At 29.1% G+C, this 72,089-nt stretch overlaps 3 protein-coding genes across 3 annotated transcripts; 1 reads left to right on the forward strand and 2 right to left on the reverse strand.

The window, feature by feature from the left end:
• Nucleotides 1-14,795: 14,795 nt before the first annotated feature.
• On the reverse strand, nucleotides 14,796-21,807 carry LOC124918751 (SNF1-related protein kinase catalytic subunit alpha KIN10-like). Its single transcript, XM_047458792.1, has 11 exons — nucleotides 21,645-21,807; nucleotides 20,616-20,814; nucleotides 20,056-20,240; nucleotides 19,779-19,961; nucleotides 19,546-19,677; nucleotides 18,875-19,060; nucleotides 17,928-18,017; nucleotides 17,599-17,682; nucleotides 16,704-16,844; nucleotides 16,370-16,612; nucleotides 14,796-15,381 (listed from the first exon to the last, which is right to left on the reverse strand). The coding sequence occupies exons 2-11, from the start codon at nucleotides 20,803-20,805 to the stop codon at nucleotides 15,268-15,270; spliced, it is 1,548 nt and encodes a 515-aa protein (XP_047314748.1). The 5' UTR covers nucleotides 20,806-20,814; nucleotides 21,645-21,807; the 3' UTR covers nucleotides 14,796-15,267.
• A 28,732-nt stretch (nucleotides 21,808-50,539) lies between these two features.
• On the forward strand, nucleotides 50,540-58,518 carry LOC124921520. The gene is made up of 10 exons (XM_047462190.1): nucleotides 50,540-50,856; nucleotides 51,589-51,888; nucleotides 53,704-53,793; nucleotides 54,285-54,755; nucleotides 55,003-55,138; nucleotides 55,581-55,743; nucleotides 55,860-55,988; nucleotides 57,052-57,246; nucleotides 57,918-58,040; nucleotides 58,225-58,518. Exons 2-10 carry the CDS (start codon nucleotides 51,645-51,647, stop codon nucleotides 58,333-58,335), a joined length of 1,662 nt encoding a protein of 553 aa, XP_047318146.1. The 5' UTR covers nucleotides 50,540-50,856; nucleotides 51,589-51,644; the 3' UTR covers nucleotides 58,336-58,518.
• Nucleotides 58,519-60,057: 1,539 nt separating this feature from the next.
• LOC124918752 (chorismate mutase 1, chloroplastic-like) lies at nucleotides 60,058-64,857 on the reverse strand. The gene is made up of 6 exons (XM_047458793.1): nucleotides 64,577-64,857; nucleotides 62,686-62,908; nucleotides 62,524-62,610; nucleotides 61,230-61,373; nucleotides 60,636-60,728; nucleotides 60,058-60,533 (listed from the first exon to the last, which is right to left on the reverse strand). Exons 1-6 carry the CDS (start codon nucleotides 64,750-64,752, stop codon nucleotides 60,291-60,293), a joined length of 966 nt encoding a protein of 321 aa, XP_047314749.1. The 5' UTR covers nucleotides 64,753-64,857; the 3' UTR covers nucleotides 60,058-60,290.
• Nucleotides 64,858-72,089: the final 7,232 nt, after the last annotated feature.

Raw genomic sequence — 72,089 nt, forward strand, 5'->3', positions numbered from 1 at the left:
AATATAAATAATCTAATTTATAAAAATAATAATTTAAATATTTTAATAAAATAAAAATTTATATATATGTATATAATAATAAGTTTAAATATAAATAAATTAAAAAAATAAAAATAAATAAGAAAATTGAGTTTGAATAATAAAATAAATTAATTTAAAAATGAATAAAGTTTGGAAAATTGAGAAATAAGGTTGGTTAAACAAATTATGTGAAGGAAAGGTGAAGCTTTGTTTTACCCTTGTTTTCTTAAAAGAAACATAAAAGGACATCAAGTCTTTGTCATAAAAGTGATGACTTCAATGCTAGTTTTCATCAATTTTATACTTTATAAATCATAACTTCGTTAGTTTCTTAAGCATCAATTGTAGGAATAATTTAATATTTGAAAGTTCTCTTTGATTAAATTCATTTATATATACATGACATTCACATTTAATATTTAATTTTAAGAAAAAAATAAAATCACTTATATATATTTTTGTAAAACTAACTCACTTAAGCTTAAATACTAACAAAAAGATCCTTTAAACCTACGCACAATTAAAAATATGTTCATTTAACAGTTAATAAATAAGAGTTAATTTTTATTTTTTATTTATATATTTATTAATTAAATATTAATATATTTTCTCTCACCTTCTTTCACATTAATTAAACTATTTAAATTTATCTCATTCCTAAATTTTTTATTATTTTTATATTAATTTCACTTTCTTTTATTTCATCTTTCTTATTTTTTTATTTTTTTATTTTTTTTAGTCCTTAAATTTTCATTTTTTAAGAAATTTTAGTAACTTATTTATGAATTTTGTTCTACTGTATATTTTTGTGACGAATTTCTTTCTTATTTAATTTAATATAAACAAAAATGAAATTAATAATTTTTTATTTAATATTGTTTTGTCTAATATAATTTGATTATTACTCTTTTGTTGTTTGATAAATGAGTTGGTATTATTATTCATTTTTTTTTTATTAATTTTTTTATTTTTTGAATGATTTTTATTATTGAAGGATAAGTCACAGTTATATTAAACCATTGTGACAAACAATTTTAAAATAATTAATAATTAATATTAGTATAAAAAAACATAAAAAAGAAGAAATATAAAATTAAAATAACGATGTAATAAGAAATTTATGAAAAAAATAAAAATATAGAATTTATTAATGAATGAAAAAAAGAAGAAAGAAAATATATTAATATTTAATTAATAAATATATAAATTAAAAAATAAAAATTAACTCTAATTACTAACCGAAGGCTAAATGAGCATATTTTTGATAATACGTATGTTTAATTGATATTTTATTAGTACATACATCTAAGTGAGCTAGTTGTACAAGTACATACGTTTAAGTGAGCTTTTTTTTTCCTATTTTTAATTTTAAGTCAAAACTCTTTATTTAGAGTGAAACTCAAATAAAATCATGTACGTCTTTTTTTTGTTCGTATTTTTCTTAATTTAAAAACACATTCTAATATTCGGTCGTTAAGAGTGGTTCGTGTGATCCGAAATTGGTCGGCCCCATTCTTTACCTTCCACTTGAATCCCGAGTGGGATGAAGAACCAAAATGGTAAAGCTCGACCTGTGCATTTTTTAGAAAAAAATGTTTTTATTCGATTACTTTGCTAAATCTCATGGTTTATCTTCATCTCGAATCTCGTAAAACTAAACGAGAGATGGGCTCTCTCAAGAGTCATCTCGTCTTAAATTGAGACGAGGAACCGAAATAAAAATGATCAATAGTTAGACATATTTTTGACTCTTTTTAAGCGACATCACTTAGTTTGCTTCTCGAGAAACTAAGAAAGAAAATTTTTGAAATTCTGTTGGGCTCGGTGCTTGGTTACGTATGAAAAAAGACCTTTCGGGTTATGGTCCACATACCCGTCCGAAATGACAGTCTCTACTACGAAACAAATCTGGCCTTTTTGTTTTAATCATGACAAGTTACACAATTTTATTTAATTTAAATCAATAATCTAATATCGTTCCCTTTCCTACTTATTCCCTAGCCTAGGATTTAAAGGAGACATGTTATTTCCATTCCTAACATGCATCTAGACTAAGACATTCAGTAAATAAAATGTTCATTTAGGTTTAGCAAAAGTACATGTAGCGTAGTTGACAAATATGGACCGAAAACCAATAGACGATTCAAGTCAAAATGGCTTAAACTTGTAATGTATCCGAAAATTAATGTTAGTACATAAAAAAATCATAAATAATTTGAGAATCATCCATAAATTTTCCTCATATTTTTTGGACACTTGTAGCACAAGTTATGGACACTACAAGTTGGGATAAACAATATAAAATGATCAAATTGCCCTTAATCGGAATTTTCGAATTTCAAAAAATATAAATAATTATTCTGAGTCATTATCTATTTTTTCAGATTTTTAAAAGTTTAAGGCCTTTTTAAATAAAAAGAAATGGCTTAAAATATCAATACTAGCAAGCAAACAAACCTTAAAGGAGTTGAACCGGTTTTAAGTGTGAACCACACTGAACCGGTTCAGTCAATGAAAGTCAACTGAACCAGCGTTAATCTTCTTCATTCATCTTTTATTTTCTTCAGATCTGTGTCGTGGTCACCCTGTCAATCACGATATTAGCTCCATAATAACAATTGTTAGAGGAGAAAAGAGAAGAACGTGATAATTAAACTCAGAAAGGAAGAGAACAAAAAAGTAGATTGAATAGAAATTGAGAAATTAGGGTTACTAGAAGCGTAGAGGCTTTAGTACTTAGAAAGAGAAAAATATAGAATTCAATCTACCAAAATATAATACCCTCTCCTTGACAATTATATCCTTATTAGACTAACAAATTATAAATTAATCAACTAAAAGATATAACTGCATCCACCGCTTTCTATTACAACCACTAGTCCAGCTCAGCAATACCAGTAATATATTCATCATGGTTGTGATTATCAGTCACGACATCCCTTTCCCTTAAAACCTTCCTTGTCCTCCTCAAACGTGGTTTCTGAATCGGAAACTGCTTACAGAATCTTCTCGCCAGATACCCTAGCTTTCATAACTCTTTTCTCGAAATTAAGACTCATTGGTCCATATTTAGTCATCCAATCAACCCCAAAACCATATTACAACCTCCCAACTTGATTATTTGAAAGTCTAAAAGAAAACCATGACTTTGCATTTTCAAGCCAAATTCGTGCATAAGAATCGACTAAATATTTTGTTTCCCCTATAATAATCACCCCATATGCATTGTTTCCTTTAAAACACAACCCAACTGAGATGTAATACATTATCAATAAACAAATGTGTACTACCACTATCGATTATTGATTAATATAGTGATTTTTCTTTTTTCGAGTTATCCAATAATTTTGAGTGTAGCATTATTAGCACTCCCATTAAGAGTGTGCCTTAAGAAAATCGTTATTGTCATCATAGATATATTCGACTATGCATCCTCTTTACCCTTGAACCAGTCGTCTTTCTTGTCTTTCATTACTTCAATATTGAATAGATGATAACGATTGGGACAAACGTGATCTTTGGAATATTTTCCATCACTTGAAACAAGTACCTTTAGCACGTTTTTCTCTCATTTTTGTAAACATGAGATCTCTTATTGGTATTTCAATAGTATTTTTGTTAGCAACTGGTCTAAATGTACCTTGTTGGTTATTACTCCATTGAGGTTGTGGTTGTGTTACATTTGGAGTATGAGTGGAAATTTTCTTCTCTTTATCGAGAGGTTCGAGGAACTAGTCATTCACCTCAACCAGTTTTATTTCTCGATCTAATGTCTCTGGTCCTGTCATCTTCAAAACCTTTTGTAGTTCAGGTCGTAAGTCTCCCATGAAACTCTTCACGTAATACTCATCGTTTTGTGGAAGACATTTAGCTGCAACCAATTCTCTTAGCTCTCGCCACTGATAAATATAGTTTTTCAAGGTTCTTGTCTATCTCAACTAATTAAATTATATTCATCTTGGTGTCCCTGTTCTTGAAATGCCAATAACACCTTTTCGGAAAAATCTTCTCAATTTGGTAATAGATGATCTATCAGATAATCACGAACCATATTTCAGCCTCACTACAAAGAAAATAAAAACATAATTTACCTTCTTTTCTTCAGGAAGAGTGGTCGAAAAATTTATTGACTCTTCTAATTCATCTTCTAGGGTTTGAACCATCAAAATTTTCAAATCCATCAGCGGTTGTTTAATTGACACATCACGCAGTTCGTATCAAATTAGGACATGTAGTTTGCTACTAGTAACTGATAGGAGTTTTAGTTGTTCCAGAATTTTGTTCGACGGTCTGCTTGTCTGGCTTTTTATAAATACCATCTCTTTCATAAGCGGGTGTTCTTTATCTAGATCTCGGTTATAGTGGAGGTGTATTCGAACTTCCTCCTTTGTCCTCGGCTGATTTATTATTTGTGTTCGAATTCTTGGATTCCATCATTTTTATTATAGATTCATACTTTTCAGCGCTATCTTTCTGCATAACCTACAAGTGACGAGTAGTTTCGCTTTAATATTTTGATTCGCCTTGAGATTTTCTCACTATAGTAAGATTCATACTTCTCAACCCTATCTTTTTACATAACCTCCAAGTGAAGAGCGATTTTGATCTGCTTCGCTTCAATTTTCTAATTCACCTTGAGATTCTCTCACTGTAGTAACTGAAAATTATCATTAAATTGTAATTTCATCGTCTCGATGCTCAGTCAGATTCTGCATCATCTCTTCATTACTCTTGTTAAATGCATTGACCATTTTCAACGAAAATCCGAGGATCGTAAGCTCTCTGATACCACTTGTTGTGATCACCTATCAATCACGATATTAGTTCCACAATAATAATTGCTAAATGAGAAAAGAAAAAGAAAGAGAAATTAGATTTAGAAAGGAATAGAACATCAGAGTAGATTGAATAAAAATTGAGATATTAGGGTTATCAAGAGCATATAGACTCCGGTACTTAGAAAGAGAAAAATATAAAAATCAATCTACCAAAATACAATACCCTCTCCTTCTCCTTGATAGTTATATCATAATTTAAAAACTAACAAATTGTAAAATAACGGACTAAAAGATATATTTGTTTCCACCGCTTTTTGTTACAGATATTAGTGCAGTTCAACCTACCTCAGCTACCCGTTACCTAATCAATATATCGGTAATCTGAAAGTTTCAGTCAAGTTTTAAATTTAGGAAAATCTAAGTTAAGATGAATAATCCAGTTCGATCTAATTCACCAAATAGTTCCTAGTTTATCCTAGGATCGATATTCATGTACAAACAAACAATCAGATCGAGAAATCATCGTGAAGAATTGAATCAGTTATGAATTAAAATGTGTGAAAACGAATTTCAATATGTAATTTCGATTATACGTAGAATTGTTGCTCCACACTCCCTTCTAAATGACTCTAGAAATTTCTTTATACCAATCCTAGACACTCTCTAATTCGATCTCACCGACTACTACCCGGGCTTGCAAATATTATCATAATTAATAAAATGATGCCCTGTAGGGAAAGCTGCGATTTGGTCGTTCATTGTCTTCAACTATGTTTTTTAGAAACTTTATGAAGAAGATAAAAATCATCTTTTGACAGACTTCAGCGTTCCGTCAGTTTTCCAGTCACTCCGTCAAATTTCAGGTAAGTCCGTCAGTTAGTGGATGGCGTGGTCCTTTCCTGTCCCTTGAGTTAATCTTGATAGTTTGGCGACCATATCGTTTCCCTCATGCTACCGCCCACACTGGATCACTGGCAAATAAAAATCAAAGTCTTGTTTGTTTTCCTTGATTTTCTTGATCCTTTTAACTCTAATTTTTTTATTTTCTGAAAAAAAAATCAAACACAAGATTAATCTCAGAATAATATATATTTTTATTTTATTTATTTATTTATTTATTTTATTTCTTTCCTTTAATATCCTAATCTCTTTTATTATCATTTATTTATTTATTTAATAATACTCTATTTTATTTTAGTTTTGACACATTTCTTTATTTATTTTTATTATTATTATGTCGGTTATTTATTTATTTACGATATTTATTTATTTTTTAGGTGTCAAAAATTATTGTCAATGTCTTAGATTGAAGTGGTTGCATGACGCACAAATTTGTGTCGTTTTTCTTTTAATTTAGAAATCAGCACAAACTCATTTTAACTTAGAACTTTTTTAATAAAAATTAAAATATATAATTTTTAATCTTTAAAATATATACTTTTTTATCTTTAGACAAACTTTTAATTGATAATTTTTTATTTTAAATATTAATTTAACATCATCATATACTTCAAAATTTGATGGTATTAGAGTTATAACTGATAAAAGGAGATAATTAAAGTAGTATATATAGTATATGTTATTATTATTTGGTTTAAAATATGTAAAATGATATAAATTTTATAATTTTATATTTGATATATGAATGGATAAAAATACAATTTTCTCATTTTTATTAATTAAAATAAAAATTAATAGTTTGAAATTATTAATTAATTATTATATTAATTTTTTGTACTAGCACATTTTTACAATTATATAAATTTAAATATAAATATGAATTATAATTAATATTATCAAAACAGATATTAAAATGATAAAAATTAATAAAATGAATATAATATAAATAAATTTTATGGTGAAATTTTGAAAATGAATAAAATGTGTTGGAAAAAAGAGTTTAAAATAAATAAAAATTTAAAAGAACTGTTATAAAAGAAAAATAATATATATATATATATATATATATATATATATATATATATATATATATATATATATATATATATATATATATATAATTTATAAAAGAAGAGAAACAAAGATTATATAATTTATTAATTTTTATTGGAAATAGGTATATATTATTGTGAGTACAATTATATCATCCCTACAGTATCAAACTTACCTTAACATTGTTGTTATAAGTTATACAATACTAACCGTTTTGTAAAGAGTATAACATTGTTGTACTTAATTAGTATAACTATATCCAAGTAAAACTGATTAAATGTTTGATTAAATAAATTTTATAAATATAGTAATTTAAAAGATATAACTTATACTTTAAACAATGTATAAAATTGTAACTCATTCATTCAGTTTGTTACAAGTCTTTATTAAAATATTATTCCATTATTAATCATTATCCTCGTAAATTATTATAATATTTATGTTACTCATCAAATCCTAAATTATTCTGTCATTCTTTTCCATTCTCTTACCTAGCTTACATAATATTCAACGAATACATATTCTATATAATTTATTTTTATTTATTTTATTTTCAACAACAAAAAATTAAATTGGAAATAATGATATGGAGTAACAAAAAAAAAATGGTTAGAAACTAATATACTTTGTTTGTCCAATATATTTATAATATTAATTTTTGATAAATATTTATATAATTATATAAGTTAAAGTATAACAAATTATATATAAATTAATACAAATGAAATAATAGTATTATTTATTTTAAAAATCTATTTATATGATAATTATATATTAATTTTTATTAATTTCAATATAATTAATAATACAAATTATCTATAAGATAAATATTAAAATAATAATTAAAAATAATTTATATAAATATAAAAGCAAAACAATTTTTTAAACATTTTACTATTTTATTATTTTACAAAATAAAACACAAAATAAATAAAATTTATATAATTTATATATATTTTAGGGAAAATTACCTGGGCGGCCCTCGAACTATCTCGATCGCTCACTTTTGACCCTCAAACTAATTTTTGAAATAAATCGCCCCTTCAACTTTTATAAAGGTCACTAGTGGCCCTTCCGTCAAATTTTTAGTTAAACCTAACTATTTAAGTTTAAAATATTTTTTTTTATATATATTATCTTTAATCTTATATTTTATATTTATATATATAATTATTAAATCGCTTATATATAATATTATATATATATATATTATTATTAAATTTTATATAATTATTAAATCTTTTATATAATAAATAAATAATATATATATTATTTATTTTTATCTATATATATATAATTTATATATATTATCTTTAACTAATTTATATATAATATATATTTTAAAAAATAATTTAAGTGTTAAAAGTATTTGAGTAGTTAGAAGGTTTCAATTTTGCGAGTGAATTTTTGCGAGTGTTAAAAATAATATCGCGAGTGAATTTTTTTAATATAAATTCTCAAAAAAATTTCATTTTGTTATTTTCTTTCTCTCTCTTCTCTCTCTTCTCGCGATGACAGCGGAACCCTAAACAAATATATTATACAGATCGAGACAAAAATCGTTCTAATATCAGGTGATTTAATCGATTTATGCTCTTATTTTCATTATTTTCATTTTCAAACTTTAAACCATGAGATTTTCTTATGTTCATCTTGGTTGTTCATCTTGTCAATGATGAAGTTGATGATGCTCTGATTCGGTTCTGTTTCAGAGAAGATTCATTTGATTCGCACGACTTTACGTTTCGCGAAGGACTTCACGCGAAGGGCTTCGCGTTACGCGAAGCGACACGGTCAGCACGCGAAGGGCTTCACGTTTCGCGAAGGTCATCGCCTTACGCCGACACGGTCAGCCCGCGAAGTGGCACGGTCGGCACGCGAAGCGGCACGGTCGGCATGCGAAGCGGCACAATCGTCACGCGAAGGCACATCGCGTTACGCGAAGCGGCACAGAGTTGTACTTAGATTTGTGTAAAACATCAAATTCGATTACTACTGGTGTGAGTATACTTATTTCTTAGTATATCGCAGATGTATTTTCCTTTCTTGTACTATTATTTTCTCTAAGGTGTGAGTAATGAATGCAAGTTTGATTAAAAATGATATTTGTGTTTGTAAGCTAAAGTCTTAGTTGATTAGAAATCTGAGTGAAAAGTTGAGTTTAAAACACTTGATTTTTTTATTAAATGGTCATGCAATTGAAAAAAATAAGAAGATTTTCTTAATGAACCAGATTTTGGATACCATTTATAGAGAAGATACTGATTTTACATAGACTTGTTTGTTATTGACCATTTTGAATGGAAGCTCTCTTTATCTTTAATCTCACGTCAATCAAGAAACCATTTTTGTTAATCACTTTTAATGGAAGATCTCTTTATCTTACCTCTTTATCTGGTAAAAAAAATTGAATGAAGTTCTACAAGAAATTTTTCTACACCAAGGAAGCCCAAGGTTGTGATTCAGACAAAAATTCAGAGTAGTATTATTAAGAATTTTCTCTTACATATATTTGCAAAATTGATGAACAAAGGCCATATGAATTAGATTTACCACCAAAACATCGAAGATTATGGTTCTAAACATGTACAAGTTTATACACCATAGATATGTAACATTGTTGTTGCTTCTTGTGGGGCTCAACAACATAAACAACTCTCTATTATATGTATGCCTTTTAGGGTTTAGAACCATATTGTTGAGAATCACAAGGCGGTGACTGTTTTTGTAATTGTCCTCTTCTTCTTCTTATCCTCCTTCATTGAGAATCTTTCATCAAATTCACTCAAAAGCTTGTTAAGTGACATACCTTCGCGAAACGTGAAGTCGCGGGAATCAAATGAATCTTCCCTGAAACAGAACCGAATCAGAGAATCATTAACTTCATCATTGACAAGATGAACAACCACGATAAACAACCAAGATGAACATTAGAAAATCTCATGGTTTAGGGTTTGAATATGAAAATAATGAAAATAAGAACATAAATCGATCCAATCACCTGATATTAGAACGATTTTCGTCTCGATCTGTATAATATATTTGTTTAGGGTTTCGCCGCTGTGGTTCCGCCACCGCCGTCGCGAGAAGAGAGAAGAGGGGGAAGAGAAAGAAAGAAAATACCAAAATAAAAAATTTGAAAATTTATATAAAAAAATTCACCTCGCGAAACGCGAAGTCCCTTCGCGTTAGGCGAAGAGGTTAATTTCGTCCAAAAAAATATAAGTGACCACGAGAGCAAATAAAGTTATAAAGTGACCATCATGTCAAATAACCCTATCTTCAGGATCATTTCGTCAAATTTCCCCATGTGTGAGGTCAGTTGGACATAGGGGGAAATTTGACGAAATGACCCCAAAGATAGGGTTATTTGACCTGGTGGGAAATAATAATTTCATTTGCTCTCGTGGTCACTTTTATTTTTTTTTGGATGAAATTACCCTCTTTACTTCGCGTAACGCGAAGGGACTTTGCGTTTTGCGAAGTGAATTATGGTTTTATATAAATATCCAAATTTTTCATTTCATTCATTTACTTTCTCTCTCTTCTCTCTTTGCTCTTGTTCGACGGCGAAGGCTACGACAACGGCGGAAACATCAAAGATAAGAAAACTCTAACACCCTAACATTCAGATGTTCATTATACTGTTCTTATTTTTATTATCTTCATTTCAAACGATTTATGTTATTCTTAATCAAACTCTAACCCTAAATCAATTTAATCTGTTCTTATTATTCATATTGGTTCATATTTGTTCATGAATCGATGTTCATCATACTGTTCTTATTTCTATTATTTTTATTTCAAACAATTTATGTTGTTCTTAATCAAACCCTAACCCTAAATTAATTTAATTTGTTCTTATTGTTCATATTGGTTCATATTTTTGTTTATCTTATATTTGCAGATCATATGGGTTCCGTTTCAGGGAAGATTTACTTCGCGTTACGCGAAACGGCACGGACGGCACGCGAAGGCACATCGCGTTACGCGAAGCGGCACAGAGTTGTACTTAGATTCTTTTCAATCATTTTCTTTCACTACAAATGTATTTATATAAGGTTGCTTTTGTTGCTTCTGTTGTGTAATGGAAAATTGGAATGAGTAGTAATTGTTGTTATCATCATTCTTTATAAAAGCAAGTTCTTCTTCCATGTTTCTTTTTTCTTCTTTGGCCAATACCCCCTTCTTCACTTACTCTAGCTTTTTTGCACCTTAACATCCAAGTCAACTCTTGCCCATTACCCAAAACATACACACTCACATATTGTCTTATGGTCCCGAGAATATGAGATTTTATTTTTACGTAACTTATTTCAGATTTGTATATAAAATAATCGTTTAAACAACATACCAAATGAGGATAAAGAACCACCCAATGAAATTACAAAACAACATGCAAAAACATTCACATTATACAAATCATACACACTTGCTATATAAATGAGATTGTAATGTTCGATTTGAAAAGGAAATTAAGCAAAAATTGAATATTTGAAGAGTATGACATTAGAAATTAAGCAAAAAATGTTTTACACAAATCTAAGTACAACTATGTGCCGCTTCGCGTAACGCGATGTGTCTTCGTGTGCCGACCGTGCCGTTTCGCGTGCCGACCGTGCCGTTTCGCGTGCCGACCGTGCCGCTTCGCGTGCCGACCGTGTCGCTTCGCGAAACGTGAAGTCGCGAGAATCAAATGAATCTTCCCTGAAACGGAACCGAATCAGAGCAATATCAACTTTATCATCGACAAAATGAACAACCACGATGAACAATAAGATGAATAAGAAGAAAACCTTATGGTTTAGGTTTGAAGATGAATATAATGACAGTAAAACATAAATCGATTCAATCATCTGACATTAGAACGTGTTTTCGTCGTCGATCTGTATAATGTGTTCGTTTAGGTTTAGGGTTTCGTCGTGGTTCCGCTACTACCGTGCCGTCGCGAGAAGAGAGAGAAGAGAGGGAAGAGAGAGAAAGAAAATGACGAAATGAAAAAATTTAAGTATTTATATAAAAGAAAATTCTTCGCGACGCGAAGAGGGAAATTTCGTCCAAAAAAATAAAAATGACCACGAGAGCAAATAAAGTTATTATTTGCCACCAGGTCAAATAACCCTATCTTTGGGATCATTTAGTCAAATTTCCCGGACATAGGGATGCCAATGGTCCGTCCCATTCTATGTAGTGTATTTTTTTTACAATCATATTAAAATATATTGAAAATTAATATTATTATAAAAAAATAAATTTAAAATTCTTATAAAATATAAAAAATAAATAAATGTACTGATATTTTTATATATTTAATTGTGTTTATACTATCTATACAGAATCGGAGTAAGATCAGGCGGAGTCGAGGTGATGATTCTTTGTGTCAACTGAGAAGAGTTATTTAGTCACGGAGCAGGATCATCTGTTCCCAACTTATTGTGTTTTTCCTGTTCCTTCTCACAAAGGGAGAGACAATATTATAAATAATTTTTTTTTTAATTACGATACTATTCCTACCCTTGTGAGAGGAACCGAGAAGCATAATAAGTTGGGAACAAAGGATCTCAATTGTCTAGTCAAACTCTACTTTGTGCACAACATTGCTTTATTTTAAGAAATGCAATGACTAGTTTTAAATTTTAGGTCACATCATATTTAACTAATTAGATTTTATTATTTTTATTAATCATAATACAAATAATTATATTTATTAAATATAACCTAAAAAAAGTTAAAGATAATAAAGTTTTAAAATATCCAATTTTCATGGCGTACTACTCACAACACTTCTATTAAGATATATACTTTTAAGAATAATTGAAATTGAATATTCATTTTGTTGTTTTTAACAACCATAATAAAAAAAGGGTTGTTTTTATTATATTATTGTATTCACTCTAATTTTTAAAAATTAGAGTAGTTTAAACTTGTAAACAACCAAATAAATATATATATATATATAAAAACAAAAATACCTACCAAAAAAATCTGAAAAGACAAAAATGCACTTATACCAAAATCTGACCAACTAATAATATTAAATATATTTAGATGAATAATCTTAAAATATTATATACACTAGTTTTTCATCTCAGCATGTTCCTTATAAGTTGGCCAGGTGAAAGCATTTCTAAAGTTTGTCTCCCATTTGAACAAAATACTCTAATTAAGAAAACTAATATAACAACCCAACCCCATCTTCATCAATTCAACTTAACTTATCTATATATATAATGATGCTTAATTTTTAAAGTGTCCGGATTTCCGGGTCGAGAACTGTGATTAATTTAAATATACGTGAGAGTAAATGGATACTCGAGTCGGATTGTGAGTTGACCCGCCCATAAAAATTTTAACGTAATATTTTTTACCCGATTTTTTATATTATTACTCGTGCAAATGCACAAGATACATGCTAGTTTTTAATAAGAATTGAAATTTTGTTCTTAGTTCATAATTTTTGTCACTTAAACAACCTAATAGGTTATACATAAAAACTAAAAAAATCTACTAATGACATGATATGGAGTGAAAAAAGATCAATATAATATGTAACCTTTTTTTTTGTTTTAAATTTATGAAACTATTACTGTCTTTTAAATACCGACTAATACTTTAAATACGACTTTTATCACTTGAACTAATATAATAGATTAATTATTGTAGATACCAACTTTTATCAATTAAGCTAATATAATAGATTAATTGTTTTCAGCAGATGGAGGCCTATGTATTATTTGTTTGTTTTGCTATTCATGTCTTTAATGTCAAGATTATAATTCTGAAAATATGAGAGGGATGATTATTAAATTATTGATTATTTAATTACAAATTATCGTTTTTGACACATAATGTAAAAATATTCCAAATGCATGTTAGACTTTATTCAGGTAAAACCAAATTTGTTTGAATAGCATGAACTCAACTCAATAAAAAACAATTTAATAACTATTTGGGTACCCCAAACTAAACCTAACACACAAATTTGTGTTAGAAAGTAAAAAAATATATATATTTGAGATAAAATATCTTTGTTTAGATATATAATGTGAACAACCCAAACTGAACACTTAATTCCAAATATTTTATCCAAAAATGATCCAATATTGGGATATGACTCCTCAATATAATACTCAAATAATTAGTTTTGTAATTAGTAAGTTAAGAGAAAAACTGTTTATTTCTAAGACCTTGTACTACTTGAATCATTAAACCATATGAACTTATTTTTTAAAGCAAAAATTATAACCCAAAAAGCAAAAATCATTAAAATATCTCATTAGTTATGATTTGAAACAATAATTTGTAGAAAAATATATTCCACTTTGAATTTGAAAATAATAAATCCACTAATGAAGATCAAAATAATAACGCATATAGATAATGCAACATTTGACCAAATAGGGTACCTCATGGGAGCAAGAAATTCCAGCAATTCATACCTCAATGTATCTCATGTTCTATGGTTCAAAAACATACAACCCAAGTTACAGGTTAGAAAGCATCTAACATCTATTTTTATAAGAGTACACCATAAACCAAAATACCAATATCACATTAAATACATAAAACAATCTTGACAAATACAAACTACTTAGAAAATACATAAATCATAACCAACAATGTAGCATGAAAATCGTTGGAGAACTCTTGTATAGTTGTTTTCTAACACTAAGATTTATTTGTAAAATGATAGCACAACATTTCACTTCCATGATCCCCAACTTTAATAAAAGGTAAGAATCGAAGAGATCTAAAGTCTCAAATTCCAAACTCTTTCTACTTTAGCTACCATGTGTGGGTGGGAAGCACTCTTGTATAATCTTACAACAAATATAGATTTTATTTGAAAACTTCAAACTCTTTATGAAATAATTCTTATCCATGTGTAGTCTGTAGATATATATAGAATCACATAAGGTGTATCATGTATGAATAAATTTAGTCTGACCTAGATTTACAAACTAATTGGTAGTTTCTTTAGCAAGTTCAAAATTCAGATCAGAAACAAAATGTTGTTAAATAAGGCCATTATTACAAAGCAGGTGAAAAATCAAAACTTCCAGGAATAACAATTCCAACAAATATATTGCATACAGATAGATAAATAAGAACTATGAACTTACACCACCAACAAACCTTTTTAAGCTGCAAACTCACATTTACTGACCTAAATTGGTCATTCTATCATCATTTTGTCTAACAAGCTAGAGAAAGCAACTGCATAAGCATATCATTTTATCTACCAAGTTCATCCTTTCAACTCCCTTGGGTAATTCTCATATGGCCAACTATGTCAGTTTAAAAAAAAAGATGAGGCATGCAATGGCCATCCCAAAAAAGAGCAAGTTATTTAGAAAGATGAACAATTACCCACCAAAGAGCAAGTTTGAAAGAGGGTGGGAGGGGGGATTGAGATATTCAAATGCACCATCTGGGGAGTTATTTACAGAGATATAAAGTCCTCCTTCCCAATTCTGTCAACAAGCATACTCTCTCCTAACAGGTGCTTTTGGTTTTACAGAACCCTGAGCTGGGCAAGAAATGCAGCACAAAGATCCAGAAATAGAAGTTGTGGTCCCTGGATTCTCTGTAGATCCAGAAGGTACTTATCTTCAGGAGTTTTGTAGAGCTGCATTAACAAAACACGCAACAGGGGTGTAAGTCAAACAGTTTATATTGCTCAATCTGCCAAAACCAACCCAAGAAAACAAACAACCAAGGACTCTCAAAACCTAAAAAATGTTGTCTGGGTGTAGTTTTTTCTTTTTAAAGTGTGAAACTTTCATTACTCTACTATAGGTGTGTGAAGAGCACACCTTTCGTGGGGAACCAATACTACTTAATGGTATGGTTCGCCTGGAAATGCTAGTGGTTGAGATTTGGTCTGGGTTCCATTTTCTTCAGCTCAGGGACTGTTGACCCTCTTGGAGGAGTTTAGAGCTCATTGAATTTGTGTTTGCAGCTTTTCTTGCTCATTGTTGTTATTAGCTTTCATTTCCTATTTTGGACCTATTGTCTTTTTGCTTTTACTGTTGTTGCTTAAACAGATTGTTATGCAATGACCTTGTTTTCTAAGATACTACTTAAAAAACCAATAACATGCGGTTGGAGATTTTAGAAAATCAAAATCATCACTAAAAAAAAGACCAGACCAAACCGCTTACACCCCTAGCATGCAAAAGAGAGAATGGTTCACTTCAACCTGTTTGGCTACCATGGTTTGTTTTAGTTGTCCATCTCTAATCAACAATTCTCCTATCACAAACTACAGTAATTCACATCAAATCAACCATCTACAAATTCAAAAATACCATGATTGGTTTACTGTTCTTTACTCCAACCAATAAGGGGCCTGTATATAATCTAAAGCATGAGATTAATTTCAAATAACTCACTGTCCAATCAACAATCTACTCATCTAAGTACCCTTTATTTAAATATACATATATATATATATTATATTTATACCCCTAATTTCCTTTTACCCAAATAACTTGCTTTTCAATAACCTACAATAAACAAGATAATTTCAAAATAACCACTTGGTTATTCAAATAACCCTAGATCAAACAAAGGCCCAAGTAACTGATGAGATAAAACTTGCTTTATGAAGTTACCTGCACTTCAAACTTGAGGACATTGGATGACTTAGACCCACCATCATTCTCCACAATGATGGACTCCTCTCCAAAGTAACTATTACTTTGCATAGGACTGCTGATCATTCCTTCGTGATGGCCAGGAATACCTGGAATCCACTTGCATTTCATATTGTATTGCCCAATCTTCTTCCAGCAAACATTCAGCTCTTGCAGAGCTTTGAGAACCTCTGTCATTATCTCACGAGGATGGGCTCGAGACTGATTAACCAAAACAATAGTACAGAAGTTACTAGTTTCGGTTTTGTTCAAAGTCGGCATGTCCAATATTAAAAGTAAGAATGGAGCTTGCCTGTAGGCCAAGAGCCCATTTCCGCTCTACAGGGAATTGGGCCCTAGAAGACATTGCTTGATAATCCATAAAGCCTTGAGTGCGCTGTCCAATTGGTGAAGCTGGTGAATCATTAGGGCTCAATCGAGTAAAGCCAAGCTCCTGCAAAATATTCATAGAAGTACTTGAGCTAAGGATAAAATAGTAGAGGGAAAGCATATAATTATGTTTGTCAAATAACGCATAATGAGCTGTTATAGAAAATTTTATGTTCATAATGAATGTACATTTATTATGTTTGATAAAAATCACAATGACCTTGAAAATAATTTGATTATGATCCAACATATAATTTGATCATGATGGAGGAAAAAATCTCTATACCTAATTAAGCAAAAAATTACACTAGAGCCTTTTCGAAAAGTGGTACTTTGTCACAATCATAATCACATTAGATTATGTATTTTAGCCAAATGCAATTTTATTGATTTTTTGTACTTTTGCTAAAACATGATACCGAAGGATAATGATCTAGAAAATAATTTGTATACCAAATGAAGCAATAAAAATCACACTAGTATTGGATGATGGTTTAGTAAAAATCTTAAACCAATCAAAATATAAAATCACCTTCAATTTTAACTTTGGTAAATTTTCAATGAGATTGTGAAAGATATTGAGACAAATACTAGCTTCTAAATAAGCTATATGCCTCATATAACTACATCAATTACGCGACTGTAAACATCACTATCTCCTCTGTACCATAAGATAAAATACAAACCAGTACTTGATGTCAAATCTAACAAGAACCATCAAGGGAATGGTCAGATGGAGGATGGTAATAATCCGTCCAAGGGAGAGGAGGGCATAAATCAGAGATATTCGTAAAAATAATCCAATCAAATTAACTAACCGTAGATTCTTGGAACTCAGCTCCAAGGTAGCTACCAGAAACACGAAAACGGTTATCTAGCAGCAAATAGTATGCAACAGTAGCCTGAAATATGAATTAAGAAATGAAACATCAAAGCAAGGTCAGAATTTGAAGGTGAAAATCACAAAGATATGCCTGTAACAAGTGTCAATCAACTCTGGAAAACACAATGTTAGATACAGATCAGGTTAAAACCTAAAGACGGAAGAGAATCACAACCTCAGCTACCATACTAAACAGAAGTTAATAAAATTATTTTTCCCCATTTTAGTAAAAAGGAACAGAGTTAAACAATGAAGAAATCTGACCTCATTTTGTGCTCTACTGCGAAGTGAATCCATTAGGTTGGTCCTGTCAAATTTCATGTTAACAACTTCTTGAAGGATATCCTCATCAATCTGCAATAGGTGTTAACCCAACATTTACCCAATATAAATAAGGTGTTTTTTTGGAAATTTATGGATTTAAACCATAGTAACACCTAAAGAAATATTGGTTTTTGGCATATCCGCATAGGAAGATTAATGCTTGTAAATAAGAAAGACTATGCAATGAGAAAAGAAACTAGGAGCTAGTTTGATGTGTGATTTTTAAAATAAACCTTTTTATTGTTAAATAAGAGACTTGTTTGATTAAAAAGTGGATTATTCGAGTTAAATGAGTAAAATATCAAATGTATTTAATATTTAAATTGTTATAAAAATAAAATAAGGGTAATTTTGTATTTTTTGTTGATGATGGAATATCCAAATAAAAAAAGACCTAGAAGGTTGGACATAAATGAAAATGAATATCATGCAAGAGCATGAAAAGTGATATTTCAGGCTGAGTTTTCAATTTTTTTGGATTTCCTAAAATAAAAATGTCAAACTTTAATACTGTATTATACCGAAAACTGCAATCAATCTGTTATTTTAAGCAACCAGTGTTTAATGATCTTCAACCATAATCTGTAACTTTAGGATTCGCTAGTCCTTGTTTGATGAAGGGTTATTAGATATAATCCAAATAACCCCCTATATCATCATCAATCACCAACTAAAATACTAATACCCTCACTTTAATTTTTATAACATTTAAAAATATTAAATGGGAATTTTAGTCATTTAACCAAAATTCGTTTTCTCATCAAGCATTATATTTTTTTCAAATAAACCTACATCAAACAAGCTCCTAGACTTTGACTCTCATATGCAAATTGCTCACACATTTGTTTTCTTGGCATATACATCATGCAATTGAAAGTCACACTCACCTTTTTTGCCTGTTGAGTTGTGTCAGGCGGGGAAACTGCTAAATATCGAGGTAGATGAGCTTGGAACCATGAATGTTGACGAATCTCAGGGATAGTTATCCGCTTCATAGGGTTAACGACAAGCATTCTCGGGATCAATTCTCTGGCCCCGGGAGATAAATGGCTGGGAAGAGTATATATCCCACTCTGAAACAAAAATACATCAAGGGTCAAAACTCAAAAGACAAAAAATCGTATATAGTAGATTATTCCTTATTTTTTCACTATTAATTAGTTGTTATTTAGAGTAATTACTTAATTAAAGTGATAAATATTTGAACTTTTTTTTAAAAATTCCTAGTAGGGATTTGATTCGTTTCTCTACAAGAGATATAACCTTTATTTCATAGAAACCCTAGATGGGGAATACAACATTTTATCTTCAATCTTTGATTTCCACAGGGATATATTAAAAATCTATAGAAATTATGACCAGTATGCTAAGAAAATTAACAAATATATTACTCCACAAAAAGAGTGCGTAAAATTTACATAGGCTGGGATGATGTGACACTTCAGAAGCATCTAGTCATGTAGGAAGATAAGAAAATATATACATATATAAAGCCAACAAAGATATTTATGCTCGACACTCAAATCAGTAATGAATGAATTATGATTTATGAATATACCTTTATCTTCTTAAAAAGGTTGGGAATGTTCTCATCATCAAAAGGAAGAGTGCCACAGAGAAGTGCATACAATATGACTCCACAACTCCAAACATCTACCTCAGGCCCAGCATAGAGTTTCCCAGAAATTACCTGTACAGAATCAGTGCTATCAATCTGCTAAAAATGATGATTTTAACAGAACATTCTATCTAAATGCAATTCAGTCAGCGTAAATCGATAGAATACCATACCTCTGGTGCAGCATAATTTGGACTTCCACAACTTGTCTTCAGAAAATGTCCATCTCGCATGACATTGCTCAACCCAAAATCTGCTATTTTTACATTCTGTTTGGAATCCAAAAGTAGGTTTTCGGGCTTCAGATCCCTGTGCACCACCATGTTTCGGTGGCAGTACTCAACCCCAGAAATTATCTATAAGAGTATCATTAAGTGTTAATTTTTAAGATAGTAGAAAGAGACAGCTTTGGTACAAAGGAACATAAACACTTATCTTGCAAAATTTTACCTGCTGGAAAAACTTACGGGCTTCACTCTCCTGAAGCCTTCCCTTCTCCACAATGTAATCGAAAAGCTCACCAGACTTCACATACTCCATAACAACATATATATCTGACGGAGTCTCTATTACTTCATACAGTCTTATAATGTGCGGATGCATAAATAATCTCAATATTTTGATTTCTCGCCTTACTGCAAGTAGAATGAGAAAACACCAGTTAGATTTGAAACTTAGATCCTGCACTGGTCTGTCACAAGGAATTTCATATTTATGCTTGGAAAAATAGAATTAAATCGTATTATTATTAACAGAATTTTGGAGGACAAGTCATACTTATGGTACAGTATATCTCACTCATACCTACATGGTGATGTAAAATGAAAAAAAAAAAACATTCTGCATCTGAATTCGGAAATTATATAATAAGATTATACGTTAAAGTTTAAAAATGGAAAGAAGAAAGGGAAACTGTTTCAAATTTCAACCAGCAAGGTAATTTAATAAAATTCGCATTAAAAAGCAAAACATAACAAGGCATACAAATTATATAATATATATAGTACTACCTTTTTCCTCCATTTCCATGTTCTTTATCTTGCGTCGATTAAGGATCTTGATAGCAACCTTGTGGCCAGTTAAAATATGTTCCGCAACTTTAACCTTGCCAAAAGAACCAATGCCAAGTGTTTTCCCCAGCTTATAGTTCCGTAAAAATGAGTCTACGCCATTGCTGACTGGGCCAGATGATCCATCCATTTTCAGGTCCTAAATGAATGGTAAAAGAATAATTGTCTTAATTATTGGGTTTAGATGCAATTGTATTGGAGATTGCAGACCTATTAAATAAACTTCAATTAGATGGTGCAATCTGATATATTTTCCTTCTTTCAGTTTATCAAGAAGAAACGTGCACACAATAAATCAAGAGAAGTTCATGTCACCAGCTTACACCAAACAAGGACGTGCTCAACACGGAATAAGCTTGTTCCAAGAAAAACCCACAATAATCATTAATCAACACTCTACTCTTGCGTATACGATTAATCATATACAAATGTTTCAAAACAATGTTTATTTACTAAATATATGCCATGTTTTACGACAAACAATGAGAACAACATTTTAATGTCTTATAAGGTGCAAATGTCAATTTCCTACACTAGTAACCTAAAAAACTCACAGACCAGACTGCAGGAGCGCTAGGAATAGGCTGAATTCAAGCAGGCTTTGTTTATAATCAATCCTTTACTGCCAAGTACATATTTGATCACCTATCCATGCTTAAGAATAATCTTCAAATTAATGAATTCACTCAGAGAACTTAATCCAAATCTATGATAATTGACTAGAGGATATCAAAATGATCACTAAACCCTAATTCTGAAATCCCCACGAAGAAAGGTGCAAAGATATCTGTTTTCAGCTTAATACTCACAAAAAAAACCCTAGAAGCCACAGATCTGGCTTTAGAAAACACTAGTCAACATTATCAATCAACTCGATCACTTAGATATGTCGCTGAGCATAGATAAGAACAATAAGAAATCATTTAGCGAGAAAGAAATGGAAATGGAGAGGTTGAGAGATGAACTTACTGAGAGCTGGAAGAATGAAGGAATCAGTTATTCAGGTTTTGCCTTGAATAAACCCCCGAGAATTGAAGATGATATGTGAAACAAATGACCTATTATACACATATAATAAGTATACCACCACCACGAAATCGAATATATATATAAAGATGATGTGAAGCTTATATTCTCTTTCTCTTTCTCTCTCTCTATATGTATATATATATATATTCACGCTATATGCAGAATCAAGATGTGTTATCAAAGATTCATTTTTAATAATATATATTTCCACAAATCTTTAAAATAATAATAATAATAATTAATTAAATGTGACAGTTATAGCTTGTTTGATCTATGATATTTTAGGTTTTTTTTAAAACAAAAAATTATTATATCATTGTTTTTTAATTATTAAATCACTTCACAAAATGCCCTTACTCAACTTTTATTAAATTTAAAAAAAAAAAAAACTCATAAAAATCTTTAAAAACCTAATATCAAATTAACCCTTAATAATAAGCTGTTACATGGAATTAATTTTTAAGTAATCAAATAATAATAAAATATAAATACTTTGTATTTCTTAAAAAAATTGTTTTATTATATATTTATAAATATTGCCATTGTTTTGAAATTTGAGATTGAAAATTATATGAACTAAATATTGTTTTAGCTTAATTGTGTTTTCTAAAAAGGTTCATTTTCTTTTTATCTAAATAACTTATTTTTTTAATAATTTATATGAGATAAAGTTATTTAGAAATAATTTTCATAAACAAACCAGGCCTAACTTTTGAGCTTAAAATTCCATGACCTCTCACTTTCCTGAGTCATCTTTTTGATTTCTTGCTTACATATGACTCATCTCTTTGTAATCTCCAAATTAATTACAGATTTTATAATTAAACCGAATCAAACTTGATTCTTATCATCTGAGCTGTGGCCATTAGGCTCCATTTATATAAGAATTACAAACAAAATCTAATACAAATATAGAAAATGGGATCTAATTCCAAGACTACATCTAAGAGTCTAAAATTATGGACTCTTCTTTTTCAAACTCACCCAACTTTAATTCTTGAATTTGTTGCTGATTGAAATTTTTCGTGCCAAAAATACAATATAAAAACATTGTACTCAAACATCATTTCATCATCTTTTATTAATCAAAATATTAAAATATTATTTATTATTTTAAAAATGATATATTATTATTATATATTAATAATTTTAAAAATCATCTCACATCAATATATTCTTAAATAAACTTAAATTTATTTAAATAAATCCTTACCCAAAATGTTAAATGACTGATCAAAAATGTAATTTTAATTTGTATTTATGCATAATTATTTTTATCTATCAATTCCAGAAAAAAGGTTCGCATAAATAATCATCTTTTTAATATATTATAGTAATATTATGGGACAAATTAAATGTTATTGTCACATAATAAAAAAATAGGAGTAATAGAGAGAGGGAATTTGGTGAGAGAATTTGGTGAGGAAATGACTTGGTAGAACCTTCATTGGTTGGAAAATGTAAAATTGGGAGGAAGGAGAGAAAAAAGAGAAATTATTTGATTTTTTCAGCAAATATGCCAAGTCATTCTCTCACCAAATCCTCTCACCAAATTCTCTCCCCTAATCATTTCTCATAAAAGAATTTACGAATGGTGAAGTTGTGACCACCTCAACAACAAATCTTTGTATTTTTCTTATTTGTGAAATAATTTTACAGTAAGAGCATTTTTTTTCTAAATATTGTATAGGGTCATTTATATAATAATAATAATAATTAAATACTTAAATATTTTTTACTATTGTCATATTAATTAGGAAAAAATCAGTACTATTGTGTTTGTTCACTTGTACAAACAAAGAAATTTGTTATATAAGAATTGACCAGGAAGAATTTTGAAATATTTAGATAATTATTTAAATTTTAGTGAAAATATATACAGGGTAAATTCAAAAGTTTTGCATAACTATAATAAATCAAATATTTATCAACATAATATAACTCTAATCTCACAAATATCTCTCGATTTGTGATTAAACGACATGTTACCATATTATTTAAATAGTTATACAATTAAATTTATTATTAAACTAAAATAATATATAATTATTTATTTAATATTGACAACATACTTTATTTTAATAATATATAAGTAACTTACGAATAATTACAATCCAATCATTTAAAATTAGTCAAACAAATAATAAATTTCTAATAACAAAAACTTATAATAAGTCATATATTATATAATTTACAATTTAGTTAAAATAATAAAATAAACTAATAATATTTTAAATAAAATAACAAAATAATTTAACATTATCACTATGAATATTATTTAACTGGTTATAATTAAGAGATATTTTATTTAATGTTATATATTTTATGTTTAATTTATAGATATTATATTATATATATATAATAATAATATTGAGATAATATCTTATAAATATATTATTATTTATTTTAATATTATTTCTTAAATTTAATATATAAAATAATTAAATAAAAAATTAAAAGATTATATTGTGATGTATTATTTAAGTTAGTTTGTAATGAGATTGTAAAATTGATTGGTCAGAAAACTTTATACATAATTAGATATTATATATATATAAGCTAATTAAAAAAAAACAATAATTTAATTATGATACAATCTAATTATAATTTATTTATTATTATTACCTATTAGAATGGAATACAATTAATCGATTAATTGACCTTCATAATTGATACTATAAAACTAGGTTGGAGTTTAACCAACTAACGACGAGTCATTCTTGTAACTTCTCAATTTAACTCTTAAAATTTTACAATTTAAACAAAAGTTAACTAATTTAATTTTAAGATAAATTCTTACGCTTTTAAATTTATGATAATAAAATTTTACTATTTATTAATAATTTTGATTTTACGATTTTATATTATTTTACATAAAAGAATTATATTTATAAATTTTAAAAAATATTTATTATTTATTCAAATAAATAAATAAATTATATTATTATTATTTATAGTTTTATATATTATTATTTAATTAATTTTATATTTAAATTTATAAAATTTTAAAATTGGCTGACGTAAAATATTTAATTATATATACAAATAATATATAATAATATATAACCAATACTTTTTAAAATTAAACTTTTACAATTTTAAATAAACTATAAATTTTACAAGTTTAGGAGATTATTTTATAAGATATATTTAGAGTTAGAATATCTAATATAAACATTAAATTAAATTTATAAAAAAATTAATATAATATAATAATATAATATTAATATTATCATAATTTCTCAAACACTTCTACAAGTAAGTGAGGTCTTTCCAATCCAACAACATTAAATAATTTTACACATTGAAGGCATGTTAAAAATAAATTATTTAAATAGATCATCTCTAATCCAAAAATCTATTTTCAAACTCATTTTAATGTAAATGTCACATCAAACCGTAATTCTCTTTCAACCGAAAAACTCATCCTCAAACCTAAAAGAATATTCTTATAATATTATTCTTTACATCAACTTTTATAACTTTTTAATATCACACCGTATATTTTAAAATGTTATAAATTACACCAAATATTTTAATATCACCCAATTATTTTTATTTTTTATAATTATATATAACACAATTTTTATAATTATATTTGTAATTTTTATATAATTATATATATATATTAAAGTAAAATATATATTTTTTTTAACATTATTATAATATTTGTTTGAATGTTTGTTATAATTTTTTAAAGATTATTATAAATTTGAACATTATTATAAATTTATGTTATATAAAAAATATTATATAAAAAAAATAATTTATATAAATAAATAAATTAAAATAATAAATTATATAAATAAATTTAGTGTATAAAATATACATAAATTAAATTTAGGGGTTGAATTAAAAAAGAAAAGTTTTGAGAATATGGACATTGCATTTACAAGAGAGAAAACGATGTTTGAGTTTGCAATTGCGCGTCGGTTGAAAGAAAAATGTGTTTTAGGTTAAAGTATGGGCTTGGTTGAAGTTGCCCTAAAATAATTCAAACACCACTAATGTGGCTACTAATCTATTTATTTGGGAAGTTCTTCCTAAACTAAGAAATTCCCCAGTAAAGCAGCTAGTATCAGGTAAACTATTGACCAAAGTAAAAAAGAAAAAAATGATAAAAAGAAATTTGGCATGGTGCTCACACCAACCCATTAAAAAAGGAATGAAGAAACTGTCCATGACTTAATGCCACCTCCAACTCCTTGTATGTTCAGAATATGCTCTTAATGAGAAAAAAACACATTATTCAAATAAATATAAAATGCTACGTATACTGTATGATTCCACAACTAAAAATTAATTATATACTTTTATTTTTATTTTAAACTTGTAATATTCAATAATTAATTTATTAAATTTTGTTAGATAATTTAATAATTAATATACTCTATATTAAATTTTATTTTAAATTATTTAATATTAGAATCAATTAAATAATTTAATTTATAATTTATAATAAATTAATAATTGGTATCACTGTATTGAATATTAAAGTAAGAAAAATGAATTATTATATATATATAATATTATTTTAATTATATATTTAAATCTATTAGATTTATAATTATAAATATCATATATATAAAATATCTTTCCTAATATGTAATTATATATTATACATTTTTATATTAATAAATATAAAACAAAACTTTTCTAAAATATAAATTTATTTAAATAATAATTATATATTTTAAATATGACTTTGAATTATTTGAATTAAATAATTAGATTTTATTAGATAATTAATAATGTGTAATTATATAGAATTAGTCTATAATTTTTTGTGTTAATAATAAAAAAATTATTTAAATTTGGACTACATTTTTCTCTCATATTTCTTTGAAATTCATTTATCATTTATTATTTTGTTTTTTTACATTGAAGTTTGTAACCCTCGGCAATTCCGCACACGTAGCTTAGCACATATTCAGATGACACGTGACAATACGAGGGTGGGTTCCGGAATGACTCGATGTTCGATGCGTTTCAATCTTAGTTTGCATGTCAAACATTTTTAAAAGAAAACATTATTTAAAAGATTTTCGAAAATACCTGAAAGCTTTAAAAATTAATCCTATGAAAATAATTAATTTTATTCAAATTATCTAGGGATCAAAATAATAATTTAATTAAAATCCGATTTAAATTAGTCAAACATAACTAATTTAAATGATTATTTATTTAAAAATAGAGTCGTCAAATAATTTTAGAAAAATCAGTAAAATGTATGGGTATAAATGTACTTTATATTAGAGTTTCTATAAGGGGTTCGGTTTTTAGTTACGCTCGAGAAAGAGTTTTAGCGCTATGTACTCCACGCCCGTCAAATGACTTTTTATTTTAAATAAAAGTCTGGTTATTACAAGATTTATTTATAAGATTTATTTTCTTTAATTAGTAGTCCAGGGTTCCTAAACAAGGATAAGTTTATATTACATAAATAATTGTATAAAATTATTTAGAAGAGCGTACCTACGATTACGTTGATATAAGATTACGTATAACACCTGAAACATATCAGAAAAGTGTTAGAATTTAAAAATAAATTCCAAACGGGGCCAAGCCAAAATATTTGTTTAGGAAATATCTCGAAAATATTTAAATATCATTTTTTGACCTTTCGGGATTATTTGAAAATGGGTTGGGGTTCCAAAATTATAAAAATAATTTTGGATTTTGAAAAGTGAAACCAAACAGGCCTTAGGACCGGAGCCCTAGGGCTTGGGTCCATTTTTGCCAATTTGGACTCGGACGGGCTCGGTCTAGACCAAGTGGTATGGATAAGGGCTCGGGAGCATGGGTCCTTAGATTCGGAGGGCTCGATCCTAAGTTCGGGAGGCTCGTTCTCAAACTCAGACTACTCGGTCCTAAGTCTAAGAGGTTTGGTCATAGGCTAAGTTTACCGGTCTGGTTCTTCAGTCCTAGGTTAATGGGGGCCCCGGTCCTAGGTTAGAAAATTCGGTCGAATTTCTCGGTCCTAAGCTAAGAACATTGATCATCGGGTTCGGTTCTAACTCAAAAACATTGGTCATCAGTCTCGGTCCTAACTCAAGAACATCAGTCCTTGTTCTCGGTCCTATGTTAGTTTTCTTAGTCGGTGTTATCGGTCCCGACTAAGATCTTTGGTCCTCGTTCTCGGTCCCAAGCTAAGAACCTTAGTCATTTTCCTTGGTCCAAGAGAACCGAGTGTTTTTGAATTGGTCAAGAATTGTAGGTCTTATATCTTTTGATAGAGATCATGAAAGCATGATCTGTAAGTTGCAACTAGCTCATATGATTGTGGGGATTAAAAGCCCTAGCCCTAATCACGATCAATTGATCTCTACAAAAATCAATTTCTCCAAACCGTTTTTAGGTTAATATTTGAGATATTTTGAATTAAGTCATCTCATGGCCTAATTCTTGTTTCAAAAATTTTGAAATGATTAACATAGTCGAACACAACCAAAATAAGAACATCATAACAGTTATGTAACAACTTTTGAAATCGAAATTCAAATATTTTTCTCAAAATTTCAGTTGGATCAAACATGATCGGGATGTTGATATTATGATTTTGAAATCATCCTAACATGTTTACAAACATGTTAGGCAGCTAATTGAACCAAAATTCTAGCTTAAGTGTGTTGAGAAAAGATCTAATCTAAACACACAATAAAAGAATATGTAAAGATAAAGTGGTAAAGAATAATAAAGAATACAAGACATAACGAGGTTCGGTCAACAATGCCTACATCCTCGGGGAGTCGTCCATACTATTGATTTTTCATGGAATAATGGTCCAAATAACTCTAAGTTACAATGTCTATATTTATAGGAGTACATTAAAAGCCAAAAAGATTAAACTAATACTCATAATCCCAATAAAAGCTTAAAGCCCATTATAATATATAAACTTTAATAAAATATGAGCCTAAAACCCAACAATCTCCACCTTGGGTGAATACCACAATTATTGAGATGTGATTAATAAATTACAAATTCAACAATCTCCACATTGACTAATTTCTTGTCCGTTAGGAAATACACGAGCCGTACCCATCAATCTCTACCTTGACAAAAGTCAAGCCATCAAGAAATAAGTGGGTTCAACACTTCAATCTTCACATTTACTCGAGCCATTTATGAGATAACTTTTCGTACCTCCACTTACACTCAATAACCCTTAGAAGAATAACAATCTCCATCATCATGTATATTGCGCTATCAAAAAGTTATGAGCCACACATCAATCTTCACTAATCGAGTCATTCACGAGATAAATCATTATACCTCCACTTCTGCTCAAAAAGCCCTTAGAAGATAAAATCATAGAATTTATAACACCAAATAAATTTGGGTAACCATGTTATTTCAACGACGAGAGACATTCAATAACTTTTCCCAATCTTTGTTCATACCCGTTGACATATGCAGAAACTAGAATTAATAATTCTTTATTATGTCAAAATAATCTTTATCCTTGTTTGCCACAAACTGAGTGTCTTATTTTTCAAGTCCAATAATCGACTGAAACCAAAATATCGATTAGACTCAAGACAAACTTTCATCGTCTACTTTTACAAAATCATATATCTATCGGAAACTATGGACACCCAAAACGAACTTTCATCGTCTACTTTCTCAAAATAAGATATCGATTGAAAGCAAGAAGATACTAGACGAACTTTAATCATCTACTTCATAACAAATAAATTAGGTTATCACAACATCTTTTTTCTTAAGCTCAAGATCTAACAAAGTATTTGTCACCCATTTGCCTTGATTGTTGCACACTCAACCAACTTGAACTTCATACATCTTTTTTGAACAAATTAACTTGCAATCTACTAGTTTTTTTAATTCAAAAACGACTAACAATTAAAGAAAATTATTTCAAAATTACTATCTCTCTTCAATTGCCTTCACCAATGCTTCAAATGATCATATATAGTTTCTATAAAAGAAATCAAATATCCTTCCATTTGAATTGATCGAACCTTTCATGTAGCCTCTTTTTCATGACTATGAATCCCATTCAAGGTCTCAATCATCTCCTCAATAAGATGACAAAACAATAATCTCATTTATCTAAACTATGATTCACAATGCATAGAAAATTAAGATAGTAACAAATCATTACCTTTGAATTTACTGAATCTCCCATCTAGCCCCTTTTTTATGATTAAAAATCTCACTCAAGATCTTATTTATCTTCTCACATTAGAAGATAATGCAATGAATTATTCTTGGTTTGTTTAAGAGTTGCTCTCAAGATGTCTCCACCTCAACTTATAAGTGTCTTTAACTAGTCTTCCACTTCATGTTCTTTCATTCATATTATGTCTTAACTGAAATTGTGTCAATCCTTAATTACCCACCAACTCAATGCAATCTTGCAATTTGTCCTAAAGGATTACCTTATCAACATGTCGAAAATGTTGTCATCGGTAAACACCATTTTGATAACAACTTTTCATACTCAATCATGTTTTCGTCAAGTGTAAACTGTAAAGCACATAATCTCACCATCATCTTCATCTTGATTAGCTCTTCCAATAAGATAAAAGGTCATAACCAAAAAGATACAAAATTTTTGGTCACAAACAACTCCAATAAAACTCAAATTAGGTAGAAACTTTAATCCCCATAAAATCAAACTTCGAGACGAACCTTGATCCGACTGTTAAAAATATAGAGGAACGAGTTACCAATCTCTCGACAAAATCTCGGCTCAATCGGACTCAGTTTGAATCTTCAGTCGTCAGTTTAATAAACCCTACGCGATTATAGGAGAAAATTTGCTGCTAGATTTTCTCTCTCTGCTTCTCTTTTAATTTTGATTTCTTCAATAATCATTTTCCAAAGAAAAATCTCTCCAAACTCATTTTAGTCGAGAATTTCTTAAAGTCAAGGCCCTCGACATAGTGAAATAATGTCACTCATGTATTCCAAGACAACAATCAGTTATAATAAAACCTCCAAATAATTTTCAACACGCATGAAGATGTATCGTTTGTTCTCCATATTCTTCTAGACAAATCATGCATAGAAAGAATCTAACAAACATTGTATATGATTAGTGCACAATCAACTCATACCTTAGAAATTATCTTTTTGTTAGAACTTTTAAGGCATCAACACCCACTTGACAACTTTGCATTAGCACTTACTAGAGATTGCCAAATAAACTAACTCACGAGGCTTGCTGCAAATCCAAATCCAGTCCTTATGCACACATATCAAAACCACACTCTTGCAAACAAACATTAAAGCCACCTACTTTAATCAGAAAACCCGTTACATGTTGCATAAACTATATTCCACAATCTGCAACATCGAATAACCACTCCACCTTCTTTTTCAACTCTAATTTTCAATCTTCATATTGACGAATATCAAATCTCTTAGAAGATAAATCACAAATCTCCATCTTTGAGAAATTCAAGTCCAATAAGTCTCAATATAAATCCAAGATCAAAGAAAACAAATATTTAAGAACTTGATTAAAATCAAACAAGACTTTACTTATGAAAATTGGAATCAAATTGATCTTAAACCTGTTTTGTGAAATCAAACGAGACTTAAAAAAAAGTCTTAGTTGAAAAAGTCTTAGTTGTTGACCGCTTCAAAGATTCTTGGCTTATTCTCTCTATATATTATATTATATCATTATATAATATCTATATATATGGGGGAGAATGTCAATTTTGTTTACAAAGTTGGAGCGATGTGTCAATTTTATTTACAAAGTCGCAAAATTCTATTTTATATATAGAGTTGTCAAAATGTGTCAAAATAAATAAAATAACGGAAGCCATTTAACGAGGTTAAATTTGTATCCATATGGCATCCACGTATTTATTTTTTATATTTTTTTTAGTTTTTTTTTATTTCAAATGAACCTAAGTCAGTAAATAAATAAATAAAATTCAATCTTTTTTTATAGACCTAACTTACTCAATTCATCTCCATTCCTCAGTAGTCACCTCTCCCATTCCTCATCAGCCGACGTCGCCGACCTCTTCACCAACAGTCCCTGTCGCCGCCCTCTTCACCAGCATTCCCCGTTGCCACCCTCTTCATAACAACCGTCGTAAAAATTCTCTACCGCAACCCTAACATGGACGAATTAAAGACTAAAGTGGAGGAACTTAAGATGGAGATTCATATATTGAAAACTGTGAATCACTTCTTAAAGATGAATTATCATTTTATTTTGTATTGTAAGAATTGATTATCTATTATGAAAGACCTATGTTGAAGTATTATGTAAGCATTGTCTCTTTATCCTCATTTCAGAACAACTAATTGAAATGCAGAAGATTTATGTATGTTTGAATCCCTATAGAGACCAAAACTCTAGTGCAGGCAGATTTATGTGTTCCTATTATGTGACTTGATCTCTCGAATTATGAAGTTTTCTAATAGCACTTGGATTTGTGGTCAAGATTAGTTAGAGAATGGTAATTGAGTTGGTGGACAATTTTTCTGGCAATAATTATTTTCACCATACACATCTGCTGAAAATGTACTGTCTTTAAGCATTTCAAAAAACACCAATTCCAAGTCCTAAAAACTTTGCAAAAATAAAATTGAGTCTAATATATAGTTTTCTCCTTTTAAGTTGGTTGTTGGCTTTTTAGTCAGTGATGCCAAGTCCTAACTTTGCTCTACCTTCTGCATATATTTTCGGTTCTATGGATTTTCCTTAAATGAATCATTTTATCAAGAAATCTAATATCTAGTTTTATTTTTTATGATCCCTTTTCATTTTTCTAGCCTCAATAACCTCATGCTGGAGTTGCAATAAGAGCATAAGTTCTAGTTGAGGATATCTTTAATATTGTCATTCTAATATATTAAAGATATTAGGTGATATGTGGGAACCTTTCTTGTGTTGCTTTTTGTAACCTAGAATTTCCTTAACTTAAAGTTCATTTATGCAGCTTAGTTTCCAGCCTAATATTTAAACCTGAAATGAAATATGTTATTCAAAAATAGAAAATTTTGAACCTGAAATTAAACTACCAAAATAGTATAACTAAAAATACCAAATTCAAACAAAACTATCAATATAGTATAACCAAGAAATACTAAATTCAAACAAAACTATCAAAATTGTATAACCAAAAAATACTAAATTCAAACAAAACCACCAAATAGGCTTCTCCGAAAGTTGAGTTCACAATAAGAATTTTTTTAACCAAGATAAGACCAACAGTAGAAGATAGAGCATAACTTCAGTATCACCAAAAATACATAATGCTTACAAAATAACATAATATAACAGTAATTTATGGTAATTTGTTTTTCCCCAAAAAGTTTTCTTCTTTTTTCTCTAACTGTAGTTTAAAGTTGATTACTTGAAATTGCAGGTACACCTCTCCACATTAAACTAGGTGGCCTAATTCCATGATTTACCTTAGTTGCACCAACAATAACTAATGCAGTTGAACCAACACTTGTACCTACACCTTAACCAACAAACAAATGAATTATTTATAAATGATTTTACTATATATAATATGTTAAAAAATGTTTATGTTATATAAACAAATACTACCTATAAAATTGTGAGGCATAATTCCATTATTTACTTCAGTTGAAACAACACTTGTACCTGCACCTTAACACACAAAAAAGTAAATTATTATATAAGATTATGATATATATATATATATAAAATATGTTATAAAAATAATACCAATAATATTTTGTAGTAGAATAGAGAATCTGCCTTGAATATTTGCTTGAGAAGATGAACATTAGGAGGATTGTCCTTGAGATGATGGACTTGCATAATTAAAAAATGAACTCAACACATTCATGACATAAAAAATTCTTATTAAATAATACAACGTACCTGCATTGTCTCTCGGAGGAGCATTGGCTATGCCACCACAATTATTTGTACATCCTTTCTTATTATGACCTTCTTGTCCACACTTACTACAATGCATTATGGATCCCCTCTTTGACCTTTTACCTCATTTGGAGTTTATCGTCTACACCTCCTAAGTCTACCTGCTGATTTCAAGATATCTTTTGGCGGTAAAACTTGAATGTCACTATACCAAACCTCTGGTCCCCGCATAAGTTTTATGTCAAACATATACGCCTTTGAATATGTATCCTTCTTATACATTTGTGATACTGAGACTTATTTTCTTGAAGTTGACTTTTGGCATTTGGTGATATGTTGTGAGGCCATTTTTGCACTATCATTAGATACTTAACTCTCTTTTCCATTACTTTCGACTTGATTAACTCTAACATAGTTCATATATTTTTATCTCGAACTCGAAGGATAGAAGAGTTAAAACTCTCACATATGTTATTGTCTACAACATCACATTTTGGGATCTCTTATTGAAAAGTCTTTGTCCACATCTTTTCTAGGACAGAAACTACACTTTTTGCAGCACCCTCCATCAATGCTTCCAACTTGGTCATATTCTCATTTAGTTGTTCCACATATGTTGAGTTATCACATTTCCAAAACTGGAATTTGAGTTCTCCACCTTTAAATTTTTTAGCCCAATTGGCATACCAATATCTCGCATAAAATCTGTGCTCAACTTGTGGAAATACATTTTTCACGGCTCTTATTAGTCCTTTTTTTCAGATCAGATATTGGAGTCAAACCAACACCCTCAAAGAAATCTAATCCGATATCTTTTGTCAGTAGTTCAAAAAACCACTACCACGAGTCTGTGCTCTCAGATTCTACAACAACCTATGCAAGAGAGTATAATCTGTTGTTTCCATCTCGGTCGACTACAGATAAAAGTTAACATTTATAAATAGTTTTTAAGAAACATCTGTCTACTTCGAGTATTGGTCTATACCATGACAACCATCATTTTTTCACTACATCAAAACATACATAAATTTATTGAAAATGTAGTTCATTTGTTTCTTCATCACACGTAAGTTTTAACTCAACTGTTGATCCAGGATTTGTGCGTTTTATTTCAGCAACATAACCAAATATTTTTCGGTACTTTATCAAAGCATTGACTTTCAAGTCTTCAATAACTATTCGTTTAGTTCTTGCAAGCATTGACTTTGTCACCTCAGTATTTAACTCTCTTACATAATTCACCAAGAACGGATAGTGTAATTGAAGGATCTATCCTTATATTGTTCTCGAATTTGGAGGCAATGAACTTGTCTATTACCAAACCAATCTTGTTAATCGTATAACAAGTATGCTCAGATTGAATTCTCTTGATCATCCAAGTATTTTCTTTGTTATCTTTGCTAATGAACATTGTCCAAGTACACTTCCCTTTACTTCATATTGCTTTGATGTTCGTTTTATTAACAACACTTAACCTCAAAGAAAACTTATTAGTACAACTATATTTAGTTATGGTTAATTTAACGTCTTCTTTTGTATTGAATGTCATACCTGTTATAAACTTTGAAGTAGCATGACCTTAGGATTAAATGCATAGCTTCTACTTAGTTTTCTCACTAATTCATTCTCCAATTTCTCTATATTAAAATCATTGAGGTTCACATCTATCCCATCTCCATTAATGAAGCTCCCCACATCCGAATCATCATATGTTTTTTTCGCTAAAATCAACACTTTCTTCTTCATTAACAGGTTGAACATATGTCAAATCTGTTTCACTATCACTTTCTTCTTCTTTCTCTTTAATTTTAACTCGTTTCCTTTCTTCAGCTTCAACTTTAATTGGTTCTTCTTCTTTAACTCATTCTTTTTCTGCTTCAGTTTCAACTCGTTCCCTTACTTGTTCTCCTTCTCAATAGAAAATGGTTGCTCAAGTTTATTCACTAGGTAAACAAAAACATGTTTATGCTTGACTAAATATGATGATATTTCCAAAATTTATGTGTCTCCACTAATAGAGATAAGACCAATAGTTAATCGAAGACCAAGAATACATTAATATAATTTATTACTATCGGAATTTGTATACCCCAAATTCTTAATCATTTCTAGAATATCTCAGTATGAAAATAAGTCAAAATCATCTATAATTACTACGTGTTCTAATCCATTGACATATTGGGTCGCTTCATCAGGACACATGTAAAATGTTCCTCCATGATTTGTAGACAATATATATTCTTGCTAACTGAAAAAGAAAAATAAGAGAAAAGTTAGTATACATATAAAAATGAAACAAATTTAATTGACTAAAAAAAGAACTTCAAAAGACATAAAATGTTGAATAACTACAAATGCAGCTATTGAAAAATAAAACAATGGAAAACTATTTTTTATAACTAGTTTCTAAGCATTGACTATTTCTGTAACTAATTCAATCTGTTTTTGCATACATATGGAACGATGGAAACTTTTGATTGATATAATCCTAAACAAAATATTCTAAAATAGAAGAAGAAAACATACATTCATTTTTTCCTCTCTTTTATATGTTACCTTTTTTCCAGTACTCGTATGAACTGCTTAAACTTGAATGGTCAAAGATTCATAGAAAGAAAAAAATTCATCAATATAGAAACAACAACAACAAACACTAAAAGAACAACTACAAGTGTCGTGGCCAGACTTAGTAGCAAACAGATTCAGGTTTAAAAACAACAACAACAACAACAACCACCAAAAAGAACATTCGAAGAGGAACAAATGCAAAATTTTAATAAAAAATTCGAATCTTGGCAGCAAATAGAAAGAGTTAAAAGAACGATTTCTGAACAAAAATTGCTTGCCCAAGAAACCCTCAAATGTGAAGATTCAAGTTTAAGAACAACAATAACAACAAACACCAAAAAGAACATTCTGAGAGAACAAATGCAAAAGTTTAAGAAAAAAATCAAATCTTGGCAGCAAACAGAAAGATTTAAAAGAACGATTCCTAAACAAAAATTGCTTGCCCAAGAGATAGTCAAATGTAAAGATTCCGGTTTTTGTAACTAATTTTTTCTAAACATAGTAGGTTTCTGTAAATAACATAGAAGTCATCCATTTTATTGATTTTACATGGAATAATGGTCCAAGTAATCATAGGTTACAAAAAGACTAAACTAAAAAGCCAAAAAAGACTAAACTAATACTCATAAGCCCAATAAAGGTTTAAATTTTATTACAATATATAAACTCTAATAAAATATGAGCCCAAAACCCAACAAAAAAATTCAAGAACATCAAATTCAAAAACTCTAGATTTTCAAACCAAATTTTTGTTTTTTTTTTTTTAATTTTAGATTTGATCAAATCTTTTTCAACAGAAAGTTTATACATCATCTATGGAGTGATTCTAAATAAAGAAAACACAAAATTGAGCCCTAGAACATATCAACTCGATCAAACTTGAAGAAATTCAATTTTTAATTACAAATTGAAATACAATAGATCTGGAAACTTACTAATAGTCAAATAACACTCCAATGAAGTGTTAGAAGATTTCCCGAAGCTTGGATTGAAGCCTTGATCTCCGAAAATGATTTTACAAAAGTCCAATCATGCCGAAATTCTTGATTTTTCAATTTGGACTATAAGATGTGATTGTTGTTTGATAGATTGGAAGAAGAATGCTTAGATAATATTTATACTCAGCTAGGTCGGTTATCCTAGCCTAATTCAACTTTGAATTGGCTATCAAAGTTCAATCCTTTGAATTCAAATTCGTCTTTGGCAGCCTAGCTAGGATGTATGATTTGAATTAAAAGCTTAGGGGTAATGATGGCGGAGAGAAGACGTGCATGATGGTTAAAAAATGAAAGGATAAGATCGATTGTAGTCGGAGATAGACCTTTTAGAAGAATCGTAGGCGTCGAGCGCGGCATTCGGCGATCGCCCTGTTCGACCGAGAAAGACGAACAAAACAATGTCGCTTCGTTTAATTGAAACACGTCGTTGCGTTCCGTTGGAGATTCGTGCGCTGAAGCGTTTGGACTAACGAGGTTAGCATCCCGTTAGTTGTTTCGGTGTGGACCTGAGCGCGCACTATCTTCATTACATCTGAATGCGTTGCGCGTTCTTAGGCGCTGAACCAATCCGATTTTCCTAAATCCTGGTGCAATATTTAAACATAATTTCGGCCACACAGGGTTATCAGTTTATATTTTTAATAAAAATGTTATTTAAAATAAAATTTTAACCATTTTCTTGCATTTTTATTCAAAAAAAAATCTAAAAAAAAAATATTATTGAAAACATAATAAAAATTATGTTCATTATTTTTATATTTGGGTATTATTGGGGTATTTATTTAATTGTTTTAAGTCATAAATTGTACATAATTTATGTTTAAAATCATAATTAAATATTTTCAACTATTTTTTAGTTTAATTTTGATAAAATAAATACAATATTTTAACCTCAAATTATTTTGGATTTTTATTTAATTTATTTAATTAGTGTTTAATTATCACAACAATTAACTCTAATTTAATTTTTAATCTCTTTTTGGGTTATTTGAATTTAAAAATTCAAAGTATTATTTTAATATTATTTTAAATATAATAATATTATTTATAAATTAGGGTAGGTCAAAGTTTATGTTTACAAAGTTGTTATTTTAAACAGATAAATCATGGAAATGTTTAAATCAATTTGTGGGTAAGGAACACAAACAGGAACATAACAAGATGCAATTGATCTTGATTTATACAAATTTTGGTTAAGTAAACACTCTTCGTCTCTCCAAAGTGCTTTTATGATATATTGAGGTCGACAAAAGGAAAGCAAATTGTTGTATTTCTGGATTACGATGGAATGTTTTCACCCATCATAAATGACCATAACCAGGCATTTATTTCAAAGGAAGTAAGTTATATTGATTTTATAAAATTTAAATTTTGATAATTGTAACTTATTTGTAAATAATATTGAATCATATTTTATTATATAAAATACATATGTGTTTCGCAGTAAGAGATGTTACTAAAAAGTTCCCAACTATCAATATTAGTGGGAGAAATCGGTATAAGGTACGACATTTTCTTTTAACAATAATTTTAATATAAGGTTGGAGAATTTTAATATATTTTCATTTATATATATCATATAGGTGTATAACTTTGTTAAGTTAGAAGAAATATATTAGGCGAGAAGTCATGACATGGACATTATAGGTTTACCAATGAGAAACAATTCTTATAGTGGAAAATATAGATTAGATATAACTGATGAAAATGTTTTCTCATTTATTAAGATTTCTTAAACTATACTTATGATTACTATTTTGAAAAATATGTTTCTTATAATTTTTTTATGATTTTATCGTGTGCGGAAATCAATATATCATTTTTCGACCGACTTCTTCCTGCCATTAAAGTTGATGTAAAAATTGTAAATTTTACAAGTGATTTTGAGTAAACTAAAACTATTCAAGTTTTCAGATAAAAGATAAAATAGAGGAGAAGATCAAAGATATACTTGGTTCATTGATATAAGACAATAGTTATTGTCTCTCTATCTGGTATAATATACTCAAAACTAAAATTTGATTGAAAATGTTACAAGATCTTAGCACTCTACATAAAAGGAGTGTAATTAATATTGTGAAATTGGTCAAAGTTTCACACAACTGAGGAAATAAAAGTGACCGAGATTAGCCCCTCCATAAAGTGGGATAAGCGCGATGTCCTTAAATACTTATTGGAGACGTATACATTGGAGATGACCGAACTGATGAAGATACATTCAAGGTAATTATTAATATTTTTTGTCTAAATAAATAAAGATTATTTGTTAATATATGAGGTTTTTACGCAGGTTTTAAGAAGCATGAACTGTGTATTCCAATAGTAGTCACTTCAAAGGCTAAGGAGATAATCGCTTTGTCCTTCTTTAGAGATCCTAAAAAAAAAATTCATTTTCTTTCCAGACTAGTTATATATAATAATGGTGATTTAGCAAGTTCTTCGGTAGAATCCAGCAGTAGTTAGTGTATGGTCTAGAGTTTGAAATTGTTGAAAATATAATAGTTCAATTTAAATGTTTGAATATAATTTTTAGCTACTAAAAATTAATAAACGAGGGTGGGTTATATATACCTCTAATAAATAAATCCAAAAAAATACATGAAAAAGGTAAAAAACCAAAACCAAAGTTAGAAATTAAAATTCAAACAAGGGACAAAGATATAGATATATATATATTGTTTTTGTTGAAAAATATTTATTTCATTAGTTTTTTGTTTTTTTATAAAAAAAAATTATTTTTAAATTTGTTTAAGGACTAAAAGGGATTAAATTTAGTTTTATGTCTAAAGGCATAAACAAACCAAGGCTCATGACGCTGCCCTTTTCCTTGTCCAACTTCAATTGACTAGGGCTACGCATCTTACCTAAGAGTGAGCATTAAATCTGGTATCCAAAATCTGAATCCGTTCTTTTTCAGATTCGAATTTGGATAGTTCAGACTCAGATATGTATTCGGATATTCTGAACTCTTTAGTTTAAATTCAGAATTAAAAATTTTGAGTTCGGATATCCGAACTATCCGAACTAAGTTGGACCTGAGCTTTGGAAATATTTTAAATGAGCATTCTGAAGTCCGGACAACTTCAAATAGACATTCAAAATAGGAACTTCATATAAGCCATAAATGCCTTCACCAATTTACCACCCCTAATCATTTTGCCTAGTTCTACATGGTATGAAACTATTTGTTTCATATTCGGTAAATTTTATTTCCTTTGATTTAAATATGTTTTTAAATGAATGAAATAAACAAATAAAATATTATTTTCCTAATTCATGTAAAATTAAAATTGATGTCTTTTATATTTTCCGTAGGATGAACATATTTCAGATAGTCTGGATTATCCGTATCCGAATTGTTTTGGATAATTTGGACTCGAACTCGAATTGTAAAATATATAATACGAATAGTTCTGAATACGGATAGTTTGGATTCGGATAATCCGAATGATCACTCTTATCTTGACATGTTCACTTGGTTTAATTGGACAACGGGTTGGCTGGATTTGCATGGTGACTCGCTTACCGTTTGAATTTAAAATAATAATAAAAAATAGAATGTTAACTAGATTGAATGATGTTTATTTTGAAAACATTAATTAATGATTTTTTTTCCAAATTTAAGAATATGTGTTTGAAATATGTAAATTCAAAACAAGCCCAATCAAAATATATAATAGAAAGCTAAGGTAGTTAGTAGGTGAATGATTAACATTAACGAGGAATATTGATATAATATATCTAATGATGCTAAATGCAATTTGTATGGCCAATGTTACTCTTCAATTCCAAACATTGACACTATATAAAGCAATAACTAAAATTGATGTTAAATGAGATTGTTGCATTCTTTCAAAAATTAATAATAGTGTTTGGCTATTATGCAATTAGAATTGGTATCCAATTTTAATTCTTAAGTTTGGTAGAGTGTTTAAGATTAATAATTATAATTGAAATTATAGTTCTCAATTTTATTTTATTTTTAATTCAGAATTATAATTCCAAATGAATAATTCTACATTTTCTAAACACAAATATATTATTATTTTATCATTTATAATACGATTAACTTGTTAAACCGATAATTTACAAACCCAAATCCTATCTCTCGATAGGTCCTCGAACAAATCCGTGTCATTCAATAGGTAACCAAAGCCCATTTCCTTATTGTACACTTAAGCAAACCCTATCTCTTGATAGGTATTATGATAGAAATCCTATCATTTGATTATGTATCCTAAACCCCATCTCTCGATAGGTATTTAAGCCTTGTTTTTCAACAAGCACAACGGTTATTTATACATAATCATGTTCAAATTCTATTTTCAGATATGTAATCTCAATGTTACGTTCCAGAATCCTATCTCACGATAGGTACCCAATGAAGTTATTCTTCTCTAATACTATTATGTTACCGGTTCTGTTCAAAATCCTATCTCACGATAGGTATCCCAATGATGTTTTGTTCCTAGTTCTAGATACTAAAGCCTATTTGTTGATAGCACCATGATTATTTATACATGATCATTCTCAACATTACCTATGAGTAATTTTCACAGAAAGTTTGTTAGCTTCCACAATAAACATTGATAATACCAGGATCATATGGTTATGGTCACCCCGAAGAAGTTACTTGTTAGTAACTCACATGAAACATTGCTAAAACTTTCATGTTTCTTACATATTTCTTAACATTAACTTTTAGTCATTTGTATATGACTAAAACATGAATCATATGTTGATATTAATACTAGACAGGAATTGAGATTTCAATACCTATGACCCTTACCCCTGGATGTTATGGATGCTTTATTAAGTGTTGTAAAAATATGTTACACAAGAATCATCCTTGTTAGGATTAAGACACCAAGAAAAGAATTTCCTTAAAAAAATACTAGGAAGTACCTCGACAACTACTATACAGATCATCAGCAGGTCACTGCAACTACAACACGCTACATGTTTCATCTTTCCTAACTCCCTCACTATAAATTGGACAAGATAACTTGATGTTAAATGTCAAGCTCGAATCAATGTTTTTAAATACCGGTTTGTTGTATTTAAACTCGATTCGAGAGGGGCACTCTGTAAGCACTAAAAATCTACACTTCAATTTATAATAATAAAATAATAATTTCATTTTTTTTAAATAAATAAGATTAATATAATTAACCTCATGAACAAAAACCTATTGAAAACAATTAATTAGGATGAAATAATATGTTCATTAATCAAATTAATTAAGAGTTAAGGCCAAAATAAAAAATAAAATTATTTGGGATAAATGTTGTATCCATAATATCTTAAAATAATTTTAGAAAATTTAAAGGACATAAATATATAATTAAGAGTGAATTTTGTATCCAATTCACCTAAAATAATTATTTATTTAAATACTGAAAATATACGAAAAATAAAAATAAATTGGTAAAATATTTTCCATATTTATTTTCATATTTTGTGTATTTAAAAAGATTAAAATTTAAAGTCAAAAGAGTGAAAGAAAAATCAATTTCAAATAAACTCTTAAGGTTTTAAATAAAAATAATATATGTATATGTAATTGTGTGAGCCAAAAACATATGGATTTATTGTAGTAGGATCTGCATCCATCAGATGAACGATGAGGCCTCATTCAATGCTCTAGGCGCTTCCACACAACCGACTATAGCCGAGTAGGAGCGCGTCTGGGCCGTAGTGGATCAAGAGACGGACCGTGAGCTAGAACGCAAATGAATCAAACGCCTAGCATTGACGAAACGCCAACGAACCTCTAACAGAACGCAAAAAATAGACGAAACAACGTTGTTTTTGGCTCCGATTGTCTTCTTCATCGCGACGCCGCGGGGATAAGCATAAAGAACACAAATTGATTTTGGCTTTTTAAAACTCAGTCATTTGTTGATGGTTTTAACTGATTCAAAAGACAGAATGATCACCCTACGATGACGATCATTCTCCCTACAACCATAGGCCTCGTCACTACCTACTCTAACAAGCTGACTAAAGAACAACCAAAATACATTAAATGTATTTTTGGCTCATTCAAGTCATTAGGCTCCCCCAACTGACTAAGGAGTGGTATAAATACCATCCTTAAGTCATTCCATAAATAACCTATCAACATAGAAGCCTCAAATCCAAAAAAAAATCAAAATTCACCATTAAAGCTTCAAAACTTTGTAATTTTCAAATTTGTTGTTTAAGGCTCTCAAGCTTGGATATGTGCATCCAAAAAGTTTCCACAAAGATCAAGGAGTGTTCTCCAATCCTATGTAAGGTTCAATCATCCTCAATTCATATTCACAGTTTGAATTTAAATTTTTTATATTTCAAATTGTAGAAACTTGTATGTTTGTTGATTATGTAAATTTATGATTGAATATTGATCCTAGGATCATTTAGAAACTATTTGGATATGATAGAATCGATGAATCGATCTAATAAACAAAAATCCAAATTTAAATTTTCAAAATCAAAAAAATGAGTTTGTTGTTCTTGGGTTAATTCAATCGAATCACAGCCCAAAAAGTTTCCCAACATGATTGTAATGATGTTGGGCAATCATTAGGATCATGTTTAATCCATCCCGATCATGTTTGATCAAAATCAAAATTTTCAAAATAAAATGAATTTTTTATTTTTTGAATTGGTCAAAACGAACTACTAGTGCTCTTGTTCTGTACCAATCAAGTATATGTGTTATAAGGAAGTTATTGGATAGTTCCTTTCACTTAAAAACAACTTTTAAATCAAAAATCCAAAATTTGATCATAAACTGTTTTGAACAAATTGATCATCATCTAGGTCGATCCATACCTTGAGATGATGATTAACATGTTTTTGAGTTTAAATTGCCTGTTGAAGTGGAGGGAAAATGCATTAAAGAATGGAAAAATGTAGTTTTAGGGAACTACATAGGTATGAATCGTGTATCTTTCTCCGTCACTAAGGATGTTTTTGCTAAAACAATGGGAGCATATGAGACTGGAAAATGTATCAGCAAATATCCATGATCTATATTTTTTGAAATTCAAGTAGGGAACAAATCTGGAAAATATTTTGAATCTTGGACACGCATATGTTGGGTCAAACTATATGAAACTGGAAAAATAGTCCGAAGGTATGAACCTACTTAGCAAACCGAAGGAAACAGCTCAAATTTGGTTCAAACTAAGGAACATTCAAGCTCATATGTATAACGTAGAAGCACTTAGTCATTTCACTAGTCTCTTGGGGAAACCATTATATATGGACCCAATAACGGATGAAAGCGAACACATCACATATGCTAGGATAAGTATTGAAGTGCATCCTAGAAGAACTTTACCAACAAAGATGATGGTAGTACATAGAAGAGGCAAACACACAAACATAGATATTACGTATGAATGGAGGCCAAACAGATGTACGTTCTGCAATATTTTTGAACATCCCAATAATAAATGTGAAAAAGAAATTGAAGAACTGAAGGAAAAGCTAAAAGTTTAGAAGCAAAATAAGGAAGCTGAAACTGAAGAATCAGACAATTAGAATGAGGAAGCTAAAGATAGAGATGCAGATGATAGAAATGATGAAGAATCAAAGGAAATGAAAGATGAAAAATTAGAGAAAAAAGAAGATGAAGAGTCAGAGGAAGGAAAAGTGGAAGAATCAAAGGAATAAATTGATAAGAATGAAGTGGATGATAGTGAAGATGAAACTTTAAAAGTAGATCAAAGCAAGTCAGATAAAAACGAAGCAAAGGAATGTGAAGGTAATTGTGAAATTTCTAAAATATTGAAACATAATTCATTTTATCAGATTGGTGTTGGCTCCTCTAAAGAAAAATTAATCCAAGGGAATGAAGTCAATACTTACAAACAATAATCATCAAATGCAACAATTCAATCACCAATAAAGAAGTATAAAGCCAAACATGTGATTAGAAAAAGTAGGCGGGTTGCGAGAGCAGCAGACTGGGATCCGAAAGTAGCGGAAATGATATTGACTACATTCAACAAGAATGTTTAGTATGATTGGTATGCTTTAGTTGTCTATAATCTCTATTTTTTTCTAATTAGATACTTTAGGGTCGTTTGATTCTTTTAATCAAAGTTAGAGTTTGTCTAACTTTGATAATTGACCATTTCTCTCACTTTTGGGTTCTTAATGAAATTGTATTAAGTTATTTTCTCAAAAAACATGTTTTGGGGAGCTTTGTGAAGCTACCCAATCTCTTAGATCAAAGAATGGCTAAAAATGAATTTAAAAAAAAATCTTGTGTTCTTGAGGATCGAGACTTGTGAGTCTAGGACCGAGAGATCCGACCGAGAATTCTCGGTCCGGATCGAGAAAATTGACCTAGGATCGATGTTCTTGAGTAAGGACCGAGACCTAGGACTAGTGTTCTTGAGATAGGACTGATGATTCTCACATAGGACCGATAAAATTCGAACCTAGGACCGAGAGGTCTGACTTGGGACCGAGAGTTCCTAGGTCCAAGATCGAGAAACCTAGTTCAAGGATAGACTATGACTGATAGGTTTTTACACCTAGACCGGTAAGATTAGCCAAGGACCAAGAGTCTTTAGAACCCCAATCAAGAGACTTCGGTACATAGACCAAGGGCTCCCAAGTTTAGACCGAGGATCTTTGGACCCCGACCGATAAAATTGGACCCAAGCCTTAGGATTCCGGTCCTAAGGCCTGTTTGGTTCCACCTTTTCAAAATTAGTTTTGTAATTTTGGAAACTCAAATCATTTTCTAAAATTCCTGAAAAATTAGAAAATGCATTTTAAATATTTTGGGATGTTTTCACAAAAATATTCCAACAACGGCTTGATTGGTGTTTATTTCTAAACCCTAATACCTTTAGAAAATGCCTAATATTCTTCAGGTATTTCCATCATAGTTATCATCCGTAATAGGTACCAACATTTAAATATTGATATTTCAATACTTTAAATAACGCTAAACCTAGAAGAATGTCTAGGACTGAAAGAATAATTGGTTAAAACTTAAACGTTATACAACCAATTTTCAAAAGTCAACTTTATAAGTAGAGACCGTTTTCGAACGGATACAGAGAATGAAGCACGAAAACCATTTCCCGTGTATCACCAAACTTCGAACCAAAAAAACTCTAGTGCAAAATACGTTTGTAAATGTACACATATTTTATTGATTTTTTTAAAATCAATTGGTGACTCTGTCTTCAAATAAATAATCTTTCTTAAATTAATTATGTTTAATTAATTTAAAACCAGGATTTCAAATCAAATTGACATCCCCAGATTATTAAAATTTGAATAAAATAAATTATTTTTACATAATTAATTTTAAAAATTGACAGGTACTATCAAAATCTTTTAAAAATAATGTTTTATTTTATAAAGATGTTTGGCACGCAAACTAAGGTTGAAGCCATCGAATCTCAAGCCACCCTAGGTCTCTTGGTATTGCCACATGTCCACCAAACACGTGCTAAGCTACGAAAGGGATTTCCCCAAGGGTTAGAATGGGGAGTTCAATTATAATTCCTAAGTTTGGTAGAGTGTTTAAAATTAATAATTATAATTGGAAATAAATTTCAATGAATTCAAACAATATTTTATAATTCTCAATTCCATTTTTTTTAATTCAAAAAATATAATTCCAAAGGAATAATTATATGTTTTCTAAACAAAAATATATTATTATTTAATCATTTACAACACGGTTAACGTGTTAAACCGATAACCTTTTTAACTTAAAAAGTTAAAATATCGAACCAATATATTAATTTTTAAATTTATCAAGTTAACATTTCGAACTAATATTTTTTTAAATCTATAAGTTAAATGTCGAAACGGTATTTTTATTTTTTAATTTAGGAAATTAATATACCAAACAATTTTTTTATAATTTAATAAATTAACATGTCGAACCGATATTTTCTTTCTTCATGAGAATTGACCTTTAAACAAAAACTCTTATACTTGAACTATCTTAATAGGTTGTGTCAAATAAATATCTTAATAATATAAATAATATATATTCAAATTTATTTTTATTATTTGTTTTTTTCAAACATAGGAATTGAAATTGAATTACAATTATATAGTTTTCCAAACATAAAAATTATAATTCAATGTCAATTTTTTGTTGGAATTGGAATTCCAATATCAATATCAATACCAATTCCAATTTCACTCATCTAAACACACCCTAATTGTAATTATAGAATCAATGGAAATGGTTTGCAATGTGTTGGAGGTGTCCGGCCAATTAGGCTTGCAACTGAACTTGTAAAAATATTATGTAATACATTATAAGTGATATAATATATAATTTAAATGGTCATTATTTTTAATCTTAATGAAAGAGTTTACGCACTAATGTTCGTATTTCTTTATAATATGTTATTTCATTGGTTGATTAAATATTGATAAAATATTTTCGAACAGTATTATAAGAATAATCAAACATTAACACAATAAAGAATAATAACTAAAACGATGACAAATAATTAATGAAATTGTTGCATTCTTTCAATAATAATAATTGTAGTCATAAATCAATGGAAATTATTTGCAATGCTCTTTCTATGTATGGTCAAAACATTGGATGGATCCAAATTAATTTTGGGATTATACAAGAATAATAGTCAAGAAACCTAACCTAAACTAAACTCCGCAACAAATCGTGAACTTGTTCATATTAATTTATCTTTGTGGGTTAGGAAAGATGCTTCCTTTCATTTATCCAAGAAGAAGAAATGAAGAGGTTCAACTTTGTTTGAATTAGTGTTTTTTGTTTGTGCATGCATAATGAAAGATTATTAATTACTTTCCACTTTTAGATCTAATCCAATAGACCAATATACAGTCCAGTCTTAGTTGTATTTTAATTTGAAAACGAAACTTACCTTGGGCTAGGGTTCATCTTTGATTGTGCTCAATCACTTGAATAAAAAAAATTGATAGAATAAGATCTGAATTTTTTATTTATTTATTTTATTTCAAAAAATAATTTTATTTAATTTGTCGTGTGTGTTTTTATTTTTAATAATTAATTTAATCTTGTGCAAGATACTCATAAATATATATTTTAAAATAATTTGTTCACTTGAGATTATTTTAAAATTATAGAATTATGGTGTAAAAATATACAAATAGCCCGTTACAAAAATTTGGGACAGTAACAATGATAATAATGACAAGCCTATCAAGACTATGCCCAAATTTGCACATGTATTCATGTGCAAAACTAAGATTAACAAAAAGAATGTTGAATTTATAGCCGTAGAATATAATCTTAAGGATGACAATGGGTACTCATATGCAGTGACGGACCTAGAATTTATAGTTGGAGTGAGTTTGAAAAAAAATAGTCTTAAAAAACTAACGAAATATTTTTGGTTAAAACGAGTGGATAAAATTAAGTTTTATCATTTTTTAATAATTAGATAAACAAACAGTAAATTATATTGATTTTTTTAAGAAATTGTGACTGTAACTAATGTCACATTTCTACCGTAAAAAAATAAAATAAAATATAGGCTTAGTCGGACTGAACCCTAATAAGATCCTCCCATTTTTTATATTAATATAATGTGATAGAAACTTTTATTATAAAATGGTAAATTATACAGAAAATTAGCTTCAACAATATTTTTTTAAATAAATTCTTAATTTTAAGTGTGTTGTTCTATATAGATTCAAAATTTATTCTCTACTCACCTAATGATATCAGCCTAATTAATCTATATAATAATAAAGATGAAATAAATTAAAATAAGTAATGTACATGGATTGAACAACACGACAATTACGATATGTTTGGATCAAAATGTTAGTTCTGGAGATTTTGAAATTCAAGATTCAATATTTTTAATTATATGTTTTGAAATGCAATTAATTTTGTACAACAAAAACTTAGATAATACTCGAAAATACACATCACATGAACACAATTAATATAAAAAATGACAATTTCATAAACTATGATAGAAAATAAATTATAAAGATAATAATAATAAAAAAATCAACCATTTCAAATTTATAAATAAATAGACTAAATATTACATAATAATTATTTTGTTTATCTCAATCATAAAGGAGATACATAATAATTATTTTGTTTATCTCAATCATACAGAGTTTTTTATAAATATATATATATATATATGGAAAAAAACTATTTAAACTATTTATTTTTAAATTTTAAATCTTAGTTAATAACTATATTTTATTTAAATATGTTTAAATATTATACCTTAATAAACTTTAATTTCAGTTAAAATTTTAAATATAAATTATAAATAAAAAAATATATGTATATTCAAACAAAAGAGAATAAAGAAAATATAAATAACTAAGAGTAAAGTAAAAAATAAAAAATTACATTGTGCTCATAAGAGAGAGTACTATATCTCATCTTATGAATCCGTTCATGCCTGGTAACCGATGGTCGGGTTAGGTCATGAAGAGCAGAAGAGGATACCTACTAGATACAGGAGTAGGGAATTGAGAAGGTGCGAAACTCAAACTCGATTTCTAACTATATTAATATTAAAATTATTTTTTTTATTAAAATTTAATTTGTGACTTTTCAAATACTTTATAATTACAAATATATAATAAATATATCATTTAATTTAATTTTGTTCATACTTCACTTTAAATATTGTCATAAATATATACTACACCCAAACTTTAAATTTTTTATATTCCCAAAAAAATATTTCTTTACATAAATTTAAACTGCAACTTTTATTTTAATAACAAAATATTCTCTCATCATTTTTCATATTCAATCTCTAATTTTTTTTTTCCAATTTTCATTCTATTTTTTTATTCTTATTTATCTTCTTCAAGTACAAAATAAGTATATAAGTAAGTAATATTTTTATTTATATTTTTAACATTTAGTTGTTACTAATTTTAAAATTATTTATTAAAATTATGTTTCTTTTTTTTTCAATCTATATAATCTTATTAGTTTTTTAATCAGGTAATGAGTACTCGACGAATCGAGAATGAGAATATAAATAGAAATACTCATCGAGTTTAGGTTCAAGATTAAGTACTTCACTTGTAACCATTGTCATCCCTAAATAATAAATAATCTAGTTCTCAAGAATATTCGCAAACTTTTGGCCCAAAATACACACTACAACCCAATAGGATTTTCATTTATAATCAAGAGGAGTTGTTTGTTTATCTAGATGGTGCTTAATGTATGAAAAAAGTTAGAAAAAATATAAAAATAAATAATTAACCTATCTTATTTATAAATATACTCTAATAATTTTAAAATAAATGATTAAACTTAAAAAAATTCCACAAAATCTAGGACGAAAATAGAAGTTAGATTCGGTTTTATGAATTATTTTGAAGCCATCAGTTTGAAAAATTGATTCAAGCTAACACAAGGAATTTTGGAGGGAGCAATTCTCTCTTTCTCCCTCCCCCGATTGGATTGGATGAGAGAAAAGCTATTCTTTCTTCTTCATCTTCATCTTCTTCTTCTTCTCGTTTTCTCCATCTGTCCTATTAGAAATAGAAAAATAAATCTGTTTCCAATAGGACAGGATTACAGTAAGGTTACGCATTTTGTAATTTGCAGATCTCGTTTATCTCTCCCCTCGAATATCGTTTGATCACCGTCACTTCTACGATACGATAGGGAGGGAGGGGAGACGGATTCAATCACTCATTTTCTTCATCTTCCTTTTTATCCTTTTCATATCGCCAATGTACCTTATACAATTCGGTAAATCTTTTTTATTTTTTATTTTATTTTACATGCCTAATAATAATAATACTAATCAATGCGTGCGAATGCGATGATCATCTTGCAAAACTCGAGCTTTACGTTTTCTCTTGTAAAATGTATTGTGTACTGTAACATGCAATGGTAATATCATTTACCTATCTGTTGGTGCCTTCTTTAACTGTTATTGTTTACTCAGCTATTGTGGTTTTATTTTGATTTTAGCGATGAACATTTGCTCTTTGAGCTTTGAATAGAAATGGCGTTTCCCTTTCTTCTGTTATTTCACTCTCTTTATGGATTTTTTTCCCCTTAATTAGGTCAAGTAAAGTATGATAATCTCATAAAGGACATAGATTCAAGAAAAAAGTGACAGTTGTTGGCTTTTCTTTTAACTAATAACTTTATTGATTGAAGTTTGGAAGTAAATTAATTAAATTATCATATTCTACTAATCATGGAACCTAGGGCTGTTACTTGTAAGGATCAGAATTCATGTTTCCTCATTACCAATTAGAGAGAGTTGATCAAAATTCAGTTATTGAAGACAAAAGCTAGTAATTTTGTTTATTTTCTTGGACTATGGAATGAAATTTATGACCTTGGCTCTTTTCAGATTGTGAAAATTTTCCCATATATGGCTTGCTGTTGGTTGCTTTAATGCAATGATTATTTCTTGATTCATAGCAGATGTTTTTTTCCAGCCTTTTGAATCAAGAACTCTTTTTGCAGATGCTCTTACATGAAAAAAGAATTGCTGAAGAGTGCTGGGTTAATAAATTGAAAAAATGGGAACTTGCATATCAACTCCATCTCACGCAATTAAACCACAGAAAAAGCGTCTCCATCGGATAAGGAAAAGCCATAAAAAGATTTCCAAGTCTGCAGTTGATGGAATCAGGAAAAATAATGGTGAACTTGTTGCGGTTAGTGAATATGTTCAGACAACCACTACCTGCAGCGGATCTGAGGTTTCCTCAACTTACCAAATCACCCAGATGGAGTGGCACCATAGTCAGATTGATAGAAATGGTAAAACTTATTTCCTTACTTGCCACATCACAGCATTCATGTATAGGTACTACTTAAAAAGGTGGAATATTTGGTTGAGAAATTTAAGGGATAAGTCCTAGACATGCAGGAGATGCCGAACTTTGATTATGCTTAATATCCTTTTTGGACAGAATATTGTATTTTTTTTTGAGGTGGTATTTAGATGGTAAAAATGAGGTCCTTGGTAATCTTCATTGCAAAGCTAAAGACAATTTATTGGTATGACATGTAAACAAGGATCTGCAACATGGCCTAGAATCATTGCAATCTGTGTGTGTGGTATCGGGATGAGGAGCAACAAACCTAAAATTTTGGTGTCTAGAACTTCCACAAAATTGTCTCAAGAAGTAAAAGGCTTTTCAGCAGAGAGATTATGATCAGTTAGTATTTTAATCCATGAATGTGGGGACACTGTTAACAATTTGTAACAAGTAAGAATTAAGGAATATATGAGAAGCTTAGACTGAATATGAAATAGATGAGAAATAAGAATGCCTTTCAGCTACAAATTCAACATAATCTAACCTAACCTAATCTACCCATTATATACTACTCTTAAATAGTCTTGTTCTGGGCCTTATAGAATACAACCATTAAATAGCCCATATGCCTTATAGAATGTAACTAGCACACAACAAAAAGAGAGACTGGGACACAAAGAACAAAGGGGAGGGACACCTTAGATTGATAGGGAGGAGGATATTGATTCCAAACTATTCATTTCATAACGAATGAGTAGTGGCTCCTCCTCCTAAAGAGCCTGGCCATAACAACTTATGGTAGGTCATTTAACAACTTTAAAGGAATCTACTAAAATAGGCCAACTGGTCCTCCGCTTGTTATGTCTTACAATATAATTCTCTACACCCTAGCCTAGACTAAGTCTATACATCTCTTGATCTCTCATGACACAATTCAAGATAGATTTAGGGAAAAGAAGGGGAGAAAATGCAGAAGAACTAGAGGTGAGAGGCCAGAAGTTTATCCATTAAAGAATTTTCACCATTCATTACAATATTCAACAATCTTAATATTCATTACAAGGTATAGTTCTCTACACCCAAGCCTAGACTAATACTTGCTATTTTCTATATTTATAACCTTACATTGCTAAGGGTCCCAACAATATTAAGAGTGTTCCTTTTAACACCGATTCAGGTTATTAGAATCAGTCAGTTTCCCTTTTAATCTCCAACGTTAATTTGTGCTCTCTTTATTACTACTATTATTATTTTAAAGAATGTCATCTTTTCATTAATTGACAAAAAAAAAAATGTGTTATGACATGTATGTAACCATGAAATGCTAAAAGTGATAGGAACTCCATATAGTAGCTTTATTGAATTAGTCACAAAAGATATTTTCAGTTATACTTTTATAGTGCTTGGTTTTTAAATAGCTATTATAATATTGATTTTTTTAATAGCTAGACAATAAGCATTTTCTGAAAAAAAAAAAAAAACAAAGAGCTTCATTGTGGTTTGTTTAAGTGGCTTTCTGTGTTCTATCATGTGATTGAAAGCAACATAGTGAATTGTCCCAGCTTCAATATGTTATGATTGTAAGTTATACCATATTATGTGCTTGTAATTTACATTATCTTGAATGATGATCATCAAAACTGATTCCAAATGCATAGGCTTCATATTAGTTTGTGTTTTTGACCCAAGAAAAGTAAAATGATTAATTTGTGTTATTTCACGTGCTAATTGTCTTGGATGCCGCTACTAGAAGTTGTGCATTCAACCAGGAAATGTTGAACAAACAACTTATTCTAAATAATCTTGCATGCAGTAATGTGTCAAGAGGAAACATGGTTTGATTCTGTTAGCTTACCAGAATCTGACTCGGATGATGATGACTACAGTAGCGTGCATGACGGAGGTAATGGAAGAATATTGTTGTAATGTATTTTCTTTGTGCAAATCTAGAATTATCATTATAGAAGTGATAGAATCACGTCTCAATATTAAACAATAGATTTAATAAGATGTGTTGTGCTCTCTAGGATTCCATATGTTAGATAGAGCCATAATGAAGTCTTACTAACCAATTTGGAAACACTGGATCTGATCCAGATGAAAAAGCGTCACTAAGTTATTGAATTTTGTCTTTGACTAAGTTCTGTTTCTAAACGTGATTTCATCTAGAACCACATCCAAATGTGCTATATTTCCAAAGAAATTTATTGACGATTTTCCATCTAGATGTGGATTCAGATCCAGAAACAAAGTGTTTCAAATGGGCTCACTATGTTAGAGTCTTTTCCTTTGTTTGGAACCATCATGATCAGCTGTTTCATTATCAAAGATAACCAAAATGTCTATTATGTAGCTACCACATATTTGTTACGCCTTTCACATTTTCTCATGCAGATATTTTTTCTAACCTTTCAAGTGGCCAAATGGTTCAGTATGAGACCTCATCATGCTTTGTTGAAAACACAGTCCAATACAAGGAATACCATGAAAGATATGTGAAAATAGATGGAAGTGGTTGTAAGACACCGAAACTTTTAGGCAAAGATGGAATTAACGATGCAAATAGATTTGCAATTTTAAGTGATCTTGGAAAGCTTGGAATGCCTGACGAACTTAATACAATACGGAACAACAATTTGGACCGTACTCATGGAAGTTTTAATTGTATAAGAGTAGACAGACATGAATTCGAAGAGAAAACTGAAGACATTATTCGGAAATCTGGTTTACCTCGTCTACTTCCTTCTCTAAGTTTCAATGACAATTTAAATGTACCAAACTCTGTTCAGCAATCTCAGAGGCGAAAATCAACAGTTATCAGACTTTCTATCCAGAGAACATCTGTTGATGGTGACAATTCAAACCGTAAGTGTATTATACTTCAATCTCTGCCTAATAGGACGTGTTTTGATTATCTTAATTGCTTAATGAGAATTTGCTAAAAGTCGTCTATCATTAGACACTCATTTGTGAAATGTTTCTCATAAATATCAAAACTGAAACTATTTTGATCTTTAAAGGAGAACTGCATCAAGTGTGTGAAGAGCTGTCAGCACTAGCAAGAATGGTAGGCCTTTCATTGCAATTTCGTGTAATCTTTAAAACCGTGCAGGTACACCAAAGAAATTCTTATATCGTCCCAAAGCAGGACTTTTAGTTCCCCATTGTGAGGAAGGAAAGCCAACTCCAGGGTGTTGGTCTGAGATTGCACCTTCAAAATTTACACTTCGTGGCATTAATTATTTCAGGTAATATGCTAGTTTTCCTTGTGTACCTGCTACTCACCAATAATTTAGGATGCGTTTATAAAATTAAAGGTTGAATACTTGATTTTGTGTCTGACGGGTAAATGTTAAATACATCAAATAAAAATATGTAAATTTTAAGTACTTAAATTAATAAATTGATTTATAAAATGTAGAGTTAATGTTTAGAAAGTAGTTCAAGACTATTATATTCTTATAGTATATAATTTGATTAATTATTAAGGGTTAAAGTTGTCTTTTTTATGCACTTATTGTATATTATGATGCAAGTTCATAGCTTCTCTAGTTTAATTTGAGTTGAATCCAAATAATTAAATGATTTTAAATAATATTTATCATATGAATTTAATTTAAATAAGCACTTAATTATTCTGATTAAGGGATAAGTTGTGCTAACATATTGGTTCGACAATTGGTTTTGCAGTGATAAGAAGAAATCCCCTGCTCCAGAATTCAGTCCATATACTCCAATTGGTGTAGATTTATTTGAGTGCCCAAAAAAGGTTAATCATATTGCCAAACACCTTGAGCTTCCTTCTGAGAAAGCAGACGGAGACTTGCCTTCTTTCCTTATTGTCAATATTCAGGTATAATCTAAGCTCTTGTTTGCAGACTCCATATTTTATTGTTAAAATGATATAATTGTGTACAATTTTCAAATGTTTCCTGTAATTTATATTACTTAAAAATTGCATTTTGACAGTTGCCTACATATGCTCCACCTATGTTCCTGGGTGATTCTGATGGCCAGGGTTTAAGCCTTGTACTGTACTTCAGGCTAGATGAGGGATATGAGAATGACATCTCTCCCCAGTTTCTAGAAAGCATCAAAGTAAGTTAACCATTGAAGTAGTACAATTGGTCTGTGAGAAATTTACTTCTCGCCTAGAGAAACATTATACTTTTCCTTGCATGTTTACATTTTATCGTCCTAAATGCCCAAATTATTTCGTAGGCTCACGATGGAACAAATTTCATATAACCTATGAATATTAGTGAAGAGGGGTTGTATAAGGGAAGGTGAAACCTGTAGAAAATATCAGTCTAGGCTATAAAGTGTAATTTATACCATAATTAGATTAATACAAGTACCTATTTATAGATATTCAATCCCAAAATCAGGATGACTTTTGTGTATACAGAGAGCTTATAATTTTTCAGTATAGAACAAAAATCATAAATTTCTGCTCGATAATTCATGATTCTTGCTTGAGGAGAGTGTTGAAAATATTAATCTAGGATTATTATAATTGATTGTCTACCATAATTAGTTAGGTTAATGTGTAATTGATGAGTGATTATTTACAGGTAAGTAGGTGATAATCAATACCTAATTTAGAGATATCCAATCCCTAAAACCAGGGATTACTCCACATATGGTAGCTCAAGTGGTAACAAGTCTTGAACTAAGAAGCTATGTTAATCCATGAAAGCACCTTAAAGTTGTGGTCATGGTGAGGTGAGATGTTGTTTTAGTCCACTCTTGGAAAAAAAAAAAAAGCATGTTCTCAAAGAGAAAAGGAGATTACTTATGTATAAAATAGCTTATAGTTTTTTACTATAAAACAAGAAATAAAACAGAAATTGAAACTCAACAAGACCTTATTAGAGTTCTTCATTAGGTTAAGCCATTCTTTTCCTTATTTTCTTTTGTGGTGACTTGTTAGGTGTTCAAAAGGGGAAAATAGATGTCTTATTCGTTTCTATTCTTACAGTAGGTAAGGACTTGCATTTTAAAACTATGTAGGAATACTGGTTATCATTTATCAACTATGAATAAGTTTCATTCAAAGTTGCATCATTATTTCTAATTACATTTTGTATGTACTATAATTCATTTCTGATCAGCAATGTCAGATTTTTAAAACTGAAAGCTGTGATGATTTATGCTACAGAGACTTGTCAACGATGATATGGAGAAGGTCAAAGGGTTTGCAAAAGAAACCTCAGTTCCTTTTAGAGAAAGGTTAAAAATTATGGTGGGAGTGGTCAATCCTGATGATCTGGTCACAAGTTCTACTGAAAGGAAGCTTATACATGCTTACAATGAGAAACCAGTCCTTTCAAGGCCCCAACATGAATTCTATCAGGTGAATGAGTGTATTTGTCTATAACTTATTTGCTCTGGTAAGTGCTTTGAAGAAAAATTGTATAGAAGGAATGAGATTATAGAAATTAAGATAATGACATCCGTTAGAGGCTGCGAAGAAGAGAAGCAAAAGACTTTATTGAATTGTATTTGATTGAGTTTAGTTTAGTTGAGTTTGATTAATATATATAGTATTTGTAAATATGGAATCAAATCCTAATCTAACTAGGAATTAAATCATTCAAATAATATTTATCTAAAATAAAATAATTATTGAGTTTATCTATAACTCTAATAATTATTTATATATCTGACATTTGAAAGGTGGTTCATGTTATTTTTCTTCTTTTTTCCATATGCAGTGGCTCCATTTGAAAACAGTTATTGTTTATGTTTTGTATATGGATGCATTTCTGAATATATAAACGATTGGAAACTAAGTATGTCGGTTTAGTTTCTTAATTGGGATCTGGATCACAGTACATAACTAAACACTCGCAATGCTAGTTGTTTCTTCATCATTGTGGCTTTTACCATAACATTTTCATATATATATGAATCCGTGTTTACTTGAATTAGAAGTTTTCCTTTATCACTCGCTATGGATAGTTTAATAATGACAAGAGACTTGGACAAGTTAGGTTCGATTATCATCTTCTTTTGGTTTTACAGGGTCCTAACTACTTTGAAATCGACTTGGACATTCATCGATTTGGTTACATAGCAAGGAAAGGACTTGAGGCATTCAGAGAACGTTTGAAGAATGGTGTTCTTGATCTGGCTTTAACTATACAGGTTCTTTAGTTTTGCCACTTTCTTTCAAGTAATTAAACTTTTTGCAAAAACAAGTCACATAAACAGCTAGAGAAAGTTAAGGAATCGACCCCATTTGAAAACACTTTCTCAATTGTTTGTAATTCTTAACTACTACTATAAGAATTAAGAGAAAGTTAATGATGATCGTGATATGGATTAACAGGCGCAAAAACCGGAAGAGCTGCCGGAGACTGTGCTATGTTGCGCTAGATTGAACAAGATTGATTTTGTTAATCGTGGCGATGTCCCTACCATTATGACTAATGAGGATTAATTGAATGATTGATTTGGGGGAGTGAACAAATGAAGAGAATATTGAAAAGGTGTTTGTTTTATTTATTGATGATATGATTAAATTGTTTTGCAACTCCAACATCTAACCATAAAGAAGACCATATATACCACCATAATATTATTGTACAGATTGAATAAATATTTATTTCTTTGTTTTACAATATTTTTTTAACTTATAAAAATAAAAAGATAAAAAATAAAAAGCTTAATTGGCTGATGTATTTATTCCTTGTGTCATTCTTTATTATAACTGATCAGATGCAAATTAGTCATCTGACTTTGTTGGCCAAGTGTTCAAAGCTTAAACTATCATACTGTTATCCTTTTTTTGTTTTTTATATTTTAGTTCTTTTAAAAAGTTGATATTTTGTAATAATAATTATTTTTAAAAATTGATAAAATAAAATATATGAATTAGTAACTTTGTAATTGAACTTTTAGAGTACAATGTGTGAAAGCTAAATTAGTTCTTTAATATTTTTTTTTTTGTTAAGTTGATATAGGGATTAGAGTGAGAATGGATTGGAACGGGAATGAACTTATATATTGTTCTTTATAAAAAAATTAATTTGGAGATTCTTTATAATGTAAACATAGTGATTGAGAGAGGAATTTCTGTATAAAAATTATTTTATTTTATTCATATAAAAAAATATTTTAACTAAAATAATTTATTATATATATATATCCTAAATTCATAATATATCTTTTTTAAATATAAAAAAATATGAAATATAATTATTTGTGACATTGTAAAATATAAGTTTAAACGTTGTTATGTTTGTGATGGTGGTGTTCTCAGCGTTGCAAACGGTAGTATGCAAATAACATCTTTAATTCATCCCGATGAAACCGGATTAAAATTTCCCCCAAAATGGAAAATTCGGTTCGGATAGCATAGGAATGGAATAAGTTGATAAAAATCTCATAAAAAAAAGGCTCAAATAGATTTTGCATATGACACAGTAAGAATGAAGAAAAATAATTTTCTGTAATGGATAGAGGCAAGAAGAACGCTTTGGGCCTCTGAAATCAATTTTGTATTTAGGTTAAATTCAATTATTTATTAAAGAATATGTAGATAACTAACTTATACAATTATCTCTAACACACAATTGGAATCTTCATCTTTTTAACTTCATTATTGACTGTGTGTTGACTTGGCAGTGATACGATGACATGTCACGTTGCATGTTGACTTGGCAGTGACATGTCATCGTACGACTGTGTTGACTTGGCAGGGACACGATGACATGTCACGATGCATGTTGACTTGGCAGTGACATGTCATCGTACGACTGTGTTGACTTGGCAGGGACACGATGACATGTCACGTTGCATGTTGACTTGGCAGTGACACAATGACATGTCACATTGTTCTTTAATTCATTCAAGAACAAAATAAAAATTAACTTGGACATGGAACATTAGTTTTGCAAAAATACAAGACGGAAAGATTATCATATACCAAGTGAAAGAAAGAGATGGCCATAGTCCCAATTCTATATATGGTTCAAAGGATGAAAATTGAAAACCCTAATACAAAAAATCAAGATCAGAAGCTATTTTCTAGACCATATTCGGATAAGAAAGGAGACAGCGTGGGTTGGAAACAAACGAGTCTGAAATCACTACCAAATTCTCATAAGGCTTGTATTTTATTGGGAAAACAAGATCCCATATAAAACTTCTGTTTCATCCCTGGCTTGTTTATCAAACATGTGTCATTTATATCGAATGAAATATGAAAACGAGTTGCATTTCGTCAATAGTGCGCTCATTTACATGGGAGTTTGGAAGAAATAATAATAATAATATCAAACATAGTTCCCTATAAGCAAATCTATCAAATTTGAGTTGGAAGTACAAGGAGTACTTAGTATCCCTTTCAAGAAGTTATTAATGTATTAGCTCAAACAGGTATAATGGCTTTCATCAATCCAGCCGTCTTAATAAATACTCAATTTGAACTTCCTTTGTCAATGGCATGATCCAATCCCCATATAAATCACCAACCAAGTTTGGCATTATTTTGCAACTGGGATTTTCTGCATCATCATCATCTCCTACATTAATCCCTACTTCTTTACCATAATTTTTTGCTTTTATCTCCACTCTTCTCTTTATTGCTTCTTCAACCATTGTATAAGTAAGTAAATCCATCAACCATTTTCGGTCCTGGAAATTTTTCAAAGTACCCACATTTTGAACGTCTTATTCTTTCAGCCACTGAGAGAAGTGGCAGCAGCCATGAAAAGAGATGTATGTATGTACACTTACTTGTGCTCTTATTGCAGCTGTATAGTCATCGGGTGAAGCTCTAAACTTTGCCTCTGCTACGAATTTTCCATAGTGAATTCTCTTGGAAAGGGTCTGTGAAGAATAACAGTCATTAATTCCATTAAACTGACCATTTGGAAATATGCTAAAAAGATATTCTATTTGGAAATATGCTAAAAAAACTATTCTATTTGGATCTAGATTTTTTTATCCAGGTATTTCTATATGGAATATCCCATAAGTAAGCTACTAATGGGTGGTTAATAGTTATCTTCATAGCATGTTGGCTGAAGTGGGGGTCCTAGCGGTGGGATGCTGTTCAGCCTCCTCCAGGAAAAAAAACTCTCATCTCAAAAAATAAAGAAGTTATCGTCCTAGTGTGTATGGAGCGTTAAAAATGGTCACTGACTCAACTATGTGGCAGAACAAAGTGTCACAAGAGCCACTTCTATAGTTCTAACGGGGGATGAGATGAACCAGTAATGGAGGTCCAGTTTGCTTTGACTAACTATATGTAGCATATATTTTTATGCATGTGGTGGGTCTGGGATTTTACAAACACCTTACTGGGTAAGAACTAACACGAACAGATACCTGAAGACAAATTGTGTCGCAGACTGCGGTTGATCCACAGTTACCATCATCTCCTTCCATAACCAATCTGGGAAGAAGGTCATTAAAGTACATGTCCCATACTTTCTTGTTAATATTGATGGATTGAGCTACTGGATGAAGTACCTGTTAAGAGCAGAAGAAGATTCATACTTCATAGACTTTTGGCTGCTGTACAGAATTTAGAGCAAACATATTCAGCATAATGCTGCAGGGAATGACATTAACTCAACAAAAGTAATTAGATCAGTAAACCTTTTAGATGAACTTCTTCTATTGAATCCTGTTATAATGAACTTGATGAGCATCTTGTTAAATGATTATAATATTTGTGCAACAAATGAAAGGATCAATAAAAAAAAAGAGAAATACAAGTATAGAGTGAAAGTTAGAATATAAACAAACTCAGGAAGACTAAGATCTCAGATAGGAAAAATGTAAAATGAGAGACAAAATGGACGAAAGAGATTGAAATGGAATATGAACTATAGATAATTCACATAAAGAACAAAGAATAGCATTGATCAACTTGATTTAGATTTTAGTGTGTGGAAATTTTCAATTGGATGTTGGAGGGGTTTGTGGTTCTAGATGAGACTTTTTTTTTGACGAAAGTATTATTTACTTGATGAGATGTGATTCTAGATTGTCCTTGTTTTTTTGTTTCTCGTGTATGACAAACTGATAGGTGTGATGGCTATTTTATTGAATAAGCATAATTTTTCCTTTATTCTCTTTTTTCGGGTCTAGTGCAACATTTGAAATTTATATACTGTAATAGGTTGTGTTTACTGCAGATTTTTATGATTTTTTTTCAAATAAAAGAATATAATTGAGCAAATTTTGGCTCATATTTTACAGAATTAATTGATTCATATAACTCAGAAAGACTGTGATCTCAGATAGCGAAAAGGAAAAACAGAAGACAAATCAAAAGAGTAAAATGAACTAAAGAGATTGGAATGGAATATGAATGATACTTCACATAAGAAAAAAAGAATCACATCGATGAAGCTGAGTTAGTTAGCAGTGCCTGAAAATTTTCAACTGCATGATTAGAGGGATTTATACTTCTAGATGTAATTTGAGACTCTTTTTCTATCAAAAGTCTTATTTACTCAATGCACTGTGGTTCTTGATTGAATTTTTTTTGTCGTTTCTTTTGAAGGCGACTGTTAGGGGGTGAGAGCTATTTTAGATGTCTCTTTTCTTTTTTGTACTTCTTTTTCAGGGTCTAACTGTTACATTTGATATCTTATTTTCCAGAATAATTTACCTGCGGATACTTTAAAGGTGGAAGCATAGGGTCGGGAATGTCATGTGGAAAAAAGGGATGCTCATCAGGACTCTTGTATCTCCCAACCTGACCAATAATAATCCACAAAATAATTACAAAACTGAAACCAAATTTTATTCATCAGTTTTGATCATGACTTACCCGAGCATGAAGCTTCTCAGTTTCTTTCATTATATACTCAACCAAGGACCCATAGAATCCATCCATCAGAAAAGCATTGGGGTCATATGTGTTTGGATTAAGACAATATTGAGCCCTTTCTAAGAGACTGAATATGATGCTGTCCTCTTGTCGTATCAATGAGTGTCTAATCCCATTTAAAGTATAGCTTTCACTTTCATCAATTCTTTCCTTTTGTGGCAAACTGCAGATAAACAAACAAATGACCTGGTATCAGAATTGAACTTGACCAAGAGCTTGTTTGATGAAAAGTTGATATGGACTAAATGTTTAAAATGTCTTTTATACTTAACATTTTAAAATATTATAAAAAATAAAGTTAAGAAAATATGATATTTTAGTTGATAATTCGAATGCTTTGATGGTGGGATAAGAGGTTATTTCCATAAAACAAATATTCATAGTAGAACAACTTTGTTCAACAGAGTGAATAAGACAACTGTATAATATCGTTACCAAGAAAACTTCCCAAGATTGCACAATTTGAATACATTGTAATGTCTAGTAGAAGTTCTGACAATGAAATCTATTAGTCAGAAATTATTCTATCGAATCAGTTATGTTGAAGTGTTCTTATAAGCGGGAGGTCAATGGAATTATGTTAATATAGTCAAAATCTCGCACTAGTCCCTTGCACAAGAGCAAGGCTTTGTCGCTTGACATGTTTATGGAGGAAGATGTGTACATGAAAGTCACCGAGAGCTTGATTTGGTAAATCTGCAAACTCAATAACCAAAACTTGGAATCTCGATCTCCTAATTGAAACAAGAATGCTCAGGACCTTGAACCTCAAAAGTTCTTTCTTGACATGGAGTTAGCCCGGCCATGTTAGTTAAGACAATTGGTATTATTGATTAGTAATGTGTATAAATAGATTATTAGTCTTGAATTGACCAATTTTGAAACATTCTATAGAGCTGGGTTTGGAAGAGAAAACGTCATTAAAATTATGAATAAATGTCTGATCAAGTTATGTCAACTTTATCCACGTTTTCTCACCAAACCCAGCTCCAGAAAGTGTTTCCAAATGGGGGGTAAAATAAAGAAAGTTTTTCCATATTTTGTGTGCAAGTCCATCTCCCCTTCTTGGAAACCCTAGTTCTTGTGAATAGATCCTCACAATATTATCAACTAATGACTTATATACCTTTTGAACACATGGCCCAACATTGGGTTCCTTGTGAGTGTGGTGAGCTAGTATATGAACAACCCTATTAAATAATGAATGCGGTATACAAAATTTTGAGGTACCTCAAAAATACTTTAAGAACAGGAAATGTCCAGGACCGGGTAATCAAAGAGTAGTTCACTAATGTAGATTGGGCTAATGATACAACCAATAGATGACCATCTTCCAAGTATTGTACAGAAATCTAGGGAAATTTGGTCACATGGTGAAGCGAAAAATCAATCAAGGATAGCCCAAAGCAACACTGAGGTTGATCTTAGAACCCCTGTACCGAGATATACAAAGGAATATTGATACAAAAGATCCTAAACAAGACACAACACATATCAATTTACAGACAAGGCCCTTCCAAGAATCATTTGTGTGTACCCAACTTGAAATCTACTAATTTATACACAGCTGTGCCTATCTTTCTTCACAATTCTGAGCGGCTTATTCATCTCTTGTTAGTTTTCTTCAATGATATTCACAAAAATGACTTAATTGAGGAAGATAGTTAAAAGTTTAGTATTGAGGCAAATCATCGAACAGTTCATAAGCAAAACTAACTACGAGGAAACAAGAAAGAGTCTTTCTTATATATCGTTCCTTCCAATTCCTCAAAATATACTACCGTAGTGTATCTAATGGGAATACACAGTATAAGAGAAAAAAAAGCGTTACCCAACAGCCATTGCATTGGATTGAACGCGATGTCTGGACGGGATTGAACATCGCAGAGAGAATCTAGATGGTTTGATGGTATCGGCGGTGAGGAATAGACATCCGGGTTGGGTGGAGTTGAAAGTGTTAATCCTGTGAAAAGATGGAGAATGGATCTTCAACAACTTCGTCTCCATGATTAGATTAGACGCAATGAAAGATAACAAAGCAAACTTCTTTATAAATGGAGGAGAATGCAGAGTAGACTGTATATGATTTGTACGGGTTTGGAAAAAGGAAAGGAAAGGGCATAATTATATAGAGACAATCAAATGGTGGTTGTGGTCGATTCTTAACCTTTCCTCTCTTGTACCCTTTTTCAAGTCTCAATTTTGAGTTTCCTTTTACACTTAGGCCTTGTTCGGATTGGGGTTTTTAAAAAAACCTAGAGAGAGAAAAATGTAATGATTGGTGATGATTTTGAGGAGGTGATGATTATTTTTGGTAAAAAGACTTAAAGGGTATTGATATATATGAATAAAATAAAAAATAAAAATTTAAAATAGAGGGTATTTTAGTATTTTGGTTAATGAAATGAGTGATGTGATTGTTGAGAAGTGATTGATTGGAAAATTGATTTGGGATAGGTTTTTTAAAAAACCCAAAAAAAACAAGGCCTTAGAAAACTCATAAAAAATAAAATAAAACATCACTTCATTTATTTCTTATCAATCACCTTAACTAAAATATTATCTATTTTAAATTATTATTTTTTATTTTATATATATCTATACCTTTTAAATTTTTTTACCAAAAACAATCATTAACTCCTCAAAATCATCGCCCATCATTTAATTTTTCTCTCTCTTGATTTTTTTAAAAACTCACAACCGAATAAACTCATAATCGTATAATTGGGATGATTTTGAAAAGGTAATAATTTTATTTTTTTAAATACTTAAAATAAATTGAAATATATAAATAAAATAAATAATAATAATTTAAAATATAAGGTATTTTAGTATTTTGATTAATAAATTATATTATGCTATTGATAAAGAGTGAAATAGTATCTTATTTGAAAAATTCATACCGAAGAAGGCCCTACTTATTTGATATGGGTTGTTCAAGAAATCTTACTCAATAAGGTTTGAGAAGCCTTACTCAATAAGGTTCATTATCCTTATATCTTTTTATCCTCAAAATCAATCAATTTATATAAAAAAAATCCTTATAGAAAATTTCAATAAATATTAATACCCTTTAACTATTTAATAAATTTGGGATATGCTATGGATTTGGAGTGAATGGGTTAAAAAAACAATTATTTTGCAACTAAAATTTAAGTGCAATTGTAAATGGGATGAAGTGTGATTAAGGTGAACCAAACCAAAAGAATAAAGTTGAAAATTTGTTAATCTGATAGGAAAAAGGTTTTGCCAAAATATTATAATTTAACTTTGAGCATATTTCTTTTAATCAAAGCTAATTATGTTTTGTTATGATAACCGAGTTTGTAAGGCATTTTCTTTTGAAGGGTTCAAGAGGCTTCTCATTGTTATTTACAAATTTACCAACAACTTTTGGTACTATGTCTTTGCTATTCGACAATCCATGAGTCACATGAATATTTTTTGTAGGGATGCTTTCTCACCAAAATTCTTATTAATAGTCTCTCTCTTTTAAATTGGATTTAAATAGGAGGCAGGTAGGCATACTATATGTTGAGATTGTCTAATTAACATGTATAAATTCTTGTTAGGGTTGAGAAAGAAAGAACGGTGAATTTTTAATTTTGGAGCATCACTCATTTTTTATAAAATATTTTTCAATTAAGTTTCAGTTCTTAACAATAAGATTATTCTTACATTCTTGATTGTAACTGTCTTACACGATTTAGAGAACATAATCCTACTTTTATCCAGGTTAATTTCCTATACTAAGAGGTTCGAAAAACTCAAAAAAAAAATCTAAGAAGTTGTTGAACATTAATGTAAAGAATAAAAATGAGTACATTTAAATTCATTCTCTTTATTGTAGTCTCATGTAAGTTTGAAAATATGTGATAGCTCTGTTGATTAGCAGCGGGATAATCATCATTTCCATTTAAATTTATGTAGGGGCTCAACCCACAAAGAATTTTTTTTACGGTATCAAAATTTATCGTTATTTATTTAAGCCCATCCCATTTTCGATTCTTGGTCCGTCCCTGCTCGATACCATACACGAGAGCAATTAAACAGACGCAGAATTTGCCGCCTAACGAGTTCGAACCCTGGATCTTAAAGTGAGTATTCACCTCTTATTACCGCCGCTAGAGTTAGACTAGAAGAGGATATATGTATATTAATTTGAAATGAATTATGTAATGATATATTTTTTTAAATAAGAAAAAAAATATAAGAACTTTTTGAAAAGGATAGGTCTTATAAAAATTATAAATTTGAATACATAATATGAAGGAGAATATAAAAATATATATTCAATAAGATACTTTTTGGATTGGATTAATATAATAACTTGAAAAGATGAAAAATATAATGATTTGGGACGATAGTGAAATGATAAGAACATTTTTAATAAAAAATACTTAAATATTTATATATAATAAAATAATAAATATTTTAATATTTTAATTAATGAATTAAAAAAAACAAATAAAATAATATTTAAATAATTTAAGGCAACTGGGACGTTTATTTTATTTTTATTTAGAACACCTAACTACTACAAGGACGTTTATTTTATTTTTATTTTAAATTTTATGATAAATTATTACACCCATAACATCGTGTCAACTTTTTACTGATTCTAATAGCAAAATATATAATTCCTCAAGTAAATTTTAAGTATATATATAATTTTAATAATTACTTTGGGTTTGTTTTATTTGGATTTTTTTGGATTAAATTTAATTTTTTTCTCTCTTCTTTTTTATTATTTTAATTTTTTTAATCACTTTATTCCTTTATTTAAAATATCATTTTACTTTTACCAAATTATCTAAATTTTAAATTATTAAACTCTATTACCCTGTGATACATTACGTAATTTTTAACAACAGTGAGAACTTAAATATCCCAAAACTCATTATACTTAAATAAACATATCCATATTTTATACAAGTTTTTTTTTTTTTCACTTTAGCCAAAATAAACTAAAAACCCAATTTAGAATATGCCCTTAATTAATTTATTTAATTTTATCAAAATAAACTAAACAAATAAAATTAATATTTCAAAATAAGCTACTAATAAACACAAAAGATTTTAATATACAAAAAAAATTAATTAAATTAAAATGTTTAAATCATACTAACTTAGGCGGAATAAAATATGCACTGTGACCTCAATTTTGCTATAGCAGACAATCTTATCAAAGGAATGTGTTATAAAACAAAATTTTCGACCATAAATTTTGATCAAATTAATTATCATTACAACCGAGACTTTACATAAATTAAATTTACGCATTATATTGCTTAGAAAATAATTCAAAGAATTTTGATACTATTTAGCCATATTTAAAATTGAATACATTGTTCAATTTGGATTCCTTAGATACTAAAATATCATATTTAATATCAAATACACTTTCAAAATTTAGAATCAAACCACAAATATGAAATATCTCATTTTCATGTGAGAAAATAATTTTAAAAAAATAAACTAAAATACATAAATAAAAAATAAGAAACAATTAAAAACGACACCTTCTAATGCTAAAACAAACGCTCATAATTTGATTGAGTATTTTATTATTTGAAGTTGTTTTCTCTCTTTTATATTAATAACAAATTTAACATTAAGATATAAATAAATAAAATTGTTTTAATTTGATAATTTTAATCCATTAATTATAAAAAAAAAATAATTAAAAAAATACACTTTATAAAATATGAGGAGTGATAGACAGAGCCGGCTCTGATGTTTGGGCTGCCCCAGCTCCCAATAGAAAAAAAAGTTGATATATTTATTGTTAACCTTGGTCAAGTTTAAAAAATTAATAAAAAAATATAAAATTTAAGTAGGTAGGTTGAGCCACTGAGCTACACCATTTTTACATTTAAAATTACAATAGATTTTTGTAAATACCTTAATAATTTTAACAAGTGGGCTGCCCTATCCCGAGGGCTTGCCGAACCCTGGTGATAGAGTAAATTTGAGAGAGACCATGAGAAAAAAAAGTGAAGAAAGAGGCTTAATTATTCAGCAAATCAAATCAAATTGTGTCGCATAATTTTTTTTCTCAAATTTTCACAATCAAATTATATTTCAATCATTTATCATAAAATATTACATAGATGAGAAGCTTATTAATTAATACTCATGTACTCCACATTTCCATGGTCTGGTTTATGTGGTGGATATGAAGTTGACTGCTTTGTGAGATAAAGTCAAACTTATTCCTTTTAAGTTTCATCTTTTCAAACGAATTATATTTATTTTGTCCCTACCATTCTTAATACAGTCCTTTTAACCCTTCAAATATTTTATTTTTATTTTTATTTTTTATAATTTGAACATGCATAAAGTTTAGACGGTTCCATGACTTTTTTTTAAAAGATTGATAAAAACAACTAGACGAGTAACAATTGCATGAATCTATCGAAATGATCTAGTTAATTGTACATAAATTAACCGATTTATGAAAAAATTGAGCAAAGCAAAATTATTAAATATGACTATTGTTATTATTGAAAAATATTGTGAAAAATGATGCTTTGGGGAAGAAAAAAAATCAAGAACATTGTCAAATATGTATAAAAGTTATTAATAAGTTACAAACTTTTCCAACTATTTGGGTTCAGTTTGTAAACGTAAATCTAACAAGGTAGTAGACTAAGGGACAAAGTAACTTGCAGATTTGAATTAGATCAAACTCTGTATAATTTCTTATTTGAATTTTTATAAATTTGATGAAATGACCTTGAAAAGAAGGTAAATTTTAAAAATAACTTACCCTTATTATTATCTACAATGCAATTCATATTTATAGAAACATGAAATAAATAAAAAAAACTTGAGGAACATGCTGAGCACTTGAGCCAATTGTTTGATAACAAAACTTTGGTAACAAACAAAGACAACCCAATCTAAGCATACAATTAATTATTCACACTTGTATTGTTCAAGTGCCAAGTTATTTAATTTAAAAAAAGAAAAACAAAGACACATTCAAATGACCCAACAAAGACAAATAATGCAACACATATGATATTTTCTTCCAAAGCCCAATCTCCTAGCTAGTTGTGTTGGCTGCTTATTCTTGATCAACCATAGCCCTTAACATTTGAATACTAGTGGTGACATTCATAATAAGTTGTTTATTAATACAATTTTATTTTTAAAATATGAAAAGAAAAATATAAATGAATGTGTAAATTAATTAATAAATACCTGGAGACCATCTTAAGAAGCATATCACGCTGTAACCAAAAATTAAATTAAATTAAAATTAAGAATAGTGTATATTAATTATACAAAATAAAATAAAATAAAATTAATAGATTCTTATTACCTCCTCCCTTAATTGAACATTCACCTTAAGCAAAGCTTGCGCTTCTTCACATGAAGAACACGGAACGGTTTTTAGGACATTTTTGTTCTCCATATTCAATTTCTCATTCTTTTCCAGCAAACAAATCTTATTTTGCTCCACATCATTCTGAATTTAATAAAATTATAATAATTAAATAATGTCAAATGCAATAACTCCAATTTAAAGAAATAAATAATTAAAAAGAGTAAGAACATCATTCACAAAATGGATATATATAACATTAACTTACCTTCATTTAGTTATGAGTTTTCTTAAACTATCAAGGAGCACAGTAACCACCCTCTTTGTTTGATATTACCTAGCCATAAATATCAACATCTCTTTTAGTAAAAAATATATATATTAAAGAATCTTTTTTTTCTCTAGAAATGAATGTAATAATGAAAAGCCAAATTAAAAATTATATTAATGGAAATAATTTTGTCAAATAATTTAAATTATTAATTAAAATATTTAAATTATAATTGTATGTTTATACTTTAATTATAAGATTCTAAAATCCCAAATATTAATACTATTTTATTCATTTTACATAAACACATGGAAAAATATTTTCTATCAAAATAAGAGCTCGTTTGATGAACTGGTTTTTTGGGTTTTTCCAGGATTTTATCCTAAAACCCAAACATCCTTTCATCCATCATTTCAACTATCTAATCAATCATTATATATATATAAATACCAAAATTACCCTTTATTTAATTATATAAAATTAATTTATATTTAAAACTAAAGGATATTTTTGACTTTTTAACTTTAAAAACTAGTTTTTTTAAAATTTCATCAAACAAGGTTTTTTAGGACAAAACCCAGAAAAAACCCTAATAACCAAAGATCAAACAAGCCCTAAGTAACATCTTTTGTTATAATTTCCTTCAAGTACAAAAATAAAAGATTTATATATAGAGAGAGAGAGAGAGTGAAATCAATAAATGAGATTACAGACTCAAAATCAATTCAATTATATATATAAAGAATATAGAGATTAAAATGTTTTTTTTATCTTTGTATATTCATTCCACACAAGAATATAGGAATGAAAGAGATGAGAAATAAATGAAATAATCATACTAAACAAAATCATTGTAACATAATATATATATTTTGTATGAAAATAATATGCATGAGGAGAGACTAGAGAAACTTGTAATTAGTTTTCAAATGGAGGAGACAATCATTTTACCTAGAATGTAGAAACTTGTTTAATTGTGAATTAGAATAGGATGTGTGGTGTGCTTTTTATAGTGCAAGATTTATCACTTGGTCAAAAAAAATATATATAAAAATATTTGGAAAAAGTTATTTATCAACAAAAATTGTTGTAATATGGTCTAAATAAATAAAGAAATATTTGGAAAAAGTTATTTATCAACAAAAATTGATGTAATATGGTCTAAATGAATAAAAAAATATTTGGAAAAAGTTATTTATCAACAAAAATTGTTGTAATATGGTTTAAAATGAATAAAAAAATATTTGGAAAAAGTTATTTATCAACCAAAATTGTTGTAATATGGTCTAACAGATTTGTTAAAAAAATATTTATCTACTTTTACCTAAAATAATTTATTAAATTAAATTTTCTCATCAAATAAAAGTAACATTACTTTTACTTTTTTTTATTATTTTAATAATATTTAAAAGTGGTTTGTAATGAAATATAATTATGATAAAATAACATTTAAAAAAAAGTAAATTTGTATAAAATATTGATAAACAGTAATTCATTTAAAGTAACTTTTTATTAATCACTATTTGAGAATTACATTGTGAAAAAGATAACTAAGTTTAGGGGTAAAATAAAGAATAGTTTGTAGTGAGAGAATGTGCTTTCATTTTATCCTTTAACTATCTGATTTTCAAAAACATATATTACTAGAAATCTTATTTAAGTCTAATAATATTTACTTCATTTATTTTATTGTCTAAAGTTATAAAAGAAGAAATATTGTGAGTAAATATGAAAATAAGT

Source organism: Impatiens glandulifera, chromosome 1 (genome assembly GCF_907164915.1).
Source record: "Impatiens glandulifera chromosome 1, dImpGla2.1, whole genome shotgun sequence".
Taxonomy (NCBI): Eukaryota; Viridiplantae; Streptophyta; class Magnoliopsida; order Ericales; family Balsaminaceae; genus Impatiens; species Impatiens glandulifera.

Coding starts and splice junctions, on each gene's coding strand:
- LOC124918751 (XM_047458792.1), bottom strand. CDS start 20,805: ATGGATGGATCATCTGGCCCAGTCAGCAATGGCGTAGACTCATTTTTA. Junction 19,678..19,778: donor CAAATTATGCTGCACCAGAG/GTATGGTATTCT, acceptor GATTCTGTACAG/GTAATTTCTGGGAAACTCTA. Junction 16,613..16,703: donor AATGGGCTCTTGGCCTACAG/GCAAGCTCCATT, acceptor TTGGTTAATCAG/TCTCGAGCCCATCCTCGTGA.
- LOC124921520 (XM_047462190.1), top strand. CDS start 51,645: ATGGGAACTTGCATATCAACTCCATCTCACGCAATTAAACCACAGAAA. Junction 57,247..57,917: donor CCCAACATGAATTCTATCAG/GTGAATGAGTGT, acceptor TTGGTTTTACAG/GGTCCTAACTACTTTGAAAT. Junction 58,041..58,224: donor ATCTGGCTTTAACTATACAG/GTTCTTTAGTTT, acceptor ATGGATTAACAG/GCGCAAAAACCGGAAGAGCT.
- LOC124918752 (XM_047458793.1), bottom strand. CDS start 64,752: ATGGAGACGAAGTTGTTGAAGATCCATTCTCCATCTTTTCACAGGATT. Junction 62,611..62,685: donor CTGAGAAGCTTCATGCTCGG/GTAAGTCATGAT, acceptor ATTATTGGTCAG/GTTGGGAGATACAAGAGTCC. Junction 60,534..60,635: donor CAGCTGCAATAAGAGCACAA/GTAAGTGTACAT, acceptor AAAAATTTCCAG/GACCGAAAATGGTTGATGGA.